A 57,885-nucleotide genomic window follows, 5' to 3' on the forward strand; every position below is an offset into this window, starting at 1 on the left:
AAGCACCTTTTTGAACCGGAGCCCTGAGGATGACCACACAGCTCAGCCTGGAGAGCGGCCGAGCAGGCACTGATGCCCGCCGTGGCCGGGTGGTGCCTGGGGGACACGGGCAGCCCGGAGTCTCCTCTGACGGTGCCGACAAGGCCAGAGTCCCTTCTGAGTTTTTTCCTATAAGAAAAGGCAAAGGTCCCTGGGAGGGGACAAGGGCCACCAGGCAGTGTCATCAGCCCGGCTCACCTGTGTCCTTGTCAACACCCCATTCAGCACAAGAGCACTGGGGTGCCCCGCACTGTCCCCACTGGCAGTATGGCTCTTTCCCATCAAAGCCCCCTGCCCGCTCTGCAGCCCCCCACCCGCCTCCATCCCAGCCTCCGGGGAAACCCTGGAAAGCCCTTCGGAGACCTGGGGCTGTCGGGCATCTCCAACCCGCTCCGTGAAACCGCGGCTCATGCATCTGGCTGAAGCGACCAGACAAGTCCCCACAGCACAGCGAAACCAAGGGAGCCCAACCGGAGCTTAATTCCCTCGCTCTGGGAAAGGCTTGTTTACCGCCTTCGGGTACGTCTGGCCAGCACCACGCTGCAGCTCCAAAACCGATCTCATCCCCCAGGATTAATTTTTACACAATCACTCTGGAGTCTATGATAATCACTCCATAAAAAAATGAAGAGATTTGGGATTTTTTTCAATGCAAAGGATTAGGTCTAAATACAAGTAATCTGCAGGAAGCTCGGCTGCATGCACACCACTAATCGCTCCCTTACTCTTCCCAGCTTAGCCCTTTCATTAGTATTTTCCAGAGTAGGGCTGTTTGTCCTTGGTGAGGTCAGGCCAACGCAGACAGTCAGACATGTCCTGAGGGCCACGGCCCCGCGCCAGCCCACAGGGGTTTGCATGGGGGCAGAGAACGACATCCGCAGCAGCAGCTCGGGCAAGCGGCAGTGCCGTGCATTGTTCAGTGCCGTGCACCGCTGTAGTGCAAAGCATTACTGCAGTGCTACGCATTGCTGCGGTGCCGCGCATCGCCACAGTGCCGCGCATCGCTGCAGTGCAAAGCATTACTGCAGTGCTATGCATTGCTGCGGTGCCGCGCATCGCCACGGTGCCACGCATCGCTGCGGTGCCATGCATCGCTGCAGTAAGCAGCAGAGCAGGCCTGGGGGCACGGCTGGGCTCACTGCCTCTTGCTCCGCTCCAGAGAGGAGCCTGCAGCTTGGGACCACTCATGCTCTTCACTCTGGGATCTTTCTGGTTTGCTTTGGGAGGGAGGTGCAGTAATGAGCATGGGAAACTTCTAATGCAGTGCCACAAACCAGCTGGTGGGATCTTTTTAAGACATAGTAAACTATTAAAAGAGATGACTAGCTTAAATCCTGAAGCCTTTAGTAAATTCCTGGTGGTTTAACTAGATGAAGCGTGAATAATAATCTGGGAGCTGGCCATTTCCCCAGACCGAGGGCAGTTGCCTCCGTGTTCCCCTGAGTTGCCAGGAACCTCCTTCGGCTGCCACAGGCAGCCGCTGGCTGGGCAAAGGCACCCTGCCTGCCCGCCCGCACCGCCGAGCAGCTCTCCGGTGGTGTGCCTTGTTTTAAAGCCAGAGGTGGGGATGAAGAGATGGAACCCGCCACGCTGGTGCAAACGCCTGCAGCCTTTCTGTTCCCATCCCCTGCGTGTGCATGAGCTTCCCCCCATTGCAGGGCTGTCACTTCTGCCTAGCTTTCACCTGCCAGGCTTGCAAAGCCCCGCTTAACTCACCCTTGTCTTGCATTTATAGCAGCAGTGAGTGGAGGAGGTAACAACGTGCACACCACTCCCTCCCCGTTGGAACCCCAGGATTATTCCTGGGTTTTGACGTTGTTTCCCGCTGAGGCTTGGGGCTGAATCCCCACATGTTCCTGGTGGGACATGAGCAACGCGTGGGCCAGCCCGTGCCTGGGGCTCGTGGGGATGGGCAGCGGGCTCCTGGGGCTGCCAGAAAAGTGCAGGCTCAAAGGCTGAAAGAAAATACTGTATGTAGTAACGTCAGAACAAGAGGCATGCCCTTTATGTCCAGCAAGCGTTTTTGCAAATATAATTAAAATAAATACATATCTGGGACTGATCTGACCGCAGGTATAAGGATGCAGTGCCAGATTTTTAAAACAAAATAACTTAAGCACTTAGAAAAGGACTCGAGTAGACTTTGGGTACTTATGTTCAAAATAATTGTCCCAGGAAACCCAATTCAGCAGCCACCCAGGCTGAAAGCACTTAGGCACACTCGGGCAGGCGTTCAACAAAGCATTTAGCTACCCCGGCGCTGCATCAGCAGAAACCTCGGGGCCTTCGTTCAGGGGAGTGACTCAGGGAAACTGCAGGGGCTTGGTGCTGAGGCGGCCGGGATCCCACCTGGGTCCTGCCTGGGTACCCACGCACCCACGGCAGTGCTGTTCCCTGTGCCGCTCTGTTTGCAGCTGGCTCCTGCCCCTCTTGGCTGCTGCAACTGCTTTAAGAGTTGGGGAGAGGGTGGTTTGTTAGCACGGCAGCGTGGCGGGAGCCGCAGGTGGCTCGCTCCTCACCGCCTTCCCCAGGGAACGCATTTTCAGTACAAGTGGAGATGCTGCAAACCAGCAGCCTTGGCTGCTAAACGTGGCTGAGGAGGGAGAATGCTCCTGGTAACAAATTCATAGATCTTCACACCCTAGCAGGCTGAGAAGCACCTGGTTTTAAAGAGACTTTAAAACTATTTTGGGTGCAGTCAGTCAGACCGAGACCCCCTTATGCTTGGAGGCCCTAAACACCAGCTTCAAAGGGAGGGAAACCACAAAGATAGCCCGGAAAAGGTTGATTTCAGTGGGGGCAAATCTTCAAAGCACAACTTTCCTGTAGAGTTAAAAAGACCATGTCCCATTTCCATGAATAAGTCACAAAGTGGGAACCTTTCGTAAGTGCACAGCCAACTCAACGGGTGTTTCCTCCATCGGGCTTGAAAACGAATCGATGCTCCTGGTTTCTTTTATGTGGTGCAGCTGCGCTTCTCTTCCGCTGAAACGCCGTCTCTCCTCTGCTCCGGCTGGTTGAAACCTTGTCTCTGTTTCAAACACATTTCTTCTCTTCTTCAGTCTTTTCTAGCATCAGTAAAAATCCCACCAGATGCATCTTCTGGATGTTGGTTTTTTATTGGCAACAGGCTGATGGCAGGTGAGGGCCTCGGGGCTGGTCCTCCTGCCCTGCCCAGCACCCCTGGACACGACGCTAACGCCGCTCGCGGTCACAGCCAGACCCTCTCCCTCTCCCATCCCCTGCCCTCTGCACCCACCGAAGGCTCCGTGTCTCATTACAACAAGCAGCCCCGGCAGCCTCCGGGCTGTGCCAGCGGTGCCAGCCCTGCCTGCCCTGCCCCTGCCAGCCCCCGGACCGCTCTCCTCCTTTGGGCGCAGGGAGGGAAGTCGTGGCCGGGTTGTGTTTTGCTGCAGCAGATCTGATATTTTCATGACTTAAAAGAGGTCTGGAGGAATACTCCACCCAGCGCTTTCCAGGCACGCATCGGCTGCAGGGAAATCCAGCACCTCCTCGTCGGGGCCAAGCACGTGGAGGGTGTCAGAGACGCTGGAAAGAGCACTCACCCCTTACTGCGAGTCGCTCTGGGCCGGCGGTGACATCTCCTTTCAGAAATGCCCTGCCGGGTGCTGGCCGGTGGGGCAGGGTGTCCATCGAGCGCCCGGGTTTCGGGGTCTGTCCCACCGCCTACACTGGGGCACTGCAGCTGCAGGCGGGGAGGTCTCATACCGACAGCACATTTCTCCTTTGAGAGCCTCAAATCTAATCTAAACAGTAATTCCTACAGATTTCCTACTGCGTGCCACTGTTGCGTTTTCTAGCAAACACGCTCCTTTAGGGACGGGAATTCGTCACCAGCCAAGGACACGGTGTAACCTGCACGCCAGGGCTTTCAGCACTATTGCAGGGGCGGTGGGAAGCCCCTGGCAGCGTGCAGGCACGGGACACGTCCTTCTCTGCTCCTTGTCTTCACCGCAGCTTGCAAAACACCCTGTGAATAGTGAAAACACTGGCTCACCAACCCACCGCCTCCTTCAAAGCTTCAGACAAAAAATAAGCCACCTAATTGAGGAGAAATGTTCCCAGGATCCGGGGCAAGGAGCTCTGTACCTGGGCCTCCCCACTCCTCTCGCCCGCAGCCTCCGGCGAGCCAAGCTTCTGTGTCAATTACAGGAAAATCAATGAAGATACTGTTCAGGACTCCTTTTCACCATTCAGCGCGGATGATATCCTTCACTTTCTAGCACTGATTCATTTACTTTCAGCCTCTCCAGGGGCTCCTGACATATTGCTATCTCTGAAGAATCTGAAGCAAGAACTGCCTTTGTTTCCACTGCAACTTGTTGGCGTGCGCAGGCTCCGGGGACGGTGCTGCCGGGGCTGGGGCTCACAACAGAGTCAAAAGGAGAGCGGCTGCCGTACACGGCAGGGATTTTTAAACATTTCTTGCCAAAGCACCTTTCCAATGTCCTCTCAGATCTCATTTGCACAGAGATTGGGCAGGATCAGGGGGCAAAATGGATCCAAAACCCAGGGCTAGCGTGCCATCGACCTCCTTCCTCCAGCTCCACGCTGTTCTGGCTGAGCTGTCCCCAACAGCAGTGACACAGGAGCACTGCTGCTCCTCCCACTGTCCTGCCATTGCCAACACATCCCTCTCCGGGCATCAAAGCCCTGCCTAGGTAGTGTTTCCCGACAGGATTCATCTGCCTCTGCTGCCAGGGGATTTGCCTGGGCCACCAGGACGGTGCGTAGCCTTCCCATGCTGCTCACCCACTCGTGATAAAAACCCTCTGATCCACTCACAGCTTGTGCCCGACTGCCGGGTGACACATTTAGCGTGCTCCAGGACATCGCAGGGCCAGCTGCAGAAGGGGGAAAGCCCCACTTGTCCAGCAGCCTGTTGGCAATAAATACTCTGCTCTCGCTCATTAACTTTCATGGAGGCATTTGGGAGTTTTGTACAAAACCCGAGGGCTGGGAGTTCTTCCTCTGCCTGAGGAGTGCTAGAAAAGTGGAAAGGTATACGACACCAGGGCTGTACTGCCTTACTCTGGGGTTTATACCCAGCCCCAGGATGCGTGGTCAGAAACTACGCAAGCCAATGTTAAGTATTATAGAATTGATTTCCAAAATATCTAAAGATGAAAAGTTGTGGCTGGTGTATCCTGGGACACCTAGGTGGACATGTTGAAACTGGGAACACCATGCACTGGGTGGATGACAACAGAAGCCACATGAAGAGTCACGTAAAAAACCTATCTCCTATATTAAAACACTGTTATTTCCTACATTTCCTACATTCCCATCCTTTTCTCTCTCCACCAAAGCCACAGGCATCCCACAGGACTGGGATATAGACCTCCGGGCCATGCTCAGGCTGAACTCCCACTGAAGGCTGAAGAACCACGCTGTGACGTAAAACCCAAGCCTGCAAGCTCCTCATGTTCCTCCTCTTCAAAGAGAGCTTCATGCATGGAGAGCTTGTAGGATATAGCCCAGAGCAAGGATGGTGCTACAAAGACAGTATTTATTATTTATAAGGCACTTCTGTGAACTCAGGGCTCAGAGGCAGAGCTGTCTATGGGGGCGAGTTTTATAAGGAAAAAAACCGTAGCTTGAAGAAACACTGAAAGTACTGCAGCATGCAGAAGTCATGGTTGTAAGAGACATTCCTCAGGTTACAGAAGTCAGGCTCTCTTGGAGTTCACGTGAAATTTGCTGTGTGATTTACGGGGCAGTTTAATTACCGGTAGGGTTCTTCAAGGTGGTAGCATGCCCTAAACACCAGGCTTTTAAAGAACGAGGGGTCTTCTGAGCCAGCAATGGGTTTTGCATTGCCCGGGTGCAGGCTGCGGCGTAGGCTCCCGCAGCGCTGCAGGTGCCATACGGTGATCTATAGCGTCACAGGGAACCGCCGTGGCCCCGCGGCCCGGTGCTGGGGAGCCGGGGGACGTTGTGCACCCACCCGCGCACTGATCCCCCAGCGAAGGCAGAGGGTCCCGAGCATCCAGGGCTCCCCGTGGCTTGCAGCCGTGCTCAGCCCCCACATGCACCCAAGGGGCTTGGGGGGTCACTGCGGCCCTGGGGCTGTCGGGGGGAGGCTGTGGCTGCCAGGCTGAGCGACCCCCGGTCTTTTGGGAGGTGACCGCAGGGCACACCAAGGCGGTGGGCAGGGTGCTCTGGGCACCCCAGGGTTGTCGGGGGCACCCCGGGGATGTCGGGGTGGGCACGCTTGGGATGCGGGGTACTGCTGGGGAGGACACGCCGGGGCGGTGGCGGAGGCGGAGGGCACCTGGGGCTGCCGGGGGGGGCACACCGGGGCTGTCGGGGGGGTACTGGGGCTGCTGGGGTGGCACAGGGGCTGCCCGGGGTGCACGGGGGCACCGGGGGGCACCGGGGCTGCCGGTGCGTGCGCCGTGGCTGCCGGGGAGTGGGGGGGGGGACACGCCGGGGGGGGGCACGGCGGCGCTGCCGGGGTTGCCGGGGCCGGGACGGCGGGGCGGCCGCTCCCGGCTGCCATTTCATCGCGCCGCCGCTCGGTCCCTCCATTTTCTCTCCGGCTGCCGGCGCTGCCGGCCCCGTCCCCGCCGCCGTCCCGCGCCCGCCGCCCCCGCTCCCGCCGCCCCCCCCCCTCCATGTAGCCCCGCGGCAGCCCCCCCCCCCCCCCGCCGCCCCGCACACGCCCAGCCGCGGGGCCGCCTCCCGGCATGAGGAGCTGCAAGATGGTGCGGGTGGCCAGCGTGCTGGGGCTGGTGATGCTGAGCATCGCGCTGCTCATCCTCTCCCTCATCAGCTACGTCTCGCTCAAGAAGGACAACATCTTCGGCGCGCCCCGCGCCGCCGGCCCGGGGGGGCCACGCATGTACATGTTCCACGCGGGATTCAGGTGAGGGCGCGGCGCGGATCGGAATGGCCGGCCCGGGGGGTGGGGGGGGGGGGGGCACGGCGCGGCTCGGGGTTGGGGGGTGGCCGCCTTTCCCATCCCTTCCCATCCCTCCCGACCCCCCCGCCGGCCACCGCTGCCTCCCGTGCTGTTCCCGGGGAGACCCCCGGCTCGGCCCCGCCGCCACGGCCCGAGCGTTCGCCGCGGCCCCTCGCCGGCAGCGGGCATGCTGCTCCCCCCGCAACCCTCACCCTGCCCCCCCCCCCCCGCGCCCAGCCGCCGGAGGTGCCGCGGGGCCCTGCGGGGAGCGGGAGGTGCCCCCGGGGACGGCGGTAGCGGGGCGGGCGTGGGAACCGCAACGCCCGGGGGGGGGCCGAAAGGTGGGGAGCAGCCCGACTCCGCCGGGCCCGGCACGGCCCGGTGCGGGAGGAGGCCGGCCCGGTACGGCCCGGCCCGGCGCGGTGCGGGATCCCGGCGCGGTGCGGCATCCCGGCGCGGCGGGGAGCGGCGCGGCGCGGCCGGCGCTGTCCGCGGTGCTGATGCCGGCCGAGGCGGGCGGCGGGTCGGGCAGGGCCGGTAACGGGCTGCGGGTCTGTGTGTGCCTGCGTGGGTCCCTGCGCTCCTTTCCAGGTCCCAGTTCGCGCTGAAGTTCCTGGACCCTTCCTTCGTCCCCATCACGAACTCCCTGACCCAGGAGCTGCAGGAGAAGCCCTCCAAGTGGGCCTTCAACCGGACCGCGTTCGCTCATCAGAGGTGAGCCTGCGGCCCCGCGGCCCCTTCCACCCGCCCTGAGGTTGTCCCCTTCCCCCCAGGATTTAAGAAAACACAATCAGGGACGGCTAAATACTCCGAGCGCTGAGTAATTTGCCAGGGGTGAGGGACAAAGGCTGTATCAGAGCGTTTCCCCGGATGGTCACAGCTATCTTGGAAGAATTGATTATTTCAGAGCAGGACACGAGGCTGCAACACACATTATTTCACCAAACAGAACATGACCCAGTTTCCCGGGGTGCAAGTGAAATTGTCATTGCTTCAAGATAAATGGCTGGGGTTTTAAAACTTGGAACAAATCGGGCTGTAACAGCCATGAAATGCCGTGTTCATGGAGGCCAAAACACGCCCAGCGAAACTTCCCAGCTAACGGCAGCTCTGAGCAAGTGCAGTGCTGCTCTGCCTTCCAGCACTGCTCCGGCCGAGGGGGCGGGCAGAGCGAGGGGTTCCGATGGGGGCCTTCCAGCCCGGATCCACCGGAGACACCCTCAGAGACACCCACCTCGCGCACCGCCTCCTGCCCGCAGGTTGCATGGACTTTCCTGCTGTATGGCAATGGAAAGGGTTTCTCAGTTCCTTCAGCTTCCCCAGAGCTGCTCTGTACTTAATGGGAAGTTAAATGCGCTTTCAATTTCCTCACTGTGATGTGAACTTGGTGGTGTCTGGCCAGCCTCTTTTATTTATTGGCTTTACTGATATATATATATATCTCTATATATATCTATATATATATATCAGTAAATATATACGTTATACACTTTATATATATATTTACTGATATATATATATATATAAATTTTCCATAAAAGAAAATAAAAACATTTAGCCATTTAAGATAGCTACTACCATCTTGGACTGTAATTTTGTCCTGACAAATGCCTGCTGTTTTACAGACCACCTTGTGACTCAGCTCACATATCCCACCTGAGAAGCAGGAACCCAGGCTCCTTGGCCCTGCGGCCGGCAGAGTCAGGATGGGGCTGCTGCACCCCTCGGGGCTAGCAGGCAGGGCTTGGGCTTCTCTCCTCCCTCGTGGTCACTCCTCAGCACAGCAAGATGAGTAATGCCCTTCTAGTGCCGACAAGCGCTGCCCACTGCCCCTAAGGAGCCGTGGACCACAGAGAGGAGACGGCACGTTGCCTGCCCCATCCTTTCCCCGGGACCTCCCAGGCTGGTGTGACAGTGGCCACCCCTCGGTTTTGCCTCATTCCTGGCACCACCAGCTCATCCTTCATAAGTCTATCTCTGTGCCACCCCTCTGATGATTTTAGCTGATGCCACGGGATCTGCCTTTGCACTTGTCCGTTAGCCATAACCCATAATTAGGTCACCCAGTGGGACTCCATTAATGCTTAGACATTCAAGGATACGAGCTGGAAGAAAGATTGTTTTCCATAAACATGAGCAAATAAAGTGGTATTGGTTTTCTAATTTTATGCCCTGCTAGGGAAATTCCTGAGCAGGGTTGGGTTTGTTTGTTTTTTAAGTATCCCTAATAACCCCTGTAAAAATGCCAGTGTGCTTGCCCAAATAAGACATTAAGGAATTATATTTACATAAATGGAGACAGCGATTGTCACTTGTTTTTGTGATTCAACGCTTCTTAATGAGAACACAAAAAAGTACATGTATTTAAAAATTAGCTCCTGTTAATTCAATTGAATATCCTGGACCACTCGGTTTTGCTTCACGTACCTTGTGGCAAACATGGTACCCATCGTTACCAAAGATCTGCGGCCCAGTTCCAAGAGCGAAATGCATGCGGAGAGTGCCAGCAGAAAACCCACCCACGAGGCCTGTATCGCAGCACAAGCAGAACCGTGTTGTGCAGCACCCCGCAGCGAGGTGGCGGGGGGGTGGGGGTACTGTTAGCGGCACGCCTTGGACTTACACAGTGAATCCAGTGTTTTAGCCCTGACACCATTCCAAGAGACACGGATATGTCCTTAGCTGGCGTCAGTCAGGACTGCCCAGTAAAGCCAAGCGGAGCTCTAGGTGAGGAGCCAGCTCCATAATTCCTATCTATTTATGTTAATTGAAAAGTCATTGCACCACATTGCTCAGAAAACTACTATAATAAAAAAAGAAAAATTTAAGTCTAGCTGGAAAGAAAATCTCTTCACTGCAGAAAGAGGGGAAATACAATTCCATGTTCTCTTTTCTTTTTCTGTTTTATTTTAGGCAAGAAATCCTTCAGCATGTCGACGTAATAAAAAATTTTTCTTTGACCAAGAATAGCGTTCGGATTGGACAGCTGATGCATTATGATTATTCCAGCCATAAGTACGTTTTCTCTATCAGCAATAACTTCAGATCACTGCTTCCCGACGTGTCGCCGATCCTGAACAAGCATTACAACATTTGCGCCGTGGTTGGAAATAGTGGGATCCTGACTGGGAGTCAGTGCGGGCAAGAAATAGATAAATCTGATTTTGTTTTTCGTTGCAATTTTGCTCCAACTGAGGCTTTCCAAAAAGATGTCGGAAGGAAAACCAACCTTACGACCTTCAACCCCAGCATCCTGGAAAAGTATTACAACAATCTTTTGACCATTCAGGATCGCAACAACTTCTTTTTAAGTTTGAAAAAGCTTGATGGGGCCATTCTTTGGATCCCCGCTTTTTTCTTCCACACGTCAGCAACGGTCACGAGAACACTGGTTGACTTCTTTGTTGAGCATAGAGGGCAACTAAAGGTCCAGTTGGCTTGGCCAGGAAATATCATGCAGCATGTTAACAGGTGTGTATTTTTGCCTTGCATTTAACGTGTCAAAAAATACATCTCTCTCTCTCTCTCTGTACAAATACAACTCTATTTTCCTATTCGTGCCTGATCTGGTAGGCACTGTCTAGCAAGCCAGGACCCGATACTGCTTGTTTTAAGAGCAAATGCAGTTTTGTTATTGCATTAGGGAGTACTGCAGTTACTTCTGTACGGATGTATACCCAGCACAGCAGAGGTGGGTTGGTTGTTCACACCGGGGCACGGTCCATCAGTGGGCTCTGCTCCCGCCGCTGCTCCCGCAGAGCCAGGAGGAGCACGGGGGAGCTGAGTGAGATCCTGCATAAGCAAAGCACCGCTTATGGAAGAGCTTGCTCTTCTCAGCTAGCAAAGAGGGATGCTGACAGACAGCTGCAGGGTGGTCCAAGGAAAACTGTAGTAAATCAAAGGAAGATAACGTTGCTACCCCTTTAACAAATGCACGTGTGAGCAGGAGCCAGTGAATTGTACTTTTCTGGATAAGGCACTACCTCTCCTGGTTAAAAACCAAAAACATTCAGAAGGAGACCACAAGAGACTATCGGTCAGGGTGCTGCTAAGGTTGTTCTGCACTCCTGGTCATTACAGACTGACCTGAAGAGCGGTCTTTGCCTTCTCCAGGCTATCAGCTGGCAGCACCGACGGTCTCCAGGCAGTAACTTTTTTTTCTTACAGCAAGCCTGTGGCATTACTTGCACCCCAGACTAACATGCCTTTATTTTTTTCACAGATACTGGAAGAACAAACACTTGTCACCCAAGCGGCTGAGCACAGGTATTCTCATGTATACCCTTGCTTCTGCCATATGTGAAGAGATCCACTTGTACGGATTCTGGCCCTTTGGGTTTGACCCCAACACGAGGGAGGACCTCCCGTACCACTACTATGATAAGAAGGGAACAAAGTTCACGACCAAGTGGCAGGAGTCCCACCAGCTGCCTGCAGAGTTCCAGCTGCTCTACAGGATGCACGGTGAAGGACTGGCCAAACTCACCTTGTCGCATTGTGCCTAAGAACCTAAATCTTGAAGTGCCAAATGATTGTCTAAAAAGTGCCCAAAACCGAATTAAACATTCTTCAGATATAATTCTAAAAAAAAAAAACCCACCCTAAAATATTTTCCATAATATAAAGATGCTTTTTAGTCACCTTCATCAAAGGGTTTAAGCATATTTAGCAGTGCAGAAGCATTTATCGAATTCTGTGGATGCTGTTCATGCAGCAGCAAATTTGAAATATTTTGCATTTATAGATATGCCTCTAAGTATGTTTTAAGATATTTTCATATTTTAGCATTCCACTAAATGCCCTAAATCTCTTAATTTTATTGTTCCTTCCCGATTAGAACTAGAAATGCTAATTTTAAAAGGTTTTGCTTCTTTTGTATATGTTGCTTTCAATAGCTCAGCGTACATATATTGCTGTGGCCGATCGAGAAAGCCACTCTGAATTCCAGTTCATTGCCACTTGCAAGTTCTTCAGCGTGGATCCTGATTTCCACCGCTTGCATATTTTCATATTTACTGAATTTTACATTTTTTAAAGAATAATGTGAAGAAGAAGGTCACAATATGGCTCGTACCTTAGCTAGGCGTTTATATCGCTCTCAGAATACTTCAGCGTTTTAATTCAATTCGGGCCAAATCCTGGTCCAAATTAGACAGGCTGAAACATGGTCATTCCCATCCGTGTGATAGTATTTGGTTTTAAAGTGAAACCACCACAATAAAGAGCATTAGGCTTCTCTGGAGACGTGTTGGGTGAGAAGAGCCCCAAACCCCGGCGCAGGCACCGTTCCCTCTGCGCCTGCTCTCCGCACCCTCCGACGACGGGGGGGTCCTTGGGGAGGACGATCCCCCCGAGCGGGGAGCACGGGGGCTCCCGCCCGTCCCTTTGCACCCGCCGAGACCACCGGCGCTCCCCGTTTTCCCCTCTCCCTGTGTGCACGGTCCCGCCGCGGGCTGCACCCTGCAGCGCGGTGGGGCACGGAGCCGGCCGGGCGCCGCGGCCGCCCCGGTGAGTTCTGCCGGCTGGGACCCCATGTTTCCCCTTGCAGAGCTGCACGAGCAGGCTCTCTCTGTATTTCAGTACGTCCTGCCCAAAACGCCGTCCGTCCCGTGGCGGCGATGGGGCGTATTGCCCAGCGATGCCGGGTCTGTGGGGAGCGGTCATAGCCCGCTTCATTAGCCCAATTGATGGCGACGGGGCAGACGGGCAAGCGGGGCTGGCTGGGCAGGGACCGACTGGCCGGGCGGTAACGGCAGCCTGGGCGCCGGGATTTTTAGAAATGGTTTTTAAAGGGAAGTGAGCACGGCAGGAGCGCAGGGAAGAGGAAGTACAGTTACCAGATTTCCCCATTTACATCTCTAAATCCGTGGTCAGACAGGTGAATTAGTGGCCCCATTTTCCACTCACCAACAGCCACCCAAGGCAGCCAAAGGAAGACACGGCTTCCTCAGTACCACTGAAAATCAGGCTGTTTGTGGACAGGACAAACCTTAGGGTCACTTATGGTTTGAAAATGTTGGCCATTATGTCTCAGGATAAAGGAGCCTGTAAAATAACTGGGTTTCTTATTACAACAAGTATACTTACAAGTATTTTAACATTTTTCTACTGTTCTGTATGACACTGAAAACTGACTATACACTGAAAGAAGATGCAAAATCCAATTTAAAACCATACTTTAAAATGGCACATTTTAATTTTTCTCATCCTCTTTACCTACAAGCAGACGTAGGAGGTGAGGAAGGAGATCTCGAGTACAGCACCAAACCTGAGCGGCCCGGAGCATCTCCCGCCGCAGCACCGCAGCTCCCCTGGCCCCTGAAGCTGGGTCCCCCCTCTCCCCCATGCCCCGGGTGGAGAAGGAGCTGGCGGCTTTCTTCACCATTTTCATTATCCCACATTTTCTGGCTTTTGCTTTTTCAAAGGCTGTTCAGGGCTGGGGCACGCTGCAGGGGGGGCTTGGGTCTCCCCCGTGCTGCAGCGTGCACAGACCCGCTCCCGCAGGGAACCGCGGCGCTTCCCTCCCCAGCCGCCAAGCCTGGCTCAGCGTTCCCGGCGGCTCCGGCTCCCCGTGCTGTCGTGTCGGTCCTGCGCTCATCACCGTTCCTACAGCAGAGTACGACCTCTAGCAACTGTTATTATGAAGACATAGTTGTGCAGTGATGGTGGTGTCTTATGCCGTATGGTGCCATACGAGTTGTTCTTGATATTATCACGTATTATTTGTGTCGTAGTCGCGCGCGAGGGCCCCGGCCAGGGAGCGGGGTTTGGCTGTGCTGGGCGCAGACCCCTGCAGAAGCGGGAAGGACCGAGTGCCCCCGACCCCCGCGGGCCCTGTCGGCGAGGGTTGCGGGATCGCATCCTCTGGACGCCTGGACCGCGTGTCCGAGCGGGTAGCGGGGACCTGTGGGGCCGGGAGCGGCCGGGCAGCACCAGTCCCGACAGAGTCCTGCGGGAGCCCTTCTCTAAGTACTGGAGCACACGGATTGGTTTTGCCCAAAAACAGAAAAAGAGAAGTTGTGCAGGAAAGGAAGAGTTCTGAACTAGTTGTTAATGAAGTACAGTAACGAATCATTCCCGATATCATTTCCTACTGAGCTGTACAGCAGACTCACGTTCGCTAAGGCAGGCAGATCGCTTTGCAGGTCACTGAGGCACATGGTGAAGGTGTGCCCAGTGGCCAGGAGCCAGCTCGGCAAAGAGCCCACCGGGGGACAAGGGCCACCCTGAACCCTGAGTGATGCCTGTTGGCTTGTGGTTAGTGCCAGATATTTTAATTAAGAGGCATTTTATCAATTTCATGTAGGGAGCGATCATTTTTAATTAGCAAATTAAAGAAATGTGAACTATTATTATTCTATTGGCATGAAAGCAGAGGCCAATGTGCTCTATACAGTTTTCGGCTACTGGCTCCCAATGGGAAATTGCACTGGCAGATCCTGCTTGGCTGCTGCACGGCGTTTACATGACATAACTACTTTAAATTAGATGTAGTCGCAAGTAAGCATTCATTAGCCTGAACATAACGTATTTCCATCCGTGCACCTCGTGCGTCTCCAGAAGGCCCTTTTTGCAATGGGGATGCTCAGCCTGGGGCGAGATGGTTCATGCACATCTCCCCCAGCGGCTCCATGCACCTCCTCCTCTGACGGCAGCGGGACCGCTGGCAGGGCACGGATGCTGGCAAGAGCGTGGGACGTTAGCACGTCCAGTGCAGAAACAGATGCATGTGCCGAGTAACTGCATAGTGAAACCGGGATGGGAAGGTCTCCAGAGTCAAACTGGCTGCGGGTGCACTGTGAGATGCTGGGAAGCCGTATGGGATGGGCTACTTGCTCGGACCCAACCCTGTCCCCAGCGTCCCCAGAGAGGGCTGGTGGCAGAAGTGGGTTTCCCTGTGCTGAAGGTGCTGCAAGGGCTTGCGTGGCTGCCGCGCCTGAGCGGCAAAGCATATGTGGAGCTGGTTCGGACAGAGCTGCAGTGTCCTCCCTCTGCCCGAGAGCCCGTGCGGGAGGAGAAGGTGTTGGTTCTGGCATGCCCGAGGGCCTCGGTTGGTCGTTTCTGAGCAGTACACATCATCTCTCCTGCTTTAGAGCACCCGGGAGAGAAGACAAAATGTAAAAATTAGACGTTGAAACCAAAAACCTAAATTGCGCCGAGGTAGTTTTTTCATTTTTCATAATTTATATTTTTAAATTTGATTTCCCTTCCTAATCATGGTAAACTTGGGAAAACTGCCCACAGCTGGAATTTCTGTTCTCCCCACAACTCGCACCCCCAGCCTGTTTCCCACGGCTGTGCTCGGGAGGTCTGCGACGCCCCGCTCACCCCCAGCCCGCAGAGCACCAGGGATGCAGCACGTGCCCCCAGATTGTGGAGAGGATGGTGATGGAAAGGTGTTTTAATGCACAGTACCTTAATTTGATCTTGCTTTATTTAAGCAAACGGAGTCTCAGGTTCATCCTGCTTGCAGTGAGGTCCCGTTATGACTGAAGGCAGCAGATCCTGCTGGGGGGGGGTCTCTGGGGGGACCCCCGGCACTCTGCAGCCCCCTCCCACCCCTGCAGAGGGGGTACGGTCCTGGGGGACGGCCCTGGCAGCACAGCTGGAACTTTCCAGAGGCACAAAGAGGCACCAACTGCAGAGAAGGAAGCATGAAAACAACTGCAAATATTCGGAAATGGGAATACAGAAAAATTATTGACAGAGCGCCATATTATATCATTGATTTTTAAGCAAAACTCCCCATTGATTTTTCAGAACCACATTGAACATTTCAGAATCATTGATTTTAATGGGGAGTTCTGCCCCAAAATCAATGGCGCAATACAGCCCAAAGTAAATTGCTTCTTAGTATCAATATTTTTTGTCCAAGCTCTTGCAATATGGAAAACCGTCTCAAAATGTGCATCTTTTGTTTTTGCCTGTTTTCTTAGATGCTCTTTGAATTCTGCTTTTATAGTGAGACCAGAGGGGAAGGGCAGCTTGTGCCGACCCGTGAGACCAGCAGCGGCCCAGGGTGGGCTCTGCTCCCCCAGGCAGGGAAAGACCCTGGTGATACCTTGCACTCAGACCGGGCTCTTTCCCAAACCCCGATTTTCAGGGGCACTGTGCATCCCAGAGCGGCAAAGTGGGGTGACCCCCCCAGTGTTTGCACTGACAGGTCTGGGCTTGGTGTCCTTTTCTCACTGCGCCGGGCTTATGGCACACGTAATTCTGGTTCTGTAGAAAATGAGGTCTCCCTTTGAGCTGGTGGAAGTCAGTGCTGGGTGGCAGGGAGGAGCCCTCGGCGCTGGCTCACGTCCCTCAGCTCCGAGGTGCCCTCGGAGAAGGTCCAGGCTTGGCCGCTCGTGGTGGGCTGCTGCACTGCGGGAGGAAGGCGATAGATTGTGGCGGGGTCTGACGGAGAGGTGAGGACTGGAGGGTGCTGAGAAGACAGCAGCTGAGGAGGAGAGGCTCTCTGGATCTGCCTCTTTCCGGCAGAAAACGCTTTTCCATTAAATAAGCAAGTGGCTCCCGCCGGCGAATGCGGCTCCCCGGGACAGGGAGATGCCGGCTGCCGCCCTCCTGCTCAGGACAGTAAATGGAACCTGCATTCCGTGTCACCTTGGCTAGACTCTTCCTTCCCTTCTGTTCAGCCCAAAATCTTCCTGCCTCTGTCTACCCAAACGAATTCCTGATGGTTCAGGGAAAATACTCGCTATCGTTACTGAATGTCTAGACAAGCAAATATAGCTAACTGCAAGTATGCGTAATGCAACGTGATCAATATTTGTAAGTACAAAACATTTTAGTTTACAAAATCAAGAGAAGTCCTTCTGACTAGCTCCAAGGGAAGGGTCTGGCGGGACGCAGACCCCACTCGGCCCTGGGCTGCCAGGACAGTGACCCAGGCGCTGCGGGCAGCTGGAGGCGAGCGGTGGCCGCATCCTGCTCCAGCCCCTCTGACGATGGGATGGGTGCTGAGGACCCGCACCCGCAGCAGGGACCGTCAGTGGGAGCTCGGGGCGGGCGCTGTGTGGGGCTGGGTGCTGCAGTCGGGCGGGGGATCGGGCCGCCGGGCAGGGGATGTGAAGAGGGGGTGTACATAGGAGTGGAAATACATGTGTTACCTTCTCTTCTTTTATACATCTTGGGTTTGTATTTTCGTTGCTTGCATCTTTTCAGTGAATGGTAGCAAGATACATTAAAACAAAGTCATTTTGGCTACCGGGTTTAATCGTGGAGTATACCAAAAAGCAAGCGTTTGTGAAATAAAACTAACTGTGAATGGAGGTTGCAAAAAACAGATCGTTTAGAAAAAAGCAGGTTTTCTGTAAATTAATGTGTCTTTATTCTAATGGCTATACAGTTCAATGCCTGATGGAGTTGTTTTCAATAAAAAAAGATAAATATTTTAAAAAAAAGAAAAAAAAATGCCATAATTGTAATAAAGGATTCATTATTTAATGCCCATACTAAAAGCATTATTTATTTTTAAATGGCTAATGTTCATAAAGGGCCAGGGCACAGTCTCAGGTGAACGGCAAAGCCGCACATGGTGTGAAATACGTTGCAAGCAAAGCTGGCGTTCAGCCTGGCTGCCTCTGTGGTGTCGGCGGGACCGGGATCGGGCCCGCAGGCTGATGTGTTTTGTGCCAGATGTGGTGCCAGCCCCCCGGCCCGAGCGTGGCTTGCACAGCGCATCGTGTCTGTGAACACGTGGGCACGCTGGTGAGCAAGGCCCTGGCTCTTCTCGTGACAGAGTACCGCATCCTCGTCGTGAGCATCGTTTGTGGAGAACAACTCGATGATTCATTTGGGATCTCTCAGCAATGTGATTCTTTGGTGTGAATGTGCCTGCAACATTGACTCATGTGCCAAAACACAATATTGAATGCATTGTTTTTAAATAAAATGTTTTATTGTGCATTGAAGCCTGTAAAACTCAGCTGTGTCTGCTTCTTCCTTCTTAGTATTTCCTGAACTGCTTACTGTCAGTAATAACGATGGGCCTGCACCAGGAGGGTTTCCGCGCTGTAGGCACACTCTGCCGAGCACCAGATCTTCATTTTAATCAAAAAGCTTCCCATATTTTAAAGGATACGCTGTGCGGTTGGAAACATGCTCAAACTGTATGAAAGCATGCCACGGATACTCCACCCTAGCAAAATGCGAGCACGGCTTCACGCAGCCCGAGTTTTATTTTAGGTGCCGGACTAAGAGGAGCGGGTCGTGAGAGGGGCAGGGGTTTGGGCCAGGCCCCCGCCGTTGGTTCCTCCCAGGACGCCGGTGACAGATGCCCCGCGGTCGACGCGGCATCTGCTTTGCTCAGCCCCGTGCATACGGATCTCCACGGAGGGCCCCGGTGCTGCCCGAGGCGCAGCCCACCGCCCGCAGCCCACCGCCCGCAGCCCACCGCCCGCCCGGCCGGGCTCACCCGCTCCCCGTGCCCGCGGCCTCAGCCCCGCATCTCTGCAGCCGCGACGGGGCAGGCGGGCCGGCTGCCGTTATCCCCCGCGCTGCCCGGCCAACAGGCAGGGTTCCCCCCCGCCTCCTTCGGCACCGTGCTGATGAGCGAAAATTACCCTTCCTGCGAACGAGCCCAAACAGCTAACGGTCTCTCCCACTGTAACTGATTTTTTTTCCTCCTGAGTGTGTAAACACAGAGACTATTCGCAGATTCAAGCACACTTACCGGCTCGACAATAATCCAACTGAAATAACTACCCACAATCCCGCACATGTCAAAAGGGAGCAACGTCCCGTTTTCAGAAAAGTTCCCACATTCGGGGGCTCTGCGGGTGGGATTTCCCATAGGGAACAGAGATCCCCATCGCAGAGAGACTTCCCGCACCCCAGATTAGAAGGAAACCTGGCTCACGCCGTGCAATTAAATCTCGCTGGCTCTGAGGGGTCCCCGGGCAGCTGCCTGCAGCCGAACCCCTCCCCTGGGGTCTGCCGGTGCGGTGGGGAGGCACAGGCACCCGGGTGCCCTTCGTGTTCCCCGCCCCTGACACCCGCTTTGGGATGAGCTGCCCAGGGAGTCCAGCCCCATGCGCCTCCAGCCGGGTACTAGTATTAATAGAGAGTAAAGTCTGACTTACGTATTTTTCACTTCAAGCTGGTATACGGAGTCCTAGTTACCCTGTTTCCATGGCTCTTGTGCAAGCCCGAGGCGTATTTTATGCCAGTGAAAACAGATGTTAAATAACACCAAAAACGCCCCATCAAAAATCCCCATGCAGGAGTAATTGACCCACAGAAACACTTGCATGGGTTAGCACTGGGTGAGCGACAGCGATCAGCACGCAACAAACAGCAGTGGTGTGATTGTCTGCAAAGGACCGTGGCCCATGGTAACGTTCAATGAGTTCCCACGCTGCAAACACATTGGCTTCATTCGCAAAGAGTGAAAAACACCGTCCCAGCAAAGCAAGCAGGCAAAAACCTGCCGGGAAGGAGCCAGTCTGAGGAACAGCAGCGTTGCCTCTGGGCATCTCCCGCTCCCTGCCTGCTCCTGACCACCTCGCCCAGCTGACCCGCGCCAGGCTTATGGCCGGCCGCCCTCTCTTCTGCAGACCCAGGCGGTGATCCCGGTTCCTGGCTGTGATGTTAATTATTCCCAACCGCGTACCTTCATGCTCATCCGTATCGCATCACAGGATCGTTCCTAACTCTCATCCCGTGCTCCAGCGTGCTCGCAGCTCCTCCCAACTGAGTGCTGCCCACTAGTTTAATAAGCACGCTCTCTACCCCGCCTTGCCAGCTGCTAATGAAAATATCAGATAGTAGCTGGCAGGGACAGGCCCCAGCAGAACCCTTCCCAACACCTCCTCCCATCATGACGGTGCAGCATGGATAACAGCCTCCACTCCCCACTGACAGCTTTCCCTCCCCGCAGAGCAGCAGAACAACTCTCCTTGGTCACCTTCTCGCCATTACAACTCACAGAAAGTTTTACTGGTGCTTTTTAACTCCCTTGCTAGCTGGCTTTCACTTGTGCCTCAGGCTTTGTCATAGGGTTTCCACTTTTATACTCGTCCTTAGCCATCGACTACACACCGCTTGCTTGCGCTGAGGTTTTTTGGAGAGTTTTGTGACTAAGTGGCTCTCCCAGCACACGTCCTGTCCTCTCCCTGCACCCGGTCAGGGTGGGCTTGTGCCCTTGACCCCCTGCCTGGAGGTGGCTGCCAGACAAGCTGAGTAACTTCTCTTCTGCTTTTTGTGGGCCCCCACCCTGATGGTGTCTGCGTGTGGGTGCGTGTGAGTGCTGCGAGCAGCGGTGAGCGTGGGTGGGGGGCACCCTGGGCAGCACCCAGCAGACAGGCAGGGATTTTGAGGGCTAAACTGTGGACTCCAGGGCCTGTGTTCTGCACATCCGCGTTTTCTGCGGATCTGGCCTTAAACAACAGGTTTTACTGGAAAACGTCATCACAAGAGTTGCCAAAGGTCTTGTTTATTGCTCCCTATATTTCATTATGCAGTGCAATAAGCTTAGTGTGATGGATCAAATTCTGCACTCCTGTGAAATATGTGGTGTCACAAAGCATGTAAATCAGTACACAGCTTGGCTCAGGGTATTTGTTCATTAAAGTTAATTACATTCCCAAGAACATCTTATAACCCACTTCCATTGCCTACAGTACACTAGTAAGGACAGATTGCCCCGCTTTAGTCTCTGAGTTTTACCTCCAGCTCCAGTGGACGCTATAGCACAGCAGCCCTTGACCTTGAGGACAGCACATCTCTCCTGATGCCTTCTCACCAAACGCTGCAGCAGGCAGCAGCCCCCGGTGAGCTCTCGGGCCGGGGGATGTCGGTGGAAGGGGCCAGCCAGCCGGCTGGCCGGCGCGCACCGTGGCAAAGAGCAGCCAACTGCGCCGGCAGCGGGCCGTGCCGAGGAGCCCCGCCAGGGACGGCGCCTGCGCCCCGCCGAGGGCGCAGCCGGCTCTCCGGGTGGGCTGGAGACTGCCCCGAGCCCCGGGGGTCAGCAGCCACTCTTCTCCTGGTTTCGCCTGTGTCAGTGGGTATCTCAGCGGACTCTCACCCGTCTGAGTGCAGCCTGAGCCGTGATCCTCTTGGCCTCCGTGCAGGTGGGTCTGGAGCCCGGGAGCTGCCATCCTGCTGGGTCAGAGACGATCAATCCTTCCTGCTCTATTTCTGCCTCGTGGCCAGTTCCCAGGCCAAGAGGCGGCTTGCTGCTTGCTTCAACACTGCTCGGTGTCCTTACCGGCTCCTGTGAGGAACTCTGCCATGGGTTTTTGGAAGTTCAGGTAACCTCACAGCAACAGACTCTCTCAGGCTGGCAGGGGCCGTAGCAGACCCTTGGCCAGAGGTGTGCTGCACAGCCCCGAGCATCTTGCACAGTAGCTTGGCTGCCATGCCCATGTGCTGCAGCTGAAAGGCAGTGCTGATTGATTTAAGGACTTTCAGATTTTAAACTGACTGCTGGAAGGACTTGCACTGCTGCAGAAACTGCTGCCTTATTTTTAAGTTCTCATAGTGGTTATTTCCCCACCATTAAAATGTGCTTTGCATCTCTAGTCTTTTATTACAGGCAGCTTGTGGGTATCGGATCTTTTTACGCCTTTACAAAATTAAGAGGATGTCCGGTAACGGGAACATTCTCCCTGTACCTACAAACTCCTCTTTACTGCCTATTTCAGTGCCTGTGAGAGCAGTGCAGGAGTGTCCTGGCTCCCTCCCGTCCCTCTTTAGGACTTACCAAAGCCCCAGCAGCAGAGCTCTTTGGGAAACACTGGTCAGGAGGGAGCTGTGTGGGTTCTCCCTCTAACTGCTACTGAAACCTAAACAATTGCCAGTCACTATGGGATATTTTGGGGATACCAAACCCCAAAATCATGTAAAAAGTGATAATTTAGGTGCTAACCAAAATATCTAAAAACTCTAAGTGGTTTCTGGCAACTCTTTGTAAAATCATATATACAAAAACAAAAAATCAGCTGTGTCATAATCTGGTTCCCTCCCAATTAATGCAGTGTCAGTATTCTACAATACATGCTATACTACTTCATTCAATCTGATTTTAAATATAACAGCTGACTACCAAGGTAGGAGTAACGTCAGTGTAAAACTCAAGTGGGCGGGGCTGACTGAGACCTCCCACCCATGCTGGCCAAAGCCCTGTTTCTCGGAGCATTTCAGCTCTCTGAGTGTGGCTGGTATTCAAACCCACCTCAGACATCTCTGGGACAGCTTGTTCTTGATTTGTTCTGATGCACAAATTGCTCTGGAGAGGTTTGCCTGGCCTGCAGAGCACAAATGCAAGGCAGCTCCCAAATAACCTTTATCACTCTTGTGCACATCAGGCACTCTTGCCACCAAAATGTCTTTAAACCCCACAATTTCACATGAGCTGGACAGCTCACTGTCCCAGTACATCTGGGTGGATGCTTCTAGAGTAGGGCTAATAGCTTGGGCAACCAGTTATTAATCTTTGAAAAATGTTTTAGTAGGTAATGTTTAGTGCAATATAAATGAAAAAGCATTATCTGTCTACGCTACTTGCATGCTTCCCATCACTAATGTCTAATATATCTAATACATTTATCCTTGAAACAACCATGGGAGAGAGGCAGGTGCCACCGTCTCCATTTGAGAGGCAGGACGCTGTGCAAAGCGTGGGAGGGGAGCAGCCACGTCCTAACTGCGGGGTGCACCCATTGATGTGAGCCCCTCCCTTGGGTTTTGTCCCCATCCCGCCCGCGTTGCCAGTGCCACCGCATCCCCCGCTCGCTGTGCGGGGACCGCCGGGACCCCACGCCCCCGCGAGGGCCAGCCCTGCCGGGTCTCTCCACACCAGCGTCACCGTTTCCCAGCGCTTCCCACAAACCAAACAAGCTGGGGCCCTCCTGCTCCCAAGATAAATATTGCAAACTGGATGCAGTTTTAATCTTTAACCATGGCCCTCTCCAGCCAAGTGTGCCATCAGCCACCCTGGGACGGCCCCACTGCCCCTCTCGCAGTGGGGGCCAGGGTGTGCCGAGCTGGGGCTGTCCATGAGAGGTGTGGAGCAGAAACCCCTGAGCAAGCAACCAGCCACCCGCTGCCCCGGCCCCAGTTCCAACCAGCACCTCCTGATTTCCCATATTGTGCCACGGGGACTGCGCTCCCCGTCCCTGAAAGAGCTGCTGTTTCTGCCTGGCAAGGACGCCCGGGGACCGGGGGCACTGGGGCTGGCGGATGCTCGGGGAACCCCTAGCAAGGGCAGCCCTCCAGGTACCACTCAGGCTGGGATTTATTGCCGCATAACCCGATTTCTGGTGTAGTGATGGGAGAGGAAAAATCCTTTCCTTCATCTTCCCACTGATAAATCCAAGGAAGGCTTCCCAGAGCCTCTGCCCCTCAGTGCCAGAGCCGGAGGGTGCTGGCGGTGTCTTGCTTCCCCCACGTAGCCTCAGAGCCATTTTTCCTGTTACCAGTTTGCACTGATAAAGCTGGATTCAGCTTTCTCAGGCCTGTTTTACCCTCTAAACTGCCCCCTGAAAAACTCTGGGAAAAAAATACCATATTGTCCAACTTTTACTTCTAAATAACTGAAATCCTGCCTGGGAGGAGAAAAATCACAAGGAAGATTGGTTCTGCTTCTCATGAGCAAAACTTAGTCCCTGAGCAGCAGATACACCGGGGGCCAATAGAGGTTTAAGCCCCCCTGGACCCGTGTCCAGGCGCGCTGCCGTCACTGGGAAGATGTCACAGGGGGCTGGAGCTGGACCCTCTGCCCTCTGCAGAGAAGAACGGACTTGCGACAGCAATTTCAAAACACCAAAAGAAAACACTTGCAATATTTGTTTAAAGTAGGTGAAAATTATCTGTGCCGGCCCTGGCCAGCTTGTGCTAGCTATTTTAAGAGAAAGTTCACCTGTGCCTGTGCCACAACCAGCACCAACACGAGTGGGGCGTGCAGGGCTGTGGGCGCAGGTGAATCCCTGGACTCAGCCTTTTATGGACGGTTTGGGTCAGCCAGCCAGTTTTGCAGCGCTGAAGGGCCAGGCCCTTCTCTTCACCCGTCTCTGCGAGTGTGGTGCTGGAGGTGTGGGTGCTGGAGGAAACTACAGTCGAACCCCTGGTGAACAAAAGAGGAGAGGAATTAAAATTCAAATACCCAGGGGGGCAAGAGGCAAAAAAAGAAGGATGTCAAGCAAGGAAGCCTGGGGCAAATGCAGCCAGGCCAGGTCAACCTCCAGGTCCATCCCATCCCGCCGGCCCCTGGGCACCGCACCGCTGCCTGTTTCAGGGGAAGCCAGGGCACTCGGCAGTGGCACGGGGAGTCCCGGCTGCAGGCAGGGAGAAGGAGGAAAGCTAACAAAGAAACCTCCCTCCTCCCTCCCCCAAGAGCGGAGGGGAAGCCTCTGGCAAAGGCAGCCATGCAGGCAGGGAACGCCGCTTCCCGCTGGGCAGCCAAAGCTCGTTAGGCTGGAAGCAGCGGCTGGCCACCCCGGCTCTCCGGCACTGCTCCTGCCAGCCATGCCCGCGCCTGCTGCCCGCAACACGGCTGACGGCAGGGGTTTGTTTCGCGTGGGTGCCAAAGGACACCCGAGCACCCTCCGTCGCGCAGGGAGGAAGGTTTAGCGGGCGCGGGGGCCGCGGGCAGCCCCGCGGAGGATGCCGAAGCAGGCGGCACCCACGGGGCAGAAGGGCAGAGCTCTCCCTCGCGCTGTCCCCAGCGGGGCCTTCGCAGCCCCCACCGTGTCGCAGCCCCCTGGCCCGCCGGCTGCGAGAGAGCGGGCAGAGCACGGGGAACGCGGCACACGAGCAGCGGCCGCGCCACGACGCACCCGCCGTGTTGGTTACAGCTGCGCCGTGCGCTGGTATTTATACGTTCGTGGGTTGATTACCGGGAAGATTTTGACATCAGTTTGGCAAGGCGCCAGAATTAGACCCTACCGTGTGTCATACAACAAAATCATGGAACGCAATAATCAGGCACAGGTTTAAAAAAGAAGGGTCAAAGTCAGGCCTTATCTCCTAAATTTTGAAAATATCATTTTGTCAGGAAAAAAAAATCAATTTCTCATCTTTCCTCTGTCAACTTAAAGAGAGCATAATGGATCGAAATAATGGGTGCAGCCCAGCCCTCCGAAGGCGCTGGCAAATGCCCCGTCCACCCGCACACCCCCTGCACCAGCCCGCAGCCCCACCACGGCCAGCACACAGCAGCTCTGCTCCCTGCTGCTGGGACACCGCGCTTCTGTCACTCTGCCGCAGCGGGGAACTTTGTCTCGTGCCCACCGGCACAGACCCCACTAAAGCCAAGTACCACCCCAGCTAACAAAAAAGGGGGCTAGGTGCCTGCTGAGAGAGCTGAATGCAGCTGGCTTTTCTGAAAGAAAAGGGGATCAATACACAATCAAGTAAAACAGTGCAGTTCATTTTTTGTTCAACAAAAAGTTGTATTTCATTTAAGTTATGAAACGTGTTAGAAGATCTCTGCAAACCTATGGAGCTAAGATTCAAAGTACGATTAATCTTAATTTTTAGGTAATGTTTCCCATTCTATAAGAGGGTACTGGCAGCTCCTAGGAACGGCAGGAGGGGATGGAGTTGAGTATCTAAAAAAGCATGTCCTGCCACCAGCTCACACTTGTGTGACACAGTTTGAGCAGGGACTGGAGTGCCTGGTCTCCAGAGATACCTTCCAACCTCAGCTCTTCTGGGAAAGGGGAAGGGAAAAGAAAAGAAAAAGGAGGAAAGGGATGCCAGCACATCTGCGACACCTGGCTCCCATCCAGGTCTGTCCACCCACTCCCCTCTCCGCTTGCCCACTGTGGCAAGCCTCCGGAGGGCTGCACTTGCCTCTTTTTTCCCCAAATCAACTGCAACTTTTGCCTTCCTTTAAGAAGGACAATAAGATTTCACGCATAACTTGCCCTGAACAAAGGCACCTCACGCCAAGGCTTGCTTTTTCTTCTTCCTTCCTTTCTTCTTTTCCACCCCAGGCTGACAATGGCAGGGGTAGCTGGGGTGGGGGGAGCTTCATTTTATACCCACTTAGTGCTGAAAAGCAGCTTGGAAAATACCGTGAGCTCCAGAGACGCGCGGCGATGGCAGCATGGAGAGAAATGGACCATTAGCCTTTGGGATCCATAGTGGAAATCTGTAGGGAAACTGGGTTCTATCATATGTGATCTGTTTGTAAGGAGACTCCGAGTGCCCTGGAGAGGAGCACTGGTAATGCATCATGTCTTACCTCGGAAAAATATAAAATACAGCCATTTTTGGACTGGACTCAGTCATTTTTACTCACCAGCTGCATTTCTTTACAAGCCCCGCAGTATTTCTGCATGTCCCAAAGCAGAGGGATGCCCAGCACCCATCCCTGCCTGTACCTGGGCTCAGGCGGGTTGGCTCGGCATGCTGCCCACACCACACTACCCACACCACGCTGCCCACCGCACTGCCCACACCACCCTGCCCACGGCTGCCCACAGCCCCCCACCACGCCATTCCTGTGCACCACTGCCCCTTGGCAGAGAATTTTTCTCCCCAGTGTCCAACACAGGCTGAACTGTTGCTATCAAAAAGGTGACATTTCTCCCCATTTTCCCCCATTTGGTTACTGGAAAGACACAGTGGGGGTGGGACCTTTACAAACGCAGAGATGGTTATCGGGGCCCGAGATAAGGATGACATAAAACGCAAGGACGCGGCTGCTTGGAGCTGCCGTCGCTGCGTTACTGATTAAATGGGGGGGGGCAGCGGAGGGAACCGCACGGCTGGGAGCAGCCGCATGGCCTGGCACGGCACGGCAGAGTACAGCCCAACAGGCAGGCACAGCACGGCACGGCATGGCAGACGCCGGCACAGCCTGGCATGTTGCGGCACAGTCCGGCACGGCCCATCCTGGGATGGCATGGCACGGCCCAGCACCTCTTGACGAGGGTCCCCTGCAGTGGGGCGCGCGGAGGGCACAGGGCCTGGTCGGAGCAGGCGGGTCCAGCTCCGTGCCAGGGGCTCCCGTCCCCACGGGCCCTGCTCCCGCTGGGTGACCCCCACCCACCTCCTCGCCTGCCTGCACGGCTGCCTGCCTGCACGGCTGCCTGCCCGCCTCCTTGGCTGCTCACCTGCCTCTTTGTGGCTCGCCTGCCTGCCTGCTTCCATCCCTCCCCGCCTCACCCTACGGACCCCGCAGTGCCGACACGGCGCCGTGTGCCGAGGCTCTGGCCGCGCTCGAGGCCCCTCTGGGAACCCGTGGGCTGTTTCCCACCACTGCCTCCCCCCCCAGCGCAGCGCCCGTTCCCCACCTCTTCCCGGGGCTCCGCCGGGCAGGACGGCGATGGGGTCCCCCCGCGCAGCGGCATACTTCGGGGCCCTTCGGAGCCGAGAGACGGGCGCAGCTCAGAGCAAAGCTGGCTGCCGGTAAGGCACGGCGGCTCGCGGCTCACAGCTCCGAATCGATGGCAATTGCACGGCAGACGGTTTTGGCAAGGGCAAACATGAAATAGTTCAAACCCTCTCGCTGCGATGACGCCGGTTTGTGCCGCTGGGCTCAGCCTCCTCGGAGCAGAGGTGTGCTGCTGCCCCTTCCAGCTGCAGAGGCTCAGGGCCGGCCTGGGGAACCGACGCTCCCTCAGAAAGAGGGAAGGCACGTACGCCTGTGTGCATGGTGGGCCGTGTGGGCATTAGTGAAAGGAATCACGCACTTGGGTGAAAGCGGACTGCCGTGGGGGCACAGACTTCTCTTGTGACCGTACCAGTTCATTTACTGCTCTACGTTCATGATACGTCCTTACCGACCCGTACTTTCTGCCTTATTCAACGCAACTAATATCGCAGATCGACACGGCGCCTTGGTGTAAAACAGCAAAGGGCAGGCAGAAGAGCGCGGCTGCCGTCAGCCCGGTCCGGCCGTGCCGAGCGGGATCCCCGGGGATCCCCGGCGGGCTGCGGGGGCTGGGCTGCCCGCGCCGCCCGGGCTGCTCCGCCGGGGGAGTGCCGAGCCAGCCAGAGCGCCGGGGGAGCCGGGACCCGCTGCCGCCCGTGGGCCAAGCCCCGAGCTCCGCCGCGCTGCGGGGCAGCCCCCGGCCCCCCCCCCGCCCCGCTTCGGGGCGGTCTCCCCGCGGGCGCGGCGGCCGGAGGGTTCGTCTGGCCGGGGCCCCCCGGTCGCCCTCCGGCAGCCGAGCGGGAGAAATGGGTCACGGCTCCCCGGTCCCCATCGCCGCCGCCGCCGCCGCACAAAGGGGACATCTGCGCGGCCGGCCCGCCGCCCCGTACCGCGGGCAGGCGGGAGCGCGGGGCTGGCGGGGCGGCGGCACCGACGCCGGCCCCGGCGGGATTGCCGCCTGCCGGGACTCGGTGCGGCCGCCGCCGTTCGGGGGAGCCGCTTAACGGGGCGGGCGGGCCGGGTCCGGACTGAGGGGACCGAGGAGGCTGAGGGGCGTCGCGGGGGGCTGAGGCACTTGAGAGGACGCAAGGAGCCTGAGGGGGCTCGCAGGGGGCTGAGGCGCCTGAGGGGACCGAGGAGCCTGAGGGAGCTCGCGGGGGGCTGAGGCACTGAGAGGACGCAAGGACCCCGGGGGGGGGCTGAGGCGCCTGAGGGGACCGAGGAGCTTGACGGGCGTCGCGGGGGGCTGAGCCGCCTGAGGGGACGCGAGGAGCCTGAGCCGCGGCGGGACCGGCGCTCGGGCCGGGCCGGCTCCCGGCGGGAGCCGCGGATCCCCGTCGCGGCGGTGCCCGAGGACGGCCCCGGCCGGCCTCGGCGGCCAGACACAGCACACCCGTCACCCCCCCCCGCGCGCGCGCGCGGTTACAAAGGGCCGCGGCATCTTTAAGGGCCCGGCCGTCCCCGGCCCGCCGCCCCGCCCCGCCCGGCGCCGCGCCGCGCCGCCATTGGCGGGCCCGCCCGGCCCCGCCCCGCGCCGGGGCCCGCGCGGCCGCGCCGCCTGTCAGTGGCGCAGGCCCGGCCCAGCGGGCGCGGCCAGGGCTGTGCGCGCAGCGCGCCCTGGACAGCTCCCGCCGCCCGCAGACGGCGGCGGCGGCGGCGAGGCGAGGACATGGCGCGGGGCCGGCGCGGGCCCGGCTGAGCGGCCGCTGCCCGCTGCCCCCGGGGCCGGCGGAGCGGGCGGCCCGGGGCCGCGGCGCGCTGCCCTGCCCCGGCGCGGCTTGCCGCCCCCATGAGTGAATGAGGAGCGGCCGCAGCGCCCGTCGATGCCTCGGCAGGGAGCCGGGTGCCTGCGCCATGAACCCCGAGATGGCGATGGAGCCGCTGGGCAGCCTGCACGGGGCGGCCGGCCATGAGCCGGAGCTGATGGGCAGCCCCAGCCCCCACCACGGCGGCCGCGGCGCCGGGCCGCTCCGGGTGCCCCCTCCGCCGCCGCCGCCGCCGCCGCCCCCGCCGCCGCCGCACCAGGAGCTGGCCCCCGCCGCCGCCCGGCCGGCCATGGTGTCCAGCATGGCCTCGCTGCTGGACGGCGCCGCCGAGTACCGCCCCGAGCTCTCCATCCCGCTGCACCACGCCATGAGCATGCCCTGCGAGTCCTCGCCGCCCGGCATGGGCATGAGCAGCACCTACACCACCCTGACGCCACTCCAGCCCCTGCCGCCCATCTCCACCGTCTCCGACAAGTTCCACCACCCGCACGCCCACCCGCACGCCCACCACCACCACCACCACCACCAGCGCCTCTCGGGCAACGTCAGCGGCAGCTTCGCCCTCATGCGGGACGAGCGCGGGCTGCCCGCCGTCAACAACCTCTACGGGCCCTACAAGGAGATGCCCGGCATGGGGCAGAGCCTCTCGCCGCTGGGCAACGGGCTGGGCCCCCTCCACAACGCCCAGCAGGGCCTCCACGGCTACGGGCCGCCCGGCCACGAGAAGATGCTCAGCCCCAACTTCGACGCCCACGCGGCCATGCTGGCGCGGGGGGACCAGCACCTCTCCCGGGGGCTGGGGACGCCCCCCGCCATGATGCCCCACCTGAACGGCATGCACCACCCCGCGCACCCGGGCCACCCGCCGCCCCACGGGCCCGCGCTGCCCGCCGGCCGGGAGCGGCCGCCCTCCTCCTCCTCCGGCTCGCAGGTGAGCAGCTCGGGGCAGCTGGAGGAGATCAACACCAAAGAAGTGGCACAAAGGATCACGGCGGAGCTGAAGCGCTACAGCATCCCGCAGGCCATCTTCGCCCAGCGGGTGCTGTGCCGCTCTCAGGGGACCCTCTCGGACTTGCTGCGGAACCCTAAGCCTTGGAGTAAACTCAAGTCCGGCCGGGAGACCTTCCGGAGGATGTGGAAGTGGCTGCAGGAGCCCGAGTTCCAGAGGATGTCGGCCCTGCGGCTGGCAGGTAGGTGCGGGCCGGCGCCCCGCGGGAGGCCGGCGGGGAGCGGGGGAGCAGAGCGCGACCCTCCGGGAGCCGACCGCCGCCCCGGCCGGCTCCGCAGGGCGCTTCCCGCCCGTACCGACCCGCCTCGGCGGCCTCCCCTTTCCGCCCTCCGCCTCGCCCGCCCTCAGCGGCCGGCCGCGGGGACAAGGGGCTGGGGGCCGGCCTGGCCCCCGCCTCCCCCAGCGCCGCCACCTGCGCAGCCCGGCCGGGGGCCGCCGGAGAGACGCTCCCCGCTGCCGGCGGTCGGGGCCGGACCGGAGGCCGCGTCCCCCCCCACCCCGTCCCCCGCCTCTCCCCGCGGCCGCTGCCGGGCGGCGGGGCCGCTCTCCCGGGCCGGGTGCTGAAGGGCGCTCCGCACCGCTCCGCGCTCTCGGCGAGCATCCCCTCCTGCCGCTCCGGGGCGCGGCGGGAGGGAGAGGCCGAGCGCTGGCGGGCCGGGGACGGGGGGGGGGACGGGACCGCGGACCCCGGGGCAGGCGGGGCCGGGCGGAGCGGCTGCGGGGGGGGGGGGGGGGGGCGGCAGACCCCGCGCAGCCCCCGCGGCCCGCCCGCATTGTCCCGCGGAGGGCGCGCGGGCGCCCCCTGGCGCGGGCGTGGGGCGCCGCAGCCCCCATTGTTCTGCGGGGGCCGGCCGCGGCGGCGCGGGGGGGGACACGGACACACGCAAACACACACACACACACACGCCCCCCCCCAACCCGGTAAGGCAGGACTTCGGGCAGGTCCCCCGCCGGGGAGCACAGTCCTGTCACGCCTCTGTGTTTCTCCCCCCCCCCCCCCCCCCGTGGAAATTGCGCGTCTGGTGGATATGGCTATAGGGTAAACGGGCGGGCTGTGACACGGCCAGACACGCGTGGACGGACGCGCAGACCGCAGGCGCGGCGGTGTGTGCCTGTGCCCGGCTCGGCTCCCCGCTGGGACAGCGCAGCGTCCACGGGCGCAGTTTAGACACCCGGGGACGTTTGCTCCGACGAGTCCGTCCTTCTTCCATCTCCGTTGCTTCCAGCCTGGCCGGACGAATCCTCGCGCGTTACCGATTAGCCGAGGGCAGGTACGAAGCGGGCTTTCCCGAAGGCTGCCGCTCGCCCCGGAGCCCCCTCGGAGGGGTGGCTGAGGGGAGAGGGGGGGGGGGGGGTGTCTCTGCCCGAGCCGGACCCTCCCGGTGGCTCTTCCCCACTCTCCGCGGTGGTACCGTCTCGTTCCTGCCGCGCTGGTGCCGCGGTAGCTCCGCACATCCCACAGCCCGCAAAGTAACGGGGGCGAGAGCTCTGCGTGGCTTTGCCGGGGGTAGGGGGGCTCTCGGCCCTCCTTTTGTCTCCCACGGAAGACAGGGGGAACAATGCCGTTTGGAGAGAGGGGGGCGAGCCCTGCGGCACCGGGCCGGCCCGTGGGGGGGCTGCCGGCAGACCCGCACCCCAACCGCGCCAAGATCTCTCCTTCTGCCACGGGATTCCCTCCGCCACAGCGAGCGTGTGTGGGGCTCTGGGCCACTCCTTCTCCCTCTCCTCTTTGGAGGCGGTGGGCTGCTCTCCCCCCGGGCAGGGAGGTGGGCGCAGAGGGTCCCTGCTTGCAGGGCAGCTGCCGAGCTGGGGTGGGATGCGTCAGAGCAGGGCGACGAGGAGCCACGGGTGACAAACACCCCCCAGGCATCCAGTTCTTCTGTATTTTCAGCCAAATGAAGGTCCCGAGGCTTGTCTGCAACAGGAGCATCAGAGGAACAGAAAGGGTTTGGGTTTGTTTTTTTTTTTTTCCGGAGCACGCGGTGATGTCGCCTTCTCAAACAAACGCGTATCTAGAGGGAAATCGATGCAGATAATGTTTAGAAGATTAAAAGAGCATTAATGCTGGCAACAGGAGCATAAACGCGTGGACCCAGTTTTCATTGATCTGGAACCTGAGCCGGCTCATTTCCAGTAATGCTGCTGGTGCTTTTCCTTCCCAGCACCGGTCCCGGGTGGGGGGTTCCCCACGGAGCCGAACATATAGGGCAGGAAATCAGAAATCGCATCTACGCACCCGCTGGGCGACATCCATGCTGTCGCCCGGCAGGTGCATAGATGCGATTTCTGATTTCCTGCCATACCCACGGAGTTATGCATATATAATTCTGGATCTCCACTTTCCCAGTTCCCCCTGAATGCCTTTGCATCCAGGAGTAAAGTTTGGAGAGAGCTCGGTCACCGAGTGGGCATGGGTTCCCCATGGAGTGGGAGCCAGAGCGGGAAAGACCTTTGCAAATTACTGTTCCCTTCGGGAAATCGATTTTTTTTTTTTTTTTATTACCACGTGTGAATATGCAGCTTCATTGCCTCGGTGCTTCCTTCTTCCCCTTTATTCACCTGCTTAAATCCCTCTGAGCAAGGGGAATAAGCCGAAAGTATTTCAGATTTCTGAAGAACACCAGCCGTTTGCCCCGTGCTCCTGTAAATTTTTCCCAAATGGGACGAAAATCTGCTGTCCTTTGAGGGAAATCCCCCCTCTCCCCGTGGGAGCTGTAGCAGTGGGATGCGCATATTATTTCTTCTTATTACAGAAGGTATATAATAATTTTCTATTCTATTCTATTCTATTCTATTTTTTCTTATTCTTTCTGTGCTTATTATCTCTTCTTGGGAGAATTTGAAAGGCCCCTAAGCCAGCGGATGGTGCTCAGGCGTTTCTGTGCTGGAAGCGCCGCCGGTGCTGCGCTGCTCGGAGGAGTACGGGCAGGGAGGGCTGGCTGCGGGCAGAACCGGCAGCCCGGGCAGAGGTGTGGGCAGCTCACGACGTGGAGAGGCAGTTTCGGTGCGTGCTTTGGAAATCCGAGGGCAAAACATGGCTTTGGCCTCACCGTGCGAGCGTCTTGCTGCGGGGGCAGCGGCTAGCGCCCTCCCGGGGGACACTGGGCTCCTCCCGGGGGCAGCTGGAGCAGGGACGGGGCTTTTGGGGAGCTGCCCTGCGCTTCGGACAAGCGCTTCTCCCGCAAAAGCAAAACGAAACGGGCGAAACCCCGCCGCCCCCCCCCAGGGGCTCCGTCCGCCTCGACGGCGGCGTCACCCCCGGACCTCGTCCCTAAAACGGGCTGCCGTCCCCTCTCTGCGGGGGGAGCGGGGCTGCCCCTCGGGGTGGGGGCGGCCCCAGACCAGCGGGGGGTCCGGGCAGGAGCCTGCCCGTCCCCCCCCCCGCCGGCGGGAACGCCTCGGTGAAACCTTGACCGGCTGCGGCCCCGTCGGGCAGTCCCTAAATTTCTGCCGGGGTGAAAAATACTGCTGATCTGTAGGTGAGTCAGTGTACTTCTCTGGGGGGTGAGTTCAGGGGGCAGGGTTCAGCCGCGGATCAGGTTCATCGAACGCGAAGCCGCGTCCGCCCGCCCGCCCGCGTTGCCTTCGTGTGGCCCCGCCGAAGTCGGTGACCGCCGGCGGCGGCAGCTCGGCCCGGTGCTGGTGAGCAAGGCCCGGCCCGGCCCGACTGGTGCCTTCGCTGTTTTTCCGGGCCGATCCGCAAAACGCTGGCCCTGCTGGTTTGCATTTCCCGATCGCTGAATCCCGTTATTGATGATTAGACGTTTTGTACCGAAACGCCGTCAGAGATTCCTTCGCGCAGAAGAGGGGCGCGGGCCCCGCCGCATTCCCACCCCTTCGATGGCAGCGCGTTTCGAGGGGGGGCGGCTCTGCCAGCCCTGCTTCCCTTTGCCTGCCCTCGCCCGAGGGGCAGCGACAGCTCCCGGCGCTCATTCTCCCCCCCCCCCCCCCGCGCCCCTCCGCGGGTGTCTCTCCGCGGACCCCCGTGGGGCAGCCCCGAGGGGGCTCGGAGGACTCGGTTTCGCGGGAGCGGTGCTCGCGGCTCCATCGCGGGTCCCCCCCGTGAAAGCCCCGGCCGTGCCCGACCCTTGCTCGCCACGGCATCACCCCACTCCCCCCCACACCGCCCCCCCCCCCCACACGGCCGCCGGTCCCCGGGGGGCGGCCAGAGCGCGGGGCCCACGCAGGCACAAGCTTCGCTTCCCCCCCCTTCCCCGCCGCGGTTCTGCCCGCTGTGGGTCCAGCGCAGCGCGGCTGGGGGAGCTTCCGTGCGCCCGGGAGCGGGGCCGGCGCTGGCCTCCCCCCGGGGGGGGGGGGCTCAAAGCCCCCGTGCCGGAGCCGCGGGCAGAGCAGCGGGAGCGGCGGCGGCACCGTCAGCACCACGGACAGCGGCGGGGGGGGGGCGAGGCGCCCGGGGCTGCGGCCTCTCCCCGGCGAACCGGGGGGGGGCGGAGATCCGCGCCCCCCCCGGGGCTGCGCTGGTGCGGCTGACCCCGCCGCACTCTGCCACCCCCAGCGCCGGGGTGGGGCGGGGGGGGGTCCTCATGCGGCAGCTGCTGGCGGGGGGGGCTGTGTGCAGGCGGACTGTTGTTGTCCGCCCGTCCTCTGCCGCTTTGTGCCGTACCTAGTGCTTCTCCCTCTGGATTTTGAAAGTGTTTTGTTGTCTGTAGCCACAGCTAAAAATTAAGGCATAATAACGTCTGGACCCGGTGCGCTATCTATATATAAGACTATTTCTTAGCGTTGAACTAAATATACAGGTACCTAAAGATTCTTTGAAAGGTGCTTAGTGGCTTGAAATATTAGTGCTCTCTGCAGATATGGATTAGTGGTTATGTTTGAACAGTCCACGCGGTAAATTGTGGTGCTGGGTGATAAATTATATTTCTCATGTACCAACTTTCTGAAATAATAACCCGCCCTATCTTTTTGTTCCACATTATTTCTGAAGACATTTCTGCCCTGCAAAAATTTGCATACCACTTTTGTTCGGCAGCCAGTTTTTATCAGTTTCTTGACTGGCTGATAAAGATAAATCTGACCATTTTTGCCACCGAATGCATTTCTCTCTCTTTTGCCCTCTACATTATTTAAGAAACAATTGGTTGATCAACATGTGTTACTCCTTCTGAGCTTTTCCAATCTGTTCTTCACTATTTCCTCATTAGATTTTTTCCCCAGCATTCCATTTTTTTCCTAGTATCTCTTGGCCATCATCATTTAAACTGAAATACCCCAAACTCAAACATTCCTCTGCATCCAAAAACTGCCAGAATTTATTTGTGGCGAGGAACACATAAAGGAGAGGACAGTTTTGCCAAAAGGATTATTTTCCAGTACCAGATGCTGTTTCTCCCCTCACTCTTTATAGGGACATTTTGACTCAAACTTTGCACTTTTTTCTGCACCGTGGCCCCAGTTGCTCATCCTTAGCACTCCTCCCTCGCAGTATTCGCAGAGTCTTGTCCTAGATGTTCCTGCCATCCACCAGTTCCAAGTGGCTTTTTCATCCCTTCCAATTAGACATTACTCAGAGATGACAAGCTTCTTGCCAGTAACCCAACACGTCTATTCCGCATCTCCAAGCACTAAAAGTAGCAGACTCCTTGCATCAGAGGAGCTCCCCTGTGGCTGCCTTCAGAGTGGAAACAGGGCTCTGCAGGTGTACGGAGAATTAATCTAACAGGGAAAGCAGGGCTGAAAAGGACTAGAGACATCACTCGTCCTGACAGTCTGCCCCGTTCTTCAAGAATCTCCAGTGATGGGGATTTCTCAGGCTACCTAGGCAATCTCTTCCAGGGCTTACAGGTACAAAAAAATCCTTAATGACTAGCCTTAATCTCCCTTTTTGTCTTTTAAATCCTTTGCTTCTCATCTTATCCCCGCCAGACACAGGGAAAAAATGACTCCCTTTCTTCTGATAGCAATCTGTTTGTATTTAAGACTCCTATCTTGTCTCCTGTCTTCTCTAGAAAAAGCCCCATCGTACTTTGGAGATGCATATGCAGAGAAAGCATTATGTCCAGTGGGACAGATAATACATCTCTTTTTTCCCAGGTAAAAGATTTTGTATCCAGCTCTATCAATCTTGCAGACTTTTGCATAAAAGGCTCTCTGATTTATAGAGGACTTTTGTACGCAGAAATCATACAAAATAGACTAATCTCAAATGGGTTCAGTGATAAGATCAACAAGACAACTCACTGATGGCAGATAGAAATGCAATCAAAAAAGAAATTGGAGTGTTTTGGGGTTGTTTGGGTTTTTTGAGCTATAAAATCAAACTACTCCATTGTGAAAAAAGGGGACTCAAACCACTGGTAAATGCTGCACAAAGGAATTATTAGACAAGCGATAGAGGCTGGCAGTTTCCCAAAACACAAATTGTCTCTGGGACCAAAATATCTCTAAGTAAGCAGGGAACATATTTATGAGTAGTGGTGATTTTCCAGCAGATCTCATCTTGTCATAATGGGCATTTAAGAACAGAGGCCTGCACTGAGGCATTAAGCTTTGGCAAAGCGGCACGTAGCTGAAGAAGGTACAGGAAGAGCATGAGGAAGTCTTCCTTGGAGAGCTTCCCACACACCTTCCTCTCCGTTTTCCTTCTCTGTGCTTATCATGCCCCCTCGTTCCCGTATCAGGTGAGGACACCGCTGCTTTCCTCAGCAGCCAGTGTCACAGCACAAACATCTTTCCACCAGCTATTGTTGGTAAGGACCAGTGGCACCACAGCACCATGTCAGCCCTGACCACAGCCTCCTGATGTGCAGAGGCTCACATGGATTAGGTATAAGCTCCCAAAGCTTTTTCCCTGTCCTTCTGGCATCTTCAGCACCAACTTTCTCCTCCATCATGCCCGGATCCTGCCAGGGTGCAGCGTCTTGGTGTCCTCTCGCATCCCGCCCTGACGGTGCACGGCAGAAGAGGTGTCCTGTGGGGCACGGCCGCACAGACCCGACGGCGGAGCCACGCTGGGTGTCAGCCGGCTCGTACCATGGGGGTGACAGGAGCACTACTTGACGCAACTGCTGTCAGCCACATAGCCTGCTGAAGTGCCATCCCCTCTCCCATCCGCCAGCTGCGTGGTAGCACGTTCGCTGCGGAGGTGGGAGACCCATGGCCCCTCTGCCTGGAAGGAGCTCACTCCCTTCCTCACCTCCGCACGCTACCTTGTTGGCGCTGGGCAGGGGAAGGACGCTTACCTCTCCTGCTGAAGCCGCGCTTTCGTAAGCCCCTGGGAAGAAGGACATGGGAACCTGACCGTATGGCAAAGAACACCGCTCCTGCCAGGCCTGCTCTTGCTTTGTGTATTCAGCAGTCCTCATCTGAAGTGCAAGCAGAGCTCGGGGAGCCAGGAGGGCAGCACAGGTCTGTCTTTCCCAGATAAGTCAGCAGAGCTTTGCTCCTGTCCTCTCCTGTTCTTCGTAATTGCACCCTATCAGTAACAGCCATTAAAAGGAAACAATCATTTCCTGCTTTCTCCCATGAGTCAGAATTTCTGAAAACAAGCTGGTTCTGGAGGCACACGGCAAGAACTCAGTAGGTCCGTACTTTCCCTTGCAGTAGGGCCCACAGGACTCAGCTTGCGACTCTGACTTGCAAGTGTAAGGTGCCAGGAGGGAGCCGCAGCATGGGAGGGTGTCAAAGCGGCATAGCTATGGGAAAGCTGCGAGGTGTAGTCAGAAGAAAATAAGAAGGCAATGTATTTCAAATTCTAATCCACGCTAAGATTTCAGACTCCTATTCAGTGCTTGCTCACCTACCTCAACTTTAAATTCCCAGTCCTTTCCTGGAAAAGATGCCTGAAGCGCTTCCCTTTCTCCAAGGGGAGAAGGTCACAGCTGTATCCTGGTACTTGAGGGGATGTGCTAGCGCATCACTTGTAGATGCTGCTACAACAGGCAGCACACTCAGTGTGGGGAAGCTTTGGTTTCAGCTCTGTGCTCTGACGAGGGGAATATAAATCCTTGTTACAGAAAAGTGTTGTAATTCAGCTGGAAACTATTTTGGGATTCAAAAGGGAGAATCTCCAGAACAAGAGGAGACATAAATCTCCCAAGCGTTAGAAGTGAAGGACTCGCAGAGTGCAGTTTGAAGGAGCCAACGTTGTGCCGTGACTGGGCAGAGTACCCGAGCAGCCGCACTGCTGCGAGAGCTGGTGGTGCCGGGAGTGGGACATCAGCACTGCAAGCGGGGTGACACTGCTCATCGCAGTCAGGTGATGGCTTTTAGATGCTGCCGCTTCTACAGTTTCTGTCAGCTTGTGCTTCTGAAAGCAGCCGGAACTCTGAACCAGCACCAGTGTATTTTGGCACCCCAGTGAGGTTGATGCAGTTATGCAGTGCGTCCGTCTGTCTGTCCCTGCAGCCCCACCGCTCCCCTCCTCGCAATGTCACTGGTTCCCTGCGGGGTACCCCAGGGGTGTCATTGCACCCAGGACCAGAGGTCTCATGGGTAACTGTGGGCAGTTGCACCCCTTCTTGTAAAAACAGGAGTCCTGTGGGGAGAAGGAAGGTGCCCCAAGTGCCTGCCCTGCAACAAGGCTACGGCATGAGCTTGCACCAGCTGGACAGTGATCCCGGCAGGAGGGAGAGCTTTCACATACCCCAGCTGTTGGAAAGGAGACCTCCTGATCAACTCTGAAACAGAAATCTGTCAGAAATCAGGTCTGTTCCTTTTGCAGCTCGCAGAAAAGCTTGTTTGTAGAGAGAGAGATGGATATTGAGTGTCAGGGGACGCTCCCTGCCTCGGCCACAGAAGAGAAACTGGGGGGGCTGCCTTGCAGAAACGGCTTCAGTGCATGGTTAGAGCTTGCAGCCGCTCGGTGACAAGGAGTACATTGAAACGGTACTGCATGCTCACCGAGCCTCCACTCATTCTCGCCCTAGAGTGCAATAAATCGGCCCTATCCCATCTATTATTTATTATTCTGTATTAATGATGGAAGTATATTACAATAGTACTTAGAGGCCCTTGTCACGGATCCCGCACTGAGATGGGTGTTGCAGCACTGCATGGGAGGAAGCAGCCCCTGCCCTGCAGAATTTACAGCCCAATTTCAGCCACCCAGCAGATTTACAAGAGATTTGACACAAATAGCCTGAGACCTGCTACGTGCCAGAAAGAAATATAAAAGAACCAAGTCCCCAAACCCATTCATCTTTTCTTCTGGAATAGCTGAAGGATGCAAGACCTAGAGAGAGGAAGGCGTTCCTTCCGTGACAGAATTAAGAGAGAGAAAAATCAGGTTGAGTATTGAGAAAACCCATTCCTGGCAGGAAGCAGCGAGGTTGTGCACTTCTTTCTCAGAGCGTTGTAGCAGTCCCTGTATCTCCAAACAGGAATCGCGGTGTAGGGAACATCTTGCTGTTACAGGAGGCTCGGTTTGGGCAAGCAAAAAGATCTTCTCCCATAATGACAGACCGTCTCTGGAAGAACAGAATTAACGCTTTGTGCTACACTTCTCATTTGTGGGCATACTCTGTTTTTCTAGATAACTGCCATCAGAGGGCATTTGTAGGGATTACAGAGATCAGGAGGGTTTCGTGCATGTGTGCAGCCAATGGAAATGAGCAGGTGAAGGCGCACTGGCTGCACACCCCGACAATGTGATTATTTGCATCTTCATTCAAATTGTTTCTTGTTACATAATGATTTTGTACACAGTGGAGTACTTAACCTAATTTGTATTGATCTCAATTGCTTTCATTTGTGCATACTTAATTCAGAGAGGTAATCAAATTGATTTTTGAGGCCTAGTTTTTAACAGATTGTAGTAACACAGAAATACAAGAGGTTGCTTTAAGTGAATCATAGCGAAAGAAAAACATTTTAAACCTTTGGAAAACGTTTTGATGGTCATTTCATTGTGTTCAGTATTACTAGCATAATTAAATTTCCTTCACATTGAGTTCTCTCCGAAATCAAATTGAGGAACATTTTTTAGTTCCATCAGACAGATAACTGGGTTTAGTTGACTTCGTACTACACCCGTATGAAACCACATATGGGAGATCAATATTCATGGCTTATCCTTACGAACGATAGAGAGAAATTACTTACTGCTGGATTAAGGAAATACTGTTCTCTACTTGGCTCCTTCTTAGCATCTGCTATTTGTTTCATGGGTCCAAAGTCACTTTTGCCATTAGAGTAAAAACATTAGAAAACTAGTGATTATCTGAGGGTGTTAGTTAACTTGAGAAACTGCAGGGAACCAGATTTAGAGGAGACAAAGGGAGGCTTTTTTCAGGAAAAGTAGACCATGAAGTATGGTCCTGAGAAATTTCAGACTGCTAAATAGTCCTCCAGGGTTTCTGGTTAAAAGCCCCTCGCCTAATTGGTTTAAAAGTAGAGATACCTGAGGGGGGAAGTGAATTGACGTCAGATTCACGTTGGGGTTTTGTTTGTACGAGAAGCCGGGCTTGCACTGTGCTTGTGCTTCACAGGACAGAACATCACGGCAGCTGTTTCATTAATGTTTCCAGTATCCAAAGGAAACTGGTGTCAGGCTCTCGGAAGAGAAATGGGATGGGTCTGTGGTCTCCGCGGGTCTCTCTGTGCCTGTCGCTACAGTTTGTGGTCTCAAAGCTTGGTTGGCAAAGCCCCTCTGCCCGTAAGCATCACTGCCTGGTGCCCCCTTACAGACCAGCCCCCCGCACCTCGGGGACGTCGCTTCCCGGACTCCCCGCAGCTCCGGCCGTGGTGGCATTAGCCAGTGAAAGATCTCACATCAACGTTTTTTCCTTTGCTTGAGCAATCGTTATTTCTACGTTGGCATGCTTGCCGCAAGCGTAGCAACAAGCAGTGCTGACGCAGATGAGCAGAGTTTGCCCCATCCGCTGCCAGCGGCACGGTCCCGATCCCTCTTTCTCAGCCGTGGGACACGGGCTTTCTCTGGGTGTCCCGGCCACCAGCAGCCGTGGCGTGAACACGCACCCACCCAAGCTCTGCAGAGCCTGCTTTCTGAAATACGTGCTGAGATGATTCACAGGCACGAGGCAGCCCGACCACCCGGCTCTGCAAGCAGCTCCTCTTCACCAGGGACCGCGCAGGCACCACTCCAGCCCCTGGGACCCCCCCGTCCTGCCCGTCCTCCTCCTCCTGATGCTGGTGACCCTCCGGAGCACCAGTGCAGGGAGAAGCAGAGGAGCCAAGGGAGGCCCCGGCTCACCCCAGGGAGCATCCCTGTGCAGTGCCTTTGGAGGGTGGGATTTGGCAGAATACTAGTGCAGCGCTGTCAGTCACAGCGGTGAGCTCCGTATCAATCAATTTTGGCCTACATGTGGCAAAAGCAGTTTCTATAAAAAGGACTGGTCTTTCTGTGTGTGCATAAACAGCTGACAGGAACTATTGCTGCCTATAGGGATACGCAACGCTGCTTCTGGGTTTCGTAAGGCCAGCGTTACACGCTGCAGATTGATTGCTCCGAGCTGCACGCTGTTTCAGCCATTAGCAATGGAGCCCGGTGGATATCTTTCAGTGAAAAAAACCCGACCCGAGAAAATGCCAAATCGTCTGATCTGGACCGTTGCATTTCATCGAGCTTTTCACCAGCTCCGTGGAGGACTTGCCCGGGACGGTGGGTCCCACTCCGCAGGGATCCACCGGCTGCGGCAGCTCTCCCGCCTGAGCTGGGCCAGGGCCGGAGCACGGTGGGATCCACAGCCTGGCAGCGAGGTGCTTGGCCCCCGCGCTGGGCAGGGCTGGGCAGGGCTGCTCTGGGCGCTGGGGACCACCGCAGCTCCTGGGGGATGAGCCCTCTCCGTGCAGAAGGGCGGAGGGGAGGGAGACCCCCACGGTGATGGTAGGGAATCCACTGCCTTTTGCTGGTAGTTGGCACGCGTTCATCTTTAATGACAGAGTAAATTTTCCAGTGCTTCGGCCTTTATAAACAGAAGTTTTAAAGGCAATGCTTATCAACTGAAATGCTTCTAGATATTTTTCAGGATTTATAGCTACTTGTAATGCATGGGCTGGCTAGGTTCCTCTCTTCTGAGGAAGAAAATGGAAAATAAGAGTTATTGTTGCAGAAAATAAGACAAATGAACTATTAGTCGAAATATTCAATTTAATGATACTCAGTGACAAAAATAATTGAGCTTAAATTAGAAGCACATGAAGTTCACAAGGAAACCAAAATGCAGAGGAGCTTGCAGAAATAAAATCCAAAAAGTCACCACTTTCCTGCAGATCCCTTTCAAGCCGATGGGGTTGCAGATGCTGGAACTGATGCAGTACACATCAGTCACTACAGCTCCTGGTTACAGTGGGGTCGTGATTCTTCCAGAGCGATGTGATATGATTCTTTTTTCACGTGAATTGTATTGAAAGCTATTAAATGTGGGCAGTTTAGAGCAAATTTTCTTCTAGAAAGAGAGGTGTGTCCCAAGACACGATGGAGTCCGTGGCAGACGTGAGCGGAGGCCGTGTCCTTCCGTGCTGTCACCCGCTCGCAGCGAGGCGTCTGCCTGCAGGAGGGGTCGCATCCCGGCTGCATCCGACACTTGTGCCCTGGCTGCAGGGGAAGCCGGGACATGGGATGCCCTGGCTAACGTTAGGTGAAATGAGCTCCAGCCTTACTGACCGGGGGAGCTGGCTTACGGGTGGAGGGGATTCGGGGAGACAGCCCCTTAGCAAGGCTCTGCGGAGGCAGAGGCGGACGAGCCGGGAGCGGTGGGGCTTTACCCAGTTCCCGGGGCTGCAGCCGCGCAGGGCAGCCTGGACCGATGGCTGGATTTTGGTGATGAACAGGGCACGGTACTTGGCTGGCATGTTTCCCAGCTGCCAAATCCTCGCACAGAAAGGTGGGGTTGGGTGAAACTTTCTGAAAGCTGCTGTATCTGCTAGCCAGGAGGGACGACTGCCTGCCTGCCTGCCTTTGCTCTCACTGTCTGCGGGATCTAGCAAAATATTTCAGCACATGCTTAACCTCAGGCTTGCAAACATGCTAATAAAAAATCAATGGAGTGTCTTGCATATTTAAAGTTGAACATCTGAATAGTTGTTGTCTTCATAGAGAGGAACGTCATTAGCGCCGAGAACTGCAGAGATTCTGGGGCTCATTCCTGTCACCTCCTGGTGCCTCATCTGACTTGCCTCCTGCCTCTCCACACTTACTCTGGGTGCTTTTTTTAATTTTTTTTTTTTATTTCTAAGCAATACCTAATTCTGTTTTAAAGCAACATTTTTTAAACATTCTTAGTTTTAGCTGCAGAATAAACCTACGCTCACTGAAGACAGACTGTCCCTCCTTGAAGGACACAGCCCTGCAGTGCAGTGTCAGGTCTCAGCACTGCTCTTAATGCCCTTTAAATTTGGGGGGGTCCACTTCAGTCAACATTAAGTGAGGGAGTACTGAATCTGAGCTCTTTGTATATTGTTTCTATGTAAAGCGTCTTTAGTCCAGTGTAGAAGAAAAGGGAAGATTTTTTTTTTTCCACAGTTATGGCTTTCAATTCTTGCCAGTTGTCCATTTTCCTCCATAGAATATGTTCAGTATTAACTGCAGTTAATAAATCAAATTGTTCTTAGAATCAAGATGGCCGCTTCCCTTCCCTCTACTATTAAAACGTTTCTCTTTCTGTAGGCCGGTTTCCTGGAAAATAACCTTATTTTATTAGAGTGCTCACTCCATTTTTCTCTTCTGATAAATGCATGTCAAGGAACAACATTTGCCTTTATGGTGCCTTTTCAAGAGCAAACTTAACAGTTCAAGGAAAGTATTTACTGAATGCATTGAAAAGCACATACCTTTGCATTATTTATTATAAGATACCAATAACTGTAAAACGCAGAGTATCTCTGGACATAAATTAGTGATGTTAGGAAACACTAGACCCTTCCTGGTGTCCCGGAACCTATTAGAAACTGCAGCAAAGATGCAGGCACTCGTCACATCCCCACTGTCGGGAGTACCGCCGCATGGATTGCAGACAGAAGGCAAAGCGTTGAATGCAGGAATCCAGCCTAAAATCTGCTTTTTTGTCTCAGACAGGCAGTAAAACATTATCTGTGGAGTGTGTTAGAGGTGCAGTTCAGAGAATCTGAATTCTTCCCGCATGATGCCTTTGGGCCCACCTGGGGGTATTTCGAATGGTCCGACCCCTGCCTTCCTCCCAGAGGCAGCTCTGTGGCAGCCGCTGGCATTTGGCAGCTGAGAACAGATACAAGAGAGGGGTCAGAGTCAGCCACTCCCAACAAAATATTCCAGTTTCCTGCAGAAATACTGTCCTGTGCACAAAACTAAGCTGATCAGCGTAGTCTGTTACGCACCCGGCTGAGCCAGGCTCCCTGTGGTGCCATGCTCAGGCACAGGTAAGACAGTACGGTCCTGACTTCGGGTTAATTACAGGCATTTCCACAGCCTGAGTTTTACTTTTTGGGCCAGGTTCTCATTTCACATTCTAGACCTGCAGAATTATTTAATAGGGCTGCTTAAAAACCCATCCACTTATCAATTCACTCTACTTATTTTGTCCCAGCACATTACCTAGCCATGTCAACATATGGATTTTTTTTTATCTTACTGCCCTGTGTAGACAGCCTTATCAGGCTATTTTTAAATCTGGGTATGCTACGGCAGTGGTATTGGTTTCAGCACTTGATGTTCTCTCTGTGCTAATAAATACAGACCAGCTATTAATACTGATTTTTTTTTAGGATCCATTAGCATCGCTTGGCACAGTGATGGTCCAGCGCTGCTGCCCTGCCTGACCTGAGCTCTGACGGGCATTTCTGGCTGGCTTCGCCCTTGGCCTTGGGGGATGCCCGGGGGAGAGGGATGGCGCTGGCCCCCGCAGGGCACTGCCGGCTCGCCCCAGGGCTCTGCGGCCGCCCTGTGCCTTGCAGCCCTTCCCACCCAGCCGCCCCGCGCTGGGGAGCAGGGAGGCCGGCCGTGCCGAGCCTCCAGCCCAGGGAAGGAGAGGGTCAGGCTTTAAGGCAATAAAGACGATCCAAGGAGGACGGGGAGATTTATTCTCAGATGAAAGACTTTTGCCTGCAATCCCAGGTGGTTTAGACTACTTTGCTGCCCTGGAAGGAGCTTCAAAATGCATGCTGTAAACCGAAATGCAGATAAACTCAAATATATAGGGCCCGGATTTCTAGGCAGCTCAGTTGTTCTAGGCAGCTCAGCTGGCAAATGTTGGGAAAAAAAAATCAGCCCGTGTCTTTCAGCAAAGCTGCACGTTCATAGATGATTTCCGCTGGGAAGCGTTACCTCATTTCTGGACCAACTTGTGAAGAGCGTCGTGCAGGGGGAGCGTATCGTGCTGTGTAATGCCATCCCTGGTTTCAGCGATGCTTCCGAGCTTGCTTATGGAAAATGCAGTCGTTGCAGTTTAAGACTCGGCTGTGAAGCAGCGATGAACAGGATGGAGCTACCGGCAAGCGGGGCTGCGCTGCAGCCCCTGGCCATGCCGGGGGGGGGGTGAGGTGCCCGGGGGAGGTTGCGCGCCTGGAGCCATCCAGCAGGCAGCTGCAGGCAGCGAGGAGAAGCCTTGGCTGGCCTTAAACCACGTGCATCAGGTGGCGGCTGCCGGGTGGCTTTGGAGCAAAGGGGCTGCCTGGATGTCCACGCGATCTGGGGATGCGGGGAGAGGTAATTGCTGATGAGGGACATTGCCTAAACAGCAGGCACTGCTACCGTTTCATCTCAGAAAGTTGCAATTTCATGTCTGTCTGTTTTTTCCATAGCTTTTCTACATTGTAGTCTGTGAGAGACCGCATGGAAGTGCAACCTTATAGAGAGTTGTAGAATTTGAGACGCACTAGGTGGTCTGGTTATTTCTACGCAAGGCCGTAAACAAATGGTCTCACAGCAGAAGTTAAGAGTTTGTCTCACAACAGATGTCTGAAGTTTTGGCTGCTTTTTTCAGACAGCAGCTGTTGGAGCAGTGGATAGAAACCACAAATAAATGGGTAAATGGTTAAAAAGTGGCCACAGAGGTCTCTTTCTGGAGAAAACAAGCACACAGAAGGTTCAGCTGGAGGATGGCAGTTTGTGCTCTCGAACATGACTTTTCCCCAGTGGTGGTCACAGGGAGCTGCTGCCATGGGAGCTTTGAGCGGGGTGTACTTTGGGGTGTTTAAAGTAATAAAACTCCTGTGCCAATGTTAGACCTCGCTGTTGGCGAGGTGGCACCAGGCCTCCTTTTGGAGATGGAGAAGATGAATGTGGGGAGCGGAGCAGCCTGTCCTGGGTCAGAGAGAGCAAAGCTGGGAGCAGAGTTTGACCACGCGTCCTCCCCTGCCACAGGGTTTTACCCGTCCCTCGGTGTCTGTGGGCGTATCGCCAGCACCTCTCCGTCCTGCGGACATCTTCTGGGAGAGGACCCGTTGGCGCGGGTGCTGCGAGCATCCCTCCTGCACGCCCGGCCGCTGGGCGGGAGTGAGTGGGGGAAATGGGTGCAGAAGGACGTGGGGGCACCAGTTCCCGGGGAATGCCTGGCAGGAGTTGGGTGCTTTCGCTGGCAGACAGGAAGGCAGCCCAGTGTGCTGTGGATTTCAGCTGGTGCCCAGAAAAGACACCACAGCCCCACATGGAAGGTGTTTTTGTGTTGCAAATCATGTAGGGACCGTGGGGAGGGGGCAGTGGGGCAGTTTCTGCTGTTCTGCCCCCTGTACTAACCAAGCGGGTTTGGGGGGTTCCTGCCTTCACCATTGTGCCCATGGTAGTTGTTTTAAGTATGTGTTTGGAATGGCAGATCAAAGAAAAGGCTATCTGTCCCAAAATATGAATAGATTTCTTCTAAATGCAGGAAGAGCAATTTCCAGTTGTGTTTCCTCTGTCCTGTACGTTACCCAAGGGGTGGGGTTTACATTATGGAATAGTGGCCTGCACAGTTTTGTTGAAAAATAGTAATCTGCAGTTGTTACATGCTACGGCACAAGATCAGTTTCTACAAAGAATTAATCTTTGTCTTAGCTATTGAAGGGAAAAAAAGGATCTGCTTTGCATTTTCTTTCCTAGACTGACATCAGATAAGCTAAATTGTTAATTCGAATGCTGCTGTAACAGAAGAGCAACGCATTTCTCAGACGGTGGCTTTATAAAAAGCGTGGAGAATCTCGAAAGTTGGCCACTGTCCAGAAATGGCAAGTGAACTCGAGGGCTGTGTCTGGGGATGGCCGGGGGGGAGCGCTGCGATTGCCTAGGAGTTCAGTGCCCGAGCACCCACCAGTCAGGTGCCCATCCAACATCATTTCTGAAAAGGCAAAGGTCTTTGGGGTGCGAGCGCAAACACCAGCGTAGCCCCCCGGGGATTCCTCCGTGAGCCCTTGGGGATTCCTCCGTGAGCCCTCGGGTCCCGCGTGCCGGCGCGGTGCCGGCGTGGCCGGCGGGGTCTGCGGGCCGCTGCGCGCGTCCTGACGCTTGCTTTCTCTCTGTCGCTGCCCACCCCCTCCCCAGCCTGCAAACGCAAAGAGCAAGAGCCGAACAAAGAGCGGAACAACTCCCAGAAGAAATCTCGCCTGGTTTTCACGGACCTCCAGCGCAGAACGCTTTTCGCCATCTTCAAGGAGAACAAGCGCCCTTCCAAAGAAATGCAGATCACCATCTCCCAGCAGCTGGGCCTGGAGCTCACCACCGTCAGCAACTTCTTCATGAACGCCCGGCGGCGCAGCCTGGAGAAGTGGCAGGACGACCTGAGCTCCGGGGGCTCCTCCTCGGCCCCCAGCACCTGTACCAAAGCGTGACGGGGAGCGGCCGGCACGGCGCGGCGTGGCACGGCACGGCGCGGCGCGGCGGAGAGAGCGGCTTCGCGGCGGGGCCCTTCACTGGTGACTTAAAGCACAATCCTCCTGGAAACGAACCCCAGCCCAGCTGTAACAGAGGACACTTCTTACGGCTTTTAGTCAGTCTTAGCAGGCGCAAGTTGAAAAATTAACCTCTTTCTCTACAATACTATGCTCAGGACAGGCGAAGCAGGTCTGAAACGTAGGGGAGTCATTCGTGAGGCAAGTTTCTCCTGAGCCCCAAAGAGCCCCGGCCGGCGGGGGTGCCGCTGCGAGCCCGGGCAACCTGCGCGTGCCCGGTGTTTGCCGGCAGGGCGCCGGTGCTGGCCACACCGCCCTGCACCAAAGCTCGCCGCAGTGGCGCGGCCACGCGAGAACGGAGCACAAAGTCTGACACGTAGACGCTAAAGAATCCGAGAACCTGTTTTTAAAACTCAGGCATGGTTTTGTTAAGTGTTTTGGGAAAAAAGAAAAGAGATCAAATTTTAAGTTTTTGTTTGGGTTTTTTTGGTTTTTTTTTTTTAGTTTGTTTAATTTAATCAGTGAGTATAGCTTGATCTTGGATCAGAAAAATTCAGTTCACTTGAGCTCAAAGTATCAAGCACAAAGCCGGTAGCTATAGAGATAGGTACGATCCTGGACTCACTACAGCGATTGTTTCAAGATGCAGTCTAACTTCCAAGGTCGGTAGGGAACACCTCTGTGACCACACGAGCCTCAAGCACAGTTTGCAGTTTCTCACAAGTTCTGTGTTTGTACCTAATGCAGATGCACACTCAGGAGGTCAATTTAACTGCTACAGTACATGGAGCAAACACAACGTTTTGAAAGATCTAGATTTTTTTAGGTCATTAATACGTCCTTTTTAGTTACCAGGATTCTAGTTTCTCCTCGACAACGTTCTTGTTACTGAAACGTATTTAGCTTTCAGTGTACTTTTGTTCATTTTTTCGGTATTTTATGGTACTTTCAAGCAGGAAAAAAACCAGAAACAAGCCCTCAGATGCCACTGACCGTTTTAGATGTGCCGCATATGACTTCAATATGCCATCTAGACCTCTTGCATCCCCTAAGTTCCTTTTATCCACCAGTTTCCCAAGCTGGCGGGAACACAGCACACCAAAGAGACAGGATTACTGCAAGCCAAAGATGTTTATAACTTGCCATTTTCTCTTTGTCATCGCTGGTGCGGGTGGTTGTTTGGCGATGGGGAAGCCTCACAAACTCCAAGCCCTCTCTCCACCTCCGGCGGCTGCCCTGCGGCGGAGCGGGCAGGCAGCGCTGGCAGCCGACGCGAGCAGAGCCCCGGCCGCAGCCGCCGCACCGACGCCGCGGCCCCGTCCGCGCCTCGCAGCCCCGACCCGCGCCGCCGAAACGGCCGCGGCCGCTCGATGTGCGCGCTTACCAGTGAACGGCCCCTCCTGGAGCACCGGCCGAGTCTGCGGCAGCAAGCCAAGTGCGGTCGTGGTTCTTTAGAGACACTTGAGACTTTTTTTATGTACTACTTAATCGAAACCAAAGAAACGTTTTCTGCACCTACTTCTTCTGCAACAAACTGTTCCATTTAAAAATAAAATAAAAATAAAAAAAACAAGGAAGCACGTCAGGAAGCAAATGAGTAACACACTGTGTTTTGACAGACATCTTGGACGTTTTAGGAAGCAGATCTCAAAGAAAGGGTTGACAAGAACGAGAACAAAGCAAAGCCAGTACGATTGCTGCTTCATTTGACAACTCAGTCATCTTAAAGTTGAAGATTGTCTTTAATTTGTGCCTATGCAGTTTTTTCAAAAGAACAAGGAACAGAGCAACCAAAACCTCAACAGCTACAATACCAAAGATGAGGATTCTCACTACTTGTGTTTCAGTTCATTATCTCCTCTTGCACGACTAAATGCATATAGCACCATTGATCTCTGTACAGGTAATCACTTCTGTTTCTTTGTGCAACCAGAAGGGTGGGTTTATTTATGTTTTTCCTGTTTCTGCCCCACATGGGATCTCTCCAAGAGCTGCATGGACTCCAAGTGCAAGACGTTGGGATACTACGCTGGTATGTCTCCTCTCTCCAGAGCCACGTAGGAAAAACTTGTCGGTTGGGTATGACTTGTTTTGCCGGGTAGAGTTGGTCTCCTGTATGTCTAGAGCTTTGAACAGCCATCCTTCTGTATGTGAAATCGGTTGAGTAACCTACACCATTCTTTCCCTTCCCTGGGGATAAAACTTGCAATATATATGTACCGATTTATGTCATTGTAAGTGCTGAGCACTGCCACAGCCTGGCTCACTGAGATCAGATCCCGATCTGAACCAAAATTGAGGTTTCAGCAGTTCATGTGGCAGTTCAGTAGTTCGTTTTGACATATTAGACATGTTATGTTGGTTGATCAAAGTCATGGTGATCCAAATCATGACACGCAGGCCTAGGTCCAAATTTATCTTCACAGCTGGAGCGCAGTGCTACCATTTTTCTCCATCTCTACCTTTAAATGAGGGCTTCCTTTTAACTACTTTGCAAAAGTGCTGCAGTTATTTTCCAGTGCTTACACTTAAAAAAAGAAAGAAAATCAAAAAGCCTTGTCCGCTCAGGACAGGAAACGTTTCTGAAAAGTAAATTCGGGATCCTCACAGCTAAACTGACAAGCTCTGGGAATCAAAACATCCCTCAACTTAGATTTCCAGACAGATCATGCATGATTTGAAAATGATCCAAAGAAGCCTTGTAGTCAGACATGGAATAAAGCTGCCAAAAAATGGTTCAGGTCTGGGCTGATGTGTACGGATGCCTCCGGGTATTTGAGAGAGAAGTTCTGAGTCAGCATGCTGTAGAGCAGGGCCCAGCTGAGGTGGTTTGGTCACGTTGACGTTTCACCTTCATTCCCATCCAAGGGGGTCCACTCAAACCAGCCTCTCCATGTGCGCTTCGAACGTGGCATTGCCCTCCGGGGAAATGTCTCATTCTGAAAGCGTCCTCTCTCAATCTGCAGCAGGCAGATGCTGGCTCTCGATCACTTTTCTCACGCTCCGTTCCATAGTGCCCCTGTAAGCACTGCAGGAGATGACACACCACCAGTGAAAACCCAACTGTCGTTCCTTACCTCCCGTCCCCTTCCCGCAGTCCCAAGGCAGAGAAGCGTGTCACCTCGGACAAGGACCGAGTCCCAGGCGTCCCCTAAGGCGTGCGCCTGGCAGCCGGTGTCCGCCGCAGAGATGGGCGCCTGGGACACTTCACGTTAGGGACGTCCACGGGCCGATGGGCTTGCCTCCCGCGTACCACCGTCCTTAGAGGCAGAGGGGAGCCTGCCCTGGGCTTCTCGTGAAGTCTGTGAGCAAAGACCTGGGCTTTTTATTTCTCTTCAGAGTTCATCCCAATAGCCGTAACGAAGTAAGTCTAGATCAATTCCTGAATTACGAGAAAATGTATCTTCAATGAAGTCATTCATTTTCTCCAAATTGTGGAAGGTTTTGTTATGCAATGTTATGGCTTAAGTTTTTTCCTTGATCTTTCAAATGTTGATCCGCCATCTCACACCAGGAACGACATAATTACACTGAGTAGTGCCAAGGCTGCCCTTACTGCCCGCACTGCAGCATTTGTTTAGCAAAACACATGAGGCTTCTCTGTGCTGGGGATTGCAAATATATCAATACCCATGTTTCCTCCATATTTGTCAAACATCATTTTCATCTGAACATCTGGAAATACTGCTGCATTTTTTATCCCTGCATCTTTCATGGCCCTATGTTATGTCTTCCATTTCACTGTCAACTCTTGTAGGCTTTTATGTAGCAGCTATCTCAGAAGAGGAGTGTCGATAGCATATACTGTGGGTAGATATATTTGTATGTACAAGTATGAGCAGAATATATGCTATATTCTGCCCGTACTAAAAAAAACTCAGATATGTTACGTTTATATACCATATATTTATGAATCTATAGAGCCGTGTAATGTAACTTGTTCCTTTTATTTATTCTGATACGAAAGACTAGTATGTACAGATAGTATCCCAGCATCTTCTGTACCGTGTACTTGGAGTTACTACCACAGGCACATCCAAGATGAATTCAACTTTCAAGAAACCTTGGATATTGCTTAATCATCCGTGAAGGAACAAAGAATGTGCTTGATGACTTCGGTTGAATAGCTTTATTCTGGCTCTCTCTTACCTAAAGCTGAATCCAAAGACCTGCGAAGGACTAAACCAGCAAACTACGCTCAAACCTGCATAAGGGAATAGGGATCTCCTCTTCCAAAGCAAGACACGGTAACGACATGGTATTGCAAAGAGTGTGCTAGCTTCGGACAAAACCCGATGTTTTTCTTGCTTGTCACAATACCTAAGTATTTTTAAGACATGGGGAAACTTTATACTTGGCCTCCTTTATATTTATTAAGGGGAATTTTTATTGTTTAAATTTTTTAAAAAGGCAAAGCTTAAAATGGTTTTATTTTTTTCCAGACACTTGTGGGTTTTAAGCCAATATATTATCTATCAATAATGTAATTTATTTAATTTAGTCTTAGAGTAGGTCCTGAAATCTCTGTTCAGTCTAAATCCCATTGAGTTTCATTTTAGCTTTAAAATTCAATGGGAGTTTTGCCTGAATGCAGGCTGCGGGATCAGGCTCCAATGTTAGTTATTTGTAACTATTTATTCATAAATTCAATCATTGATGAATTAATTTGGGATTAATTTTGCTTATTTATCCATTTTACTGTTGTAGCGCATCAGAGATGCGAAGCCTATGTTAGTAAATACACTTAAAAGTTAGTATTGCTTCATAGAGCAGCCAGGTTCTGTTACAGACAGCAGAAGAATTACGAGTTACGTAAAACAGGAGTCTAGTTTTGATTTCTTCTTTTAATTAATTTTAATTGTTTAAATATCAAAGTTTAAATTATTTAATTTAATCCCTTCCCATCTGATTAGAAAGTGCGACGTACCTTTATTATGGCACATAAAGCCTTCATAATATAACTTATTTATTTAACTTATTCATCATCATCTGAGGATGCCCTTGTATAGTTTTTATTTTTTATTTAGAATTACCTTTAAAGCACTACAGCCGATTTTCTGTAAGAACAACAGAGCGAATTTTGAGGACAAGCAATGAATATTCAACCTAAAACTGTGCATTCAGAAACGATAGGAAAAAAAAGACACTGGGATACTTTGCCTGAACTTTGTGGCTTCTTAAAACTTAAGCTGGGGGAAAAATAATACATGCCAAGCAAAAAGAGAGAAACCCTTAAACTAGCTGCTTCCAAGAATGAACTTCTGTGTGTGTATAAAAAAAAGAAAAAAGAAAAAAAAAAGGAAAAAAGAAAAAAAGAAAAAACCTTTCTATTTCTAGTGAGAACCAAAGAGGCTACCTCACTGACTTTTTCCATTTGTAATTTTAATCGTGTTGATGATACCAAAGATACCAAAGATTTCTTTCTCTGTGCGGTCTGCATTTTGCTTGTGCTCTTTTATAGTTTCAACTGTTCTCTCCTACACACTGTAATGTACAGCTGCAACCCAGATACCCAAAGAAATACTTCTTCTGGAAGCTGCCAATTCTGGTGACAACATTTTCTGTGTTTCCCTTATGCCTTCCTGCCAGCCAAAAACGTTTGGAGACGTGAAACCATTTCACGTCCATCCCCACGCCGAATTCCAGTGGATGGAGCGGTTGTGTTGACCTGGAGATGAATCCAGGCTTTGTCCATCAGCCGATTCCCTGGGGAAAGGGATCTGCATGCGGCCACCTGCAGAAGTCCTGCTTAAGTATGTATGGGTGGGCGTTCGCAGCAGCAGCAGCAATTAGCATTAGAAATTATTATTTACAAGCAGTGCCATGCTTGAACAGAATCTAACGGGCTGATCCATGGGCCCCCAAGCTGGTGGATCCCACTGCTGACAGCTAGGCTGAGGGGAGGGGGATTCTTCTTAATTTTGGCCACCGAGACACCGAGCAGCAAGCCCTTTGCTCGGACCAACCCAGTTCTGCCTGGTCCACGCACACGCAGTGTCTGCTGAACCCGGAGAGCACGGCAGATACAGAGGCTGCTCCCTCCTGCTCACATTTTTCTGTTGTTGTTTGCAGTTACAGTTTTCATATGAAATTCAATTAATTATTTTTCTCAAGTTAGCAATGAAACAAAGCTACATTAAGCTCCATTAGTATCATGTTCCTAAGCGATTACTTAAAAGTTGGTTGTTTGTCTTTGGGGGATTAGTGGTGCCCTTTAGCATTTGTTTCTTTGAGCCTGTTTTATCCTGTTTATACGACTGAACCAAGTGCTCTGATGAGCCAAATCCACTCCTGGGCACTGCTTGCTGCTCCCACCACGGTGTACGTCCGCAGCTTCCCACAGGCACGTTCAGACACAAGTTCACCTTTTCTTTCGGAGCCCCCCTAATCCTGCCATTAGCAGAGCCTGTTCCACAGTAAAAACAAGACAATGGTGAGCACAGGCTGGTAGGTAAATTTAAAAGAGAAAAAAATTTCAGATTGCAGGTATGCACTTTTGGCTGAGCTTAAAAGCTGGTTTATAAATCTCCGGACCTGACCCACATGGGTACAAACACCTCGATTTAATGACAGTTAAGGCAGGCGACACTCACTCCAGCGCAGCATCTCCTGCATCGGTTAGGCACCGCATCAGTGCAGAGCCCGGAGGAGCCACATCCCAGGGTGGGACGGGGCCGTCTGCTGCAGGGGCTTGAGCCTTTCCCTAGGAAATCTGCCTGAGCAATGCCTTGGGCTTCACATAGACAAATTGCCGACAGCTCAACGCAAAAGCTCCGCTTTGGTTAAGTGTTGCCTTTTAATTTGTGTTTCTTTTTTGGTTTAAGTCTGTATTGGAAAAGATAGGGACTTGACAAGTGTGCTTTTTATATCTATATATATATGTATTCCTTCAGTAAAAAGCTATAATAATTCTCAGGATGCCTTCTGGGCGTGGAGGAGACGATCTGTCCTTGTGCTCGGTGGAACCTTCCCGCCGTGCCCCTCGCCACCCCCTGCACAGCACGGGCGGGTGGCAGGCTGGACACAGAAAATCCCCAGAGCTGGCAGGGTCCTCTGCAGCAATCGCGTTCCTTACCGGACTCATGCTTCACTTGCAAAGTGTGACATTACCACGGGACGAGTGCCTTGCTTGAACCAAAGCAACGATTTTGCCAGTCTAGACCTCTCTGTGCTTTTTTTATTCTTCCTGTGAATACCTCAGCTTCAACTGGGCCGCCGAATCGTACCTGGTGGGCTTTTTGTACTGTGGTGCTTTGCAATGCAGCCCTGCAAAGAACAAAACTCCTAATAATACCAAAGGCTCTCCCCCTCCTCCTCCTCCTCCTCCCCCCTCCTCCTCCTCCTCCTTCCCCTCCTCCTCCTCTTCCTCACTCCTCCACCTCCTTCTCCTCCTCTTTCTCCTCCTCCTCCTTCTTCTTCTCTCCCTCTCCCTCTCCCTCTCCTCCTCCTCTCTTTCTTCATGGTTCCAAAGCTTTAATATAAAACTGGGCATGTTGGCAACGCAGACCGTGCAATCCCTTACCGAATTTTCTCAGATATACCTCATAGAGAATAGTTGTTTAGAGTAATGTTATTATAGCGTATGTAATAAATTATTCACTGTTTCTTTTTGGTAACTGTGATTTAAAAAAGAAAAAAGCTTTATACGTTTTAGGTTGTGCTTTTGTAATAGACGGAAAAGGTGCGCTTAAAAATGTACGTCAGTCTTTCTTCCCGTTGGGTTTTTTTCTTTATTACAGATTGGGGAAAAGTTGCAGAATGAGCCCAAAGTTTACAGTTTCATATTTTGCTGAAGAAACAATCTGTGTTAATTTGCTCTGTTGAAAAAAAAAAGAAAAAAAAGATTATTTTCTACATTTGTGCTACTTGGTCTGAACAGCTAAGTGTTCTGTGTGACAGTGTAGTATTATAATTAGCAACTGCCAATCAGCGCTACCATTTTTATGCATGAGGCAAAACCTTAGCAGTGTGATGCATCGTGGTTCTTAATGGCAACTTCTTTTTTTGAATTTGAAAATAGGTCTTTTGGTTTGATGGTATTTATTTATGCATGGAGCCTGTTATCTGTTAGCAGCTGTGGCGCAGTTGTGTATACCTTTAAGCTGTGAAAACATGCACAGTTTTGCCTCATACGGTTAAGTACTGATCAGAACTGATACTCGCATCGGTTCCGATCCGTCCGTGTTCTAAACACAGACTCAAATTGAATTCCAGTTAAGTTGTTTTTTGAGGAAAAGTTTGGCCAGCTGCCGGCTTTTTCCCAGCCAATTCGACCCGTAAGCCAGTCACGTGAAAATACACGTCTTGCTCAAAAGGGAGCCAACTGTGCGTTTTTTCCCAGGAACGGGAGTTACTTTGGCTTTATGGCAGGCCCGGGGGACCCGGCCGGCCGCGGTGGCCGTGCTCCGGGAGCGCCGGCTGCCTCCCTTGCCTCGCCTGCGGCTCCTGCCCAGGCCGACCGTCGTGTCGCGTGTCGCGACGGGGCGGGCGCTCGGCAGGACGCGGGCGAGTTGGGGGTCGGCGGCGCTCCCCCAGCCGCCTCGCCTGTCGCGACGGAGGAGCCCATCGCGGGGCATCGGTCCGGGCGGCGCGGCCAGAGCCCTCGCGTCGCTCCCGCCCGCGCGGCGCAGCCGGTGACCCCGCTGCCGCGCTCCCACCGGGAGGGAGCAGGAGCACCGGCACCGGCACCGGCACCGGCCGCCCCGCCACTCACCACCCTCCGCGCTGGGTTCAGGTGTCTTAAAATGTTTTATACCCGCTTTGATTTCGCCCTCGTGTCACAAACCGGTTTCACGCCCAAGACCCCCCAGTTTTACGGTGCCGCTCGCAGACCGGCAGATTGATTGTCTTTTATACCCGGGTCCGGCTTCAGACTCCTAACGTGACCCTGACTCGCTGATCGTGCTGGACATAAAGCCAAATCAACTACTAAATACACTTTACTCTGCGTAGAAGAGTGCCACTTGGGGAATAGGAGTACGAAAGTCGCAGTCTTCTAACGAGGCATCTGAAGTAACGTCGGTAGAGTGTTTATATTGTCTGTCATTAAGGATATATTAGAGATGTGCTTTCATTAGTGCAAAGAAACATATTTTTATTTGGCCTTATACAGTAGATTGTGATAATGAAAGCTTTGTAATATAGTCTGTTTATTTTTTTTTCTTATTTATCTGCCAAAGACAGTAATGGATACGAGAATTTTAAATAGGTTTTTTTGTAAGACAGTTAATGATTGTAATAGTGTTTAATCTTCCAGGAAGCTTTATATGTTCTTCCGCAATAAGCAGACTCGATATTCGTTTCGGCAGACTCAACTCATGCTAGCAGATCCCAACGCTACTCAGACGACACGCAGTTGTTGTAATACCTACACGCTGAGTTCACCTGCATTTTTCAGTCCAAAGGCAAGGAGGGGTATGTGAGACAATGGCAATGTTCACTACTGTGGCCAGCAGTAGATGGTCCAGCTTGCTAAAATTTGCCAAGGTACTTGTATTATGAAATTTAAGGTATATTTTATTATGTCATTTTATGTCATTTTTTAACTTTGTGGAAGGTGATATGTTGAACTGAGTGTAAGCTGAGTTTTTCAGACAAATAAAGTAGCTAAAGAGTGAATGTTATTTTATCATTAAAGGGTTTTTACTCAATGATTTGTGCCAATAGATGTCCTTTATCTTAATGACAAGTATTACATTGCTTTCAAATTTTTATTTATAGCTATTGATGTAAAACCCACACACACATATTATTTGCCAAAGTTCAATAAAGGAGGAAAACAATGCTTTTGCTTCCTTGTGCGATGAAAAGTTCCTGTTTTTTTCCAGGTGCCTTCCTAGTGTCTGGCTGCTCCCCACAGCCCGGTCCCGCACCGCGGGGCGGCGCGGAGCTTCGCTGCCCAGGGCCCCAGCACCGGCTCGGGCTGTTACCGCTGCCAGGGGTACAGCAGGGTAAAGCAGAGCCCAGCACAGTCAGACTGATGTAGGACCACATCCCGACAACGCTACGTTGCATGTAGGGTCTGGCCAAGTATGAGCAAAAAGTACTTGAAAAAAGATCT

General features: G+C 54.1%; 2 protein-coding genes and 1 long non-coding RNA gene across 3 annotated transcripts; 2 read left to right on the forward strand and 1 right to left on the reverse strand.

The window, feature by feature from the left end:
• Nucleotides 1–6,471: 6,471 nt before the first annotated feature.
• ST8SIA3 (ST8 alpha-N-acetyl-neuraminide alpha-2,8-sialyltransferase 3) lies at nt 6,472–17,890 on the forward strand. The gene is made up of 4 exons (XM_030005204.2): nt 6,472–6,928; nt 7,556–7,678; nt 9,878–10,435; nt 11,187–17,890. The coding sequence occupies exons 1-4, from the start codon at nt 6,750–6,752 to the stop codon at nt 11,467–11,469; spliced, it is 1,143 nt and encodes a 380-aa protein (XP_029861064.1). The 5' UTR covers nt 6,472–6,749; the 3' UTR covers nt 11,470–17,890.
• A 2,496-nt stretch (nt 17,891–20,386) lies between these two features.
• LOC115337492 lies at nt 20,387–27,384 on the reverse strand. The gene is made up of 2 exons (XR_003922161.2): nt 27,211–27,384; nt 20,387–24,032 (listed from the first exon to the last, which is right to left on the reverse strand). It is a non-coding gene; the product is annotated as an uncharacterized LOC115337492 (long non-coding RNA).
• Nucleotides 27,385–29,019: 1,635 nt separating this feature from the next.
• On the forward strand, nt 29,020–57,607 carry ONECUT2 (one cut homeobox 2). The gene is made up of 2 exons (XM_030004339.2): nt 29,020–30,246; nt 47,479–57,607. The coding sequence occupies exons 1-2, from the start codon at nt 29,088–29,090 to the stop codon at nt 47,763–47,765; spliced, it is 1,446 nt and encodes a 481-aa protein (XP_029860199.1). The 5' UTR covers nt 29,020–29,087; the 3' UTR covers nt 47,766–57,607.
• Nucleotides 57,608–57,885: the final 278 nt, after the last annotated feature.

The sequence above is a fragment of the Aquila chrysaetos genome, chromosome Z (assembly GCF_900496995.4).
Source record: "Aquila chrysaetos chrysaetos chromosome Z, bAquChr1.4, whole genome shotgun sequence".
NCBI lineage: Eukaryota > Metazoa > Chordata > Aves > Accipitriformes > Accipitridae > Aquila > Aquila chrysaetos.

Coding starts and splice junctions, on each gene's coding strand:
- ST8SIA3 (XM_030005204.2), top strand. CDS start 6,750: ATGAGGAGCTGCAAGATGGTGCGGGTGGCCAGCGTGCTGGGGCTGGTG. Junction 7,679..9,877: donor ACCGCGTTCGCTCATCAGAG/GTGAGCCTGCGG, acceptor GTTTTATTTTAG/GCAAGAAATCCTTCAGCATG. Junction 10,436..11,186: donor ATCATGCAGCATGTTAACAG/GTGTGTATTTTT, acceptor TTTTTTTCACAG/ATACTGGAAGAACAAACACT.
- ONECUT2 (XM_030004339.2), top strand. CDS start 29,088: ATGAGGAGCGGCCGCAGCGCCCGTCGATGCCTCGGCAGGGAGCCGGGT. Junction 30,247..47,478: donor GTCGGCCCTGCGGCTGGCAG/GTAGGTGCGGGC, acceptor CCCCCTCCCCAG/CCTGCAAACGCAAAGAGCAA.